Source organism: Benincasa hispida, chromosome 12 (genome assembly GCF_009727055.1).
Source record: "Benincasa hispida cultivar B227 chromosome 12, ASM972705v1, whole genome shotgun sequence".
Classification (NCBI taxonomy): Eukaryota; Viridiplantae; Streptophyta; class Magnoliopsida; order Cucurbitales; family Cucurbitaceae; genus Benincasa; species Benincasa hispida.
In genome coordinates, this window is record NC_052360.1 from 7,763,849 (window position 1) to 7,835,937 (window position 72,089).

Sequence of the window (72,089 nt, forward strand, 5' to 3'; positions counted from 1 at the left end):
ATTTTAGTTGCATTAACCACAAACTAATAAATTAAGACCCCTGGTTGTCATTATAACTTAAACATGTATGTGGAAACATAGAAGTGGATCGTGTTTTAAGTCATAACCTAAATGGTCTGTAGTATATAGATAAATGAGGGAAACCTTATCTTGGTGACGCTATGAGTGTGGCCCGCTTTGAAGATGTTACAAGTGTTGTAAAGTGCTACAAATGGGTTGATTCTGACCATTCATGTATTAGATATGCGAGCGGGGATGCTCTATACAAAGGAGTTTGTATAAGATCGGACCACAAAATGTTTAGTCTTGTTATATAACGTCGTTCATGACAGAGACTTTCATTTCACTAGGATGACCATAGGTAACATGACCTTAATTATGAGTGAGTTGGGAACTCTTGCCTATGAGGGCAGTCATTTGATTTGCATGGGTGCGAATGGCCAGATTGCCGACTCAAACCTACCATTTTGAGGATTCGTTTGGTTGGGAGTTGGGAACTCAGCTACACAAGATGGAATTCACTCCTTCCCCAAGTAGGGATAAGTAGATGAATTGCTCCCTTAAGAGTTGATTCCGGGGCTTGAACAATGTGACACCACATCTTCTCTCGGCCCGAGAAGGGTTTATTTATAGTAGGACTATGATTTATTGTTCATTAGAGGAATTAGTAGTACTTAAGAAATTAAATGTAATTATAGGGGCAAAACGGTAAATTGGCCCGACTGTACTTACGAGCAATCTGTGAAGAGTCATCGTACTGTTGATTGGTTATGTCCAATGGACACAGAAATATATTTGTAGCGCGAAGAGTGCAACTATTGATTTTTAGTAGAGTGCCCGACAGTTAACAGATGGTGGATATCGTGATTAAAGAGTTTAGTCAGTTATTCACGTATCGTTGGAGCTTCAAGTTACAGGTCCATAAGGTCCCCTTGGTAGCTCAATTGATTCATGTTGAGAATCAGTTTTTGGATTAGTTTAAAGTGTTCAAATTAACAAGAGGGAATTTGATTATATATGATATAATTAAATTAATTCAATTGTATATGATATAGTTGATTTGATGTATTAGATACATTAATTGGAGGAATTAATGTTAAATGCCATAAAGGAGAAAAAGAACTATGGTTTATATATTGCATGAGATGTGATATTAAAACTATAGGTTATGAATATATTATTTATTTATAATTAAATCAATTATGGGATAATTGATTTCAGTTTTTTCTCCTAATAACCAACTTAGTGGAAAGTTGTGATCAGTTATGGAAACTGATGGATAAAATGAAAATCGGTTTCATTTTTTCATAAACGAACAATAAGTGAACGCACATTAAACAAATAGCTATAAGATAGCTTGAGAGAGTAAACGATGTGCATTGAGCTTTTCTATACGATAGTCGCTCACTTCTGAACGATCAAGTACCTAAAACTACATGATAGTCTCCTGTCTTGTCCCACTTACTCGATCGTCTACATGATCATGTAATTCCTCCTTCCCTCTACCAAATCCATATAGAGCCCACAACTCCTGGATTCTCACACCGAGAATATCAAGGTAGCCTCGTGGTGTTGTTTGTTTGCTATTCGAGGGTCAAGTGTTGCTCGTTGCTGTTCGAGGATATTGTTGTGTTGTTGAGCATTCGTGCTATTGAACGTTCGTGTTGCTAGAACGAGGGATACAAGAAGAAAATTTCTTTGAGGGTATATTCCCTCGATCTTTAGTGTTATTTTTCATGGAGCATGTTGTAATTGAAAGTTTATACATAACTATTGTTGTTTGATTGTAAATGTGTATGTTTTGTCACAATGGGGTTTGAAACGATCTTGCTTCCGCTCACTGGTTCTCTTTAGTAAAAGTTCCTTCAACATGATCACCTTTTATGTCTCCACATAAAGTTCAAGTATTCATGCTATAACAGGGGTTCATTAGTGTATTGGATTTAGGCTATTATTGAAGGAAACAGTGAAGGTCCTGAGCGGAAGTGGAGATTAGTCCAAAATCCCATTTTTTTAATGGAAACTTATGCATTCAACTTTAAATTTAAAACATGCAATTAGAAGTTGAGAAAAGAGATAAGAAGATACTAATCATTGAAGATCAACCTTCTTCACGTGAATAATTTCTCCAAACCCTAATTGGCCACCACCAATCAAAACCTCATGTACTCTTTAGGATGAGAATCCAAGGAGTTGTATGGGCTCTTGGTATTTTGGAAGGGATGAAAATTGATAGAGAGGAAAATTGAAAGGGAAGTAGATGAGAGAATTGTTCTTGAAGAGATAAAAGAGATTCTATGTTCTTCTCTGTAAAACTCAAGAGATAAGAAGAAGGTAACCACTCCTCTGCACACTCCTCACACACGCACGTAATAGATAGAAAAAGGGGGAGAGAGTTACAACCCTCTCCCAAAATTATTTTTCAGAAAATAAATTAATTAAAGAAAAACTATGTTAATAAAACATTTAATATGTATTTATATGATAACCACTTTATCATACAATATATAAATTAAACTTTATGTTATATCAAATAGAACACATAACCTATAGTTTAATATTGTATTAAATACAATATAACCTATAGTTTTCATTCTCCCATTAATGCATGGTATTTAGTATAATTCTCATTTATACTAAATTTAATTATATGAATCCAATTCACATATTTAATATTTGAATGATATTCAAATATTTATTTCCTCTCAAGTAAATTTTATATTATAATGTATCAAATATAGTATAGTAATTATATCATATATAATTAGATTAAAATAATTATATCACATATAATTAATTTGAACAATTCAAATTAATCCAAAATTGGTTCTCATTTAATCCCTATTGAGCTATAAAATGGACCTCATTTAATATTCGAAAATAACATGTTTGTCTGGCTATGTGTTGAAAATCCTATGCAAAACTTGTCAATTAAAAAATCATTATTAAAACTTGTCAGTCACTATCTTAAATTACTCATCCAAGAGTCCGTAGGCTTCTCCTATTTGCATTTTCCTTGTAATAAGAAGAGGTCCCATGGTTAGTGTCATTAGCTCATTTTTGTGTTTAACATATAAACTTAACTTCATTGCATACGAGTAATGTCTTCGCGACATGACTAAGCTCATTGCATCGTTTATACTTAGCTAATTTACCTTCTACTTGGCTTCTGATAGGCAACCCTCGCAACCGGGTGCTCGAAAAATCACGAAGACACGCCTTTGTGCCTATGCGATGAATGTCCGCTGCTTACAATCGTATACATCTTTACTAATTGTCTATGCGATTCTTCGCATCCTTTGTCTGATCAACTGCTTGCTTGTCCTTTTCATGCAGCTGCATGCTTATTCATTCACAGCATCATTTCCAGATTTCAATCTCTAGCTTTAACAACTTTAAGTCCAACCATTATTTCACTAAAGTTCTTTCTAAGAATTTGCTCATAAACACTTTAACTTCCTAACCTTAGAATTCGAGCATCAAATTATTCTAAATAGGCTAGAAATCCTCTACTCTTATCGAGCTTGCCGAAAATTCCTTCAATACAATTGAGCTTCAAGTGGCAGCAATACTTTCTCTTAGGCATCTAAATTTTTTGGTAAAATAGCATCCTTTTTTGCAAAGCCTATTTATACTTGAGCTTGCATGTAAATCTTGTCTTAATTATATGCCACATGGTATGGTAATCCTCTATTAGCATTTCTAAGGCTGCCTTTTAGTCCACTTACTAATTGATTAAGCTGAGCTCTTCAGCTTAAGTTCATCGAATTGGGTTTGCGATCACTTAAGCCCTTTCTTAGTCATTACATACTCATATCCATTATTGCATTATCTTACCTTAAGCATTTTTTGTAAGACTTACATAATTAACCTTTCCTCATTAACTTCCTTAACTTACTTTATTGCATCATATGAGTGACACTATCATCGCATCAATCCACGATTTTTCCTCGTTTATCAATGTCCAGCCTTCTGGCCGATACTTACTTCGCAATCCTTCTAATATTCTGCCTTTGCATCCTCTTGGAGTGCTTGATTAGGCAACTTAGTCGTTCGCCCATTGCCCACATTAAACTTCACGAACCACATATGAATTTGGTCGCATACTTCTTTACCAACCTTAGCCAACTCTTACTCACACAATAGCCCGCTTAACTTCTTCTATGACCTTCACCACATTTCATGGACCATACATAGCCATAATGCCTCCTTCTTGGACTTTTGGCCGCATAGCTTGACATGACTGTTGGGGTTGATTCCTTAAATCTCGTAGGGTCCTATAGTTTGTAAACATTATTGAACAAACTCATTGTCTATTTAATAAAATATATGATATTTTATTCAAACCCATTGTCTATTTAATAAAATATGTGATATTTTAGTTGCATTAACCATAAACCAATAAACTAACATCCAAGGTTATTTTGTAAGTTAAACATGTATGTAGAGATATACGGGTGAATCATGTTTAAGTGATAACCTAAATGGTCTGTAGTAGATGGATAAGGTTGAGTACCTTATCCCGGTGACACTACGAGTATGACCCGCTTTGTAGATGTTACAATTGTTGTAAAATGCTACAAATGATTTGGTCCTGATAATTCATGTATAGACATGTGAGCAGGGATATTCTATACAAACGAGTTTGTATAAGACCAGACCATGAAATGTTTAGTCTCATTATGTAACGCCATTCATAATAGAGACTTATATTTCACCAGGATGACCATAGGTAACATGACATGAATCCTAAATGAGTTGTGAACTTCTGCCTATGAGGGCAGTTTTTTGATTTGTATAGGTGAGAGTGGTCAGATCGCCGACTCAACAAGTCTACCATTTTAGGGATTCGTCTGATTGGGGAGTTGAGAACACAGCTACACAAGAAGGAATTCACTCCTTCCCCGAGGTCGGGGTAAGTAGATAAACTGCTCCCTTAAGGGCTGATTTTAGATCTTGAACAATGTGGTGTCATACCCTCTCCTGGCCCGAGAGGGGTTTAGTCATAGTTGGACTATGATCTATAGTTCATTAGAGGGATCAGTGGTACTTAAGGAGTTAGATGTAACTACAGGGGCAAAACGGTAAATTTGACCTAGCTGTACTTACGAGCAATTTTTGAAAGGTCATCGTACTATTGATTGGTTATATCCACTGAACATAGAAATATATCTGTAGTGCGAAGAGTGCTGTCAGTCTTTAATGGAGTGCCTGAAAGTTAACGTATGGTGAATAATTTAATTAAAGAGTTTAATTAATTATTCATGTACCGTTGGAGTTTCAAGCTACAGGTCTATGAGGTCCCTTGGTAGCTCAATAGAATTAATTGAGAATCCGTTTTTGGATTAATTTGAATTGTTCAAATTAGTAGAGGGATTTAATTATATATGATATAATTAAGTTGTTTTAATTATATGCGATATAATTATTATAATGTATTTGATACATTATAGTTTAGTGAGAGGAAATAAATATTTGAATATGATTCATATATTATTTTATGAAATGAATTCATAGTTGTTAAATTTAATATAAATGTGATTTATATTAAATACCATATCAGAGAAAAAAGAAACTATATGTTATATTGTATATATGTGATATAATATTAGATCCATAGGTTATATGTTATGTGTGATATAATATATATATATAATATGATAAGTTGGTTATCATATTTATATTTATATATATTTAATATCATTTTTATTTTATTTTAAATAAAAATGTGTGAGGAGTTACAACTCCTTCCCCCTCTTTTCTTTCTACCCACGTAAATGGGTAGTTGGAGTATTTGGTTTTTTGAAAGATAGGAGAGAGTCTTCTTCTTCTGGTAATCTTATTATTGAGATTAACAGTGAGAAAAGAGACAAAAGAGTTTCGTGTTTTGGAAATGTTGCTGAACAATTTGCAAATCTTCTTTTTCCTCTCTACTAAGTTTCCTTCAATCCAAAATAGCCAGAGCCCACCATTCCTGGGTTCTCAGCCTGAGAATACCAAGGAAGTCTTTCTGGTTGTGCTCGTTCTTGTTCGAAGTGTTATTGAAGAAAGTCTTCAAGTCGTTCATGTGTTGTTTGAGGGAATCTTGAAGAAAAGTTTTCAAAGGTAAGGTTTCTAAAACCTTTTGTTAGCATGTTGTAATTTACATATAAATGCATATTTTGTTTCTTTCTTTTACTATAAAATTTATATTCGATGAAAAATGGGATTTGGGATGATCTTGCTTCCGCTTACGGTCCCTTCAGTTTGGGATCCTTTAATCACTCCGTCTCATTGAGCTCCCCAAGAACTCATCCTCCCACACTTAAAGTATATATTTATTTTTCTCTATCGTCCAAGTACCCGAGAGCCTCACATTCTAACACTTAGAATATTTTCCTCATATTAACCTTTACATACAAACACAATAAACCTTTCATATATTTAAACTATTACAAATATCACAATACATACTTACAAGAGCTTAAATACCTAATTAAGAGTACTTAAACATAATTAACTAGTAAAAGAAGGTTATGGGTTTACAACGACCATGATCATTACTAAAATTCATAACATTCACTTCAGGGAATGGTGTCGTTCTGGTTGGTCGAGATTCATGATCTTCATCAATAACTCATTATTTTGTTTGACCACGAGAGGACATGGAATTAGTTTGAAATACTGTTTAAAATCATTCTCTCGATATTTCTACTATAGGAACATATCCGAAATGTAGAAAAACGTCTTCTCTAACACATTGATTAAAATCATCCATTTATGACAAGTTTAGGAAGAAAACTGTTTTCCGATGACCCTATTTTTATGGCATCCATGTGTATTTTGGTTCCAAGCAATAGTGATAAATAATTATTATCATTAATATCAAATGCTACAAATTCTAATTTTATAATATTTGCATAGTAACATTGTTACAAAATATTATATTTATATAAGAAACTTAATATATATCAAATATGTAAAACAACATTTAATTTATTAATTATAACGAAAAGAGAAAAGAATAGCATACCTTTAAAACCTACCTTTAGTGAGGAAAACGATAAGAGCTCGTACTGATAACGTGTTGTGAACTTGAGGAGCACAATGGGAACACATATACCAATAAAATATAATATTAAAATAAATAAATATAATATAATAATAAAACAAATAAATATTAGAATAAATTAGACATAATATACAAATATATGAAATAAATAAAATAAAAAGGATGGATTTTTCCACTTTCTCCAATATTTTTGGATTTTGCCCAATGTGTGTATTTTAAAACTCATAAAATGCCACTATTTATAAGCGATTTGGCAAGTAGGGGTGGATTACATGGACATTAATAATGTGTAATGTTGAGACATATGGACAATACTTTGAGAAATGAGGGCATGACATATGGTCAATGGACATTAAGCATGAGCCTTTAATAGGCATCTATTATCATAATATTTATAATACCCCCCATAAATGCCCATTACATATATGAAACATGCCTCGTTAAAACTTTACTAGGAAAAAACTCATTGGGAAAAAAATTCTAGTGAAGGAAAAACAGTACATGTTTCATATAATCTAATACTCTTAAAAAGAATACAATATATTTACTCCTCCTCATAGAAATATCACTTGAGATCTCCAAGTCGCCGCATTCCAATGTTGTGCACAAATTTTTTAAAGGTTGTTGTAGGTAATGACTTTGTAAACAAGTCCCCCAAGTTATCCTTTAAACAAATTTGTTGTATAGTGATGTCACCATTTTCTTCAAGATCATGAGTGTAGAAAAGTTTTAGTGAAATATGTTTTGTTTTATCTCTTTTAATATATCCTTATTTGATTTGGGATATGCATGTTGTGTTGTTTTCGCATAATATTGTTGGAAGATTTTTAGTAGAAGACAATCACATGTTCCACAAATGTGCTTAGTCATTGATCTTAGCCATACACATTCTTGACTAGCCTCGTGAATTGAAATTTTTTTGGCATGATTTAAGGAAGTGGCTGTTATGGTCTGTTTCACTGATCATGAGAAGAGCCATTTTCATTTTCAAGTAGTGTTCGATCGATTATGTATTAATCAATATTCGATTGATTAGTCTGAGGTTATCGATAAAAAATATTTGTCTAAGTCACTTCGTTTCTTTTTGTCCTTTTTTTTGTCCAAGTTTCTTCTCTTTTTGTCTAACTCACTTCCTTTTTTCTTTGTGAGTTTCGGGAATATCCCCATTCATAGGTCTGAGATCCACATCTATGAATTGAAAGGTCTGAATGATCAACCCTGCAATCAGTTGTTAGAATCAGTCTGAAAATCGTTCATTTGAAAAAATGGAAACCCCCAAAAATCGAAATTCTTGATCAATGGAGGAACAATATCACCATTTTTGTTCAATTCAATAAGATACCAAAGTGGATGATTGACTCATTCCATACTAGAAATAATCGCAGGAAATCCTTTGATAACACTTCTTCCTATTTCTCAATGATATCCCATGATCAAAACAATTGGCTAAATCCCGTGAAACCATTTCATAGAAGTTCATTGATATCTTCTTTTTATAAAGCAACTCGACTTCGATTCTTGAATAATCCACATCACTTCTGCTTCTATTGTAACAAAAGATTCCCTTTTTATGTGGATTATGTGGAAAAGGCCTGTATCAATAATTATGATTTTCACGTATGGACAATTCTGTTCGTTCGCAACAAAATATTTTATTTGTGCGGCGGTAAAAAAAAACATGCTTTTTTGGAGAGAGATACTATTTCACCAATCGAGTCACAGGTATCTAACATATTCATACCTAACGATTTTCCACAAAGTGGTGACGAAACGTATAACTTGTACAAATCTTTCCATTTTCCAATTCGATCCGATCCATTCATTCGTCGAGCTATTTACTTGATCGCAGACATTTTTGGAACACCTCTAACAAAGGGACAAATAGTCAATTTTGAAAGAACTTATTGTCAACCTCTCTCAGATATGAATCTATCTGATTCAGAGGGGAAGAACTTGCATCAGTATCTCAATTTCAATTCAAACATGGGTTTGATTCACATTCCATGTTTTGAGAAATATTTACCATTCGAAAAGAGGAAAAAACGGAGTCTTTGTCTAAAGAAATGCCTTGAGAAAGGGCTGATGTATAGAACCTTTCAATGAGATAGTGCTTTTTCAACTCTCTCAAAATGGAATCTATTACAAACATATATGCCATGGTTCTTTACTTCGACCGGGTACAAATATCTCAATTTGAGATTTTGAGATACTTTTTCATACCTATTGCCGATACTAAGTAGCAGCCACAAATTTGTATCCATTTTTCATGATATTATGCATGGATCAGATATATCATGGCGAATTCTGAAGAAAAAATTGTATCTTCCATAATGGAATCTGATAAGTGAGATTTCGAGTAAGTGTTTACATAATCTTCTTCTATCCGAAGAACTGATTCATCGAAATAATGAGTCACCATCGATATCGACACATCTGAGATCGCCAAATATTCGGGAGTTCCTCTATTCAATCCTTTTCCTTCTTTTTGTTGTTGTATATCTCGTTCGTACACATCTTCTCTTTATTCCTCCCCCAGCTGGTATTTTGCCTGTATGGTGTTTACTGGGGGGGACCCTCGATTCGGAAGGTATGTCACTATCGGGCTACTATCGAGATATACATGTCTGCCTCCCTTGAAAGCTCCTGGTGTTGCGACTATCATCGGTAAGTTGCGTCGGATCAACATCGGGATTAGAATCCATTGCAAAAGCAACTAAGTCAACGTCTATTTGCTCTGGATCTACTGGCCCGGCGCTTGAATCTATTCCACCGCAAACAAAGAATATACTACTGGCTTCCGCTGCTTCTGTTGTTATTATTCTCACCTGTCACTACGTCACCTCAGCAGCTGGGACTGGAACTACTTCCTCATCTGGCATTCCCCAACCTTTTCTATCGAGATCGCCATGATATAAAAGTTGCTCCATATGTGAATAGATAACCTGTTTGAGATATAATCAGATAAATATTCAAAATATGCATAACCAACCATATCAAAATTTGATTTATTTGAATAAAACAAACCCATATCAATCGTTCCTCGGAGATAACAAAGTATATGCTTAATTTCGTTCCAATTACTTTTAGTTGCAGAATAACTATATCTTGCTAATAAATTTACTGAAAATGCAATATCTAGTATTGTATTATTAGCAAGATACATAAGTGCACCAATTGCACTAAGATATGGTACTTCAGGACCAAGAAGTTCTTCATTATCATCTCGAAGTTGAAATATATCTTTCCTCACATCTAATGAACAAGCTTCCATTGGAATGTTCAATAGATGTGCTTTGTCCATATAAAATCTTTTCAAAACTTTTCTTATATAAGTTGACTAATGAACAAATATCCTATCTGATAAATGCTCAATTTGCAAGCCTGCACAATTTTTTTTTTCCCGAGATCTTTCATCTCAAATTCTTTCTTAAGATATTCTATTGCCTTTGAAAGCTTTTCAGGTGTTCCAATTATATTTAAGTCGTCAACATATACAATTATAATAGCAAATCATTACTGTGACTTCTTTATAAAAACACAAACATTGTTGGGAATGGTGTCCTAAATCTTCTGGTAGTCTCGTAGTTTGTAAACTCTGTAAACATATTGTTATTAATAAAATAAGTGTTATCTTATAAGTATTTACTCAATCCAATAAACTAAGATCCGAGGTTATTTTATGTAAATTTAAACAAGCATGTAGAGACATATAGATGGATCTTGTTTAAATTAATAACCGAAATGGTCTGTAATATATGGATAAAGGAGGGATACCTTATCCTAGTGACATTATGGATACAACCCGCTTTGTAGATGTTACAAGTGTTGTAAAGTGCTACAAATGGTCTGATCCTAGTCATTCATGTAGAGACATGCGAGCGGGGGTATCCTATACAAAGAGTTTGTATAAGACCGGACCATAAAATGATTAGTCTCTTTATATAATTCCGTTGATAATAGAGACCTACATTTCACTAGGATGACCATAGGTGACATGACCTGAATCCTAAGTGAGTTGAAAACTCCTGCTCATGATGGCGGTCCTTTGATTTGTATGGGGGTGAGTGGCCAGATTGCCAACGCAACAAGCCTACCATTTTGGGAATTCGTCTGATTGGGGAGCTGGGAACTCAGCTATATAAAATAGAATTCACTTCTTCCCCGATGCAGGAATAAGTAGATAAATTGCTCCCTTAAGGGCTGATTCCGGGTCTTGAACATAGTGGCCACACCCTCTCTTGGGAAGAGAGGACTCAGTCATATTGGGACTATGACTTATTGTTCGTTAGAGGAATCAGTGGTACTTAAAGAATTAGATGTAACTACATGGGCAAAGCGGTAAATTGGCCCAGATGTACTTACGAGCGATTTATGAAGGGTCATCCATGGTTGATTGGTTATATCCAATGGACACAAAAATATATCTGTAGTGCGAAGAGTGCAACTGTCGGTCTTTAGTGGAATGCCCGATAGTTAACGAATGGTGAGTATCATGATTAAAGAGTTCAGGTAGTTATTCACGTACCGTTGGAGCTTCAGGCTACAGGTCCATAAGGTCCCCTTGGTAGTTCAATGGATTCAAGTTGGGAATCAGATTTTGGGTTAGTTTGAAGTGTTCAAATTAACAAGAGGGGATTTGATTATATATAATATAATTAAATTAATTAAATTATATATGATATAATTGATATGATATATTTGATACATTATTAGATTGGAGGGATTAATATAAATATGGTTTATATTAAATATTATAAAATAGGAAAAGTACTATGGCTTATATGTTGCATATGATGCAATGTTAAAAATATAGGTTATAAATATAATATGATAAGTTGGTTAGTGTATTTATTTATAATTTATTAATTATATGATAATTAATGTTTTTTTTTTTCTCAATAACCGACTTAAGTGGGTTGTTATTCACGGTTTTATGGTAACTGTGAGATAAAAAGAAAAATGGTTTTTCAAATTCATACGAATCGTCTCACAAAAGAATACTATCGAGTAAAAAGGTTTTACTACATGATAGTTTAATAGAGACTAAACGATCAAGCGTCGAGTAACTTTACGATAGACTTCTTCTTCTACACGATTGAGTATCAAGTCTATACAATAGACTTATTCTACACAATCGTTTGATTGCATACTCGATCGTCTACTTGGTCGTTTACCTCCTCCTTCCCTCTATCCAAAATCATACAGAACCCACAACTCCTAGATTCCCACACCGAGAATATCAAGGTAATATTGTGGTGGTGTCTTGTTCCGTTCGAGGATCAAGGATCGAGTTGTACTCGCTGGTGATCAAATATCTTCCAGTTGATCGTTGTGTTCGTGCTGTTTGGACGTGTTGGTGACTGATCGAGGGAAATACGTGAAGAAATAGTTCTTCAAAGGTGTTGTCACTCGATCCTTTATGTTTAAATTAAGAAGCATGTTGTAATTTATTCTTTGTGCATAATCTTTTCTGTATGACTATAAATGTTTGAATTCTTTCACAATGGAGTTTGGAATGATTCGCTTCCGCTCACTGGTTCTCTAGTATTAGAGTTCCTTCAGACATATTGGATTGTTTTGATATCTTCCTTTCAACAAATATCCACTTAGGTGATTGTACCACATTCGTCCTGATTGTTTCAATGCATATAACGATCTCTGTAACTTTATTAAATACAATTCCCAAGAATTTGATTTATGTGTTTCAGGTACCTCAAATCATTCTTGAATTCTCATATAAATATTATTATCAAAAGATCCATATAAATATTCGTGACTACATTTGTAAGATGCATGTCCAGAATTTTATACAGTCAGGTCAATTAAATATCTTAATGGAATTACATCCTCCATCAGAGAATACGTCTTCTCATAATCAATACTAGGTCTTTGTAAAAAACCTTGTGCAACTAGTCTTACTTTATATCTTCTGACTACATTATTTTCATTTATCTTTCTTACAAATATCCATTTTTATTTTATAAGTTTGACACCTTTTGTTGTTTGGACTATTGGTCCAAAAACTATACATTTTAAAAGTGAGTTTAATTCTATCTCGATTGCTTCTTTCCACTGAAGCTAATCTTTTCTATATCGACATTCTTCAACAAATTTTGGTTTAAAAACCTCATTTTCAGATATAATATCAAGAGCAATATTATACACAAATTTTTTTCAATAACTACATGAGTCCGATTCCATTTTTCCCTGTCATGATATAGTTTATTGAAATCTCATTATTATCTTTAGGTATTTCACCTTCCTCACTAGTTATGTCAAAGTTTTTTTTTGGGTATTTACATCCTCAACCAAGTCTTCTTGACTATTAATTAATTTTCTTTTTTCGAGAATTTTTATCTTTGGAACTCGTTGGTCTACCACACTTCTGACGTGTTTCAGACTCATTAGTGACAACTTGCTATGTTAGGATATCAATTTTCGATGGAACATTTGCAACTGGTATATGTGATTTAGTTACTTTCTTTGCATCTATAAATGCATATGGTAACTGATTTGCTATATTTTGTAAATGAATTATCTTCTGAACTTCAAGTTCACATTGATCTTTATGGGGATCTAAATGAGACAATAACGATGCATTTCATATAATTTCTTCTTCAAACTTCTTAATTTCACTATCTAATGTTAGAAAATTTGTCTCGTTAAAATGACAATCAACAAATCGTGCAGTAAATACATCACCCATCTGGGGTTCGAGATATTTGATAATTGTTGGGGAATCATATCCAATATATATTTCTAGCCTCCTTTGAGGACCCATCTTAGTACATTGTGGTAGAACAATTGGAACATATACTACACATAAAAAAAATCTCATATGGGAATTATTTGGCTCATGGCCATAAGATAATTGTAATGACGTGTATTTATGATAAGCTACTGGTCTAATGCGTACAAGTGACGCTGCATGCAAAATAGCATGTCCCCATACAAATGTAGAAAGTTTAGCTCTCATTATCAATGGTCTAATAAATAACTGCAAATGTTTTATGAATGATTCTGTTAAACCATTTTGTGTATGAACATGAGCTACAGGATGTTCAACACTTATTCCAATTGACATACAATAATTATCAAAAGCTTGAGATGTAAATTCACCAGCATTATCAAGACGAATGGTCTTAATTATATAATCAAGAAATTGTGCTCCTCATTTAATTATTTGAGCAAGTAATCTTGCAAATGTAAGATTTCAACTTGATAATAAGCATATATGTGACCATCTATTGGATGCGTCTATTAATGTCATAAAATATCTAAATGGTTCAATTTGTGGGTTAATAGGTTCACATAGATCACCATGAACTCGTTCTAAAAATGTAGGTGATTCAATCCCCACTTTAGCTGTCGATGGTCTAATTATCAATTTTCCTTGAAAGCAAACATCACATGATAATTCATTAGATTAAAGAATCTTATAACTCTTCAATGGAGGTCCATTTGAATTCTCAATAATTCTCCTCATCATTATAGATCCTGAATGATCTAAATGGTCATGCAAAATTGTAAATATATCTGGATTCTTGAGTTTCAGATTCATTGTTGCATATGTTTCAATTACTCATATATGAGTATAATATAATCCAGAAGATAGAGCAGACATCTCTTCTAGTATACGTTTTTCATTTGAGACAATAGATATGATATATAGATATTCCACATTATTATTACTATTAGTCTCAATATGATAACTATTGCAACGTATATCTTTAAAACTAAGTAGATTTTTTATTGACTAGAAAAAATGCATTATCAATTATAAATTTTGTTCCTCTAGGAAAAATAACTTTTCCAAAGCCTTCAATTAGGTTTGCAGAACTTGATATCATATTGACTTTTGCTTTCAGCATTGTCAGTTTGGAAAAAAAAATTCTACTTGTAAGTATTGTATGTGTAGTTGCATTGTCTACTAGACATAGATCTTCTTTACTCATTTTTGAGTCACTCAACATATGAAAATGTTATAGGTTTCTTCATTAAATGAAAATAATAAAATTAAGAAAAACAACATTTGGAATATACAAAGGTTAACATCTACTAAGAGAAGAAAAAAAAAATCAAATCTAGATATTTTCAAAGTCAAATGAAACACTTGATGTTCCATCAATTATGTCGATTTTCTCTTCAAGAGATTCAAATAAGTCTGTCACATCCAAATTTGTCACATGGGATAGGTCAAATATGTCACTATCCTGGTATGCAAAATTTGCTGGCACATTTTTCTCTCTCTCTCTCTCTTTTTCCTACAGGAAGGCTTGATAGAGATCAACTAAGTGTTTTGATGTACGATAGGTACGTAACCAATGCCCAGTCATTCCGCATCGGAAGCATTTATTTTCAACACTTTTTGAACTCTTATATTGTGGAGTTTTTCCTTTGTGATCATCATTTTGTGTGGTTATTTTTAAATTTGAATCTTTAGAACGACACCACAAAAATAATAATTATTTATTCCTCAACCACGGTCACGACCTTGACCACGATTATTACTAAAATTCACAACATTCACTTTAGGGAATTGTGTCGTTCTGGTTGATCGAGATTCATGATTTTTCATTAATAACTCGTTATTTTGTTCGGCTACGAGAAGACATGAAATTAATTTAGAATACTGTTTAAAACCATTCTCTCGCTATTGCTATTGCAGGAGCATATTCGATAAATGAAATGTAGAAAAATGTCTTCTCTAACATATCAACATTGGTAATTTTCTCTCCGCATAATAACAATTTCGAACTATTTTAAATAATGCAGAGTTGTAATCATTTACTGATTTGAAATCCTGTAACCTTGAGTGCATCCACTCATAACGAGATTTAGGAAGAATAACTGTTTTTTGATGATCATACCTATCTTTCAAATTTTTTCGCAAGATATGAGGATCTTTCATTATAAGATACTTCATTTTTAATCCCTCGTGGAGATGATGACGAAGGAAAACTATGGCTTTTGCTTTATTATGACTGAATTTTGTATTTCTTTCTTTAATAGTCTCTCCAAGATTCATAGCATCCAAATGGATTTCGGTATTAAGCATCTATGACAAATAATTATTGCCATTAATATCAAGGGCAGAGAATTCTAATTTTGTGAGATTTGTCATGACAACACTATCATAAAATATTGTATTTATGTTAGAAATTTAATAGATATTAAATATGAAAAATAACATTCAATTTATTAATTATAACGAAGAGGGAAAACCGACATACCTTTAGGACCTACCTTTAGCAGGAAAAACGATAAGAACCCATACTGATAACATTGTGAATTTGAGGAGCACAAGGGAACACAAATGTCAATAAAATATAATATTAGAATAAATTAAATATAATATATATAAATATATAAAATAAAATAAATAACAAAAGTAAATAAAATAACGAATTAAGGATTTCTCCACTTTCTTCCGACTTTGGAATTTGGTCCATATGTGTCTTTCATAACCCACAAAATGCTGCTATTTATAGGCAATTTGGCAAGTAAGAGATAGATTACATGAACACTAATAATGAGTATTTACAAGACACATAGACAATGCTTCGAAAAAATTGGAACATGACACATGGTCAATAGACAATAAGCATAAACATCTAATGAGCATCAATTTTCTATAATATTTATAATAGTTTTATGTTTTTTTTTTAAAAAATATATATCAATATCTATTATCTACATTTTATTTGATATTTTTATAAACTTAGAGGCATCTACAAATTTATTATCATCGAAATTTAATTTTAAAATTGGGTGAGACTTAAGAAATAAGAGGGGAAAAAACATAATTATTATTTATTAATAAATAAAGAGCAAGAAAAAAGGGATCATGTCGGTGGAAACAGGTAATTGGACGACCAAACACACGCACGCTGCAAGAAAAAGACAGAGAGGAATTGGGTTTCAAACTTTCAACGTTCAATGGGAATTCTTTTTTAATGAAACTTTTTACAAAAGAAATTTCATTTTTTTACAATATGTATATATTATAATAATGTTTTCCTCATCCAAATCTGAAAGCACTCGAGTCTTTCTCTGATTCAGACTCTTTCTTGTTCAACTTTCGGCTTCACCAAGTCAGTTTTTATGAATTGTACTAAAAAATGAATTCCAGAAGAGCGATAGCATTCTCTTGAAACTATTTCTTCATTCTTCAATTCTCTTTTTGGGGTTCTTCACTATTGAATCGAGAAGTAAGAACTGCTTTGTTTGCTGAATTTGCTGATTCAGGTTCTCGAAGCTTATTTATACCCCTCTTTTTAATTTTACCTCGTTTTCCTAAAAAAGCACTTTTGGGTCTTGCTTTTTGTGAGCTTTAGCATGATTATAAAAGGGATTTCATTGATTGGCTCTAGGACGCACGCACGCTTCGGTTTCTGATCTTTTTATGAAGTGGGGCTCGCTTGTTTTTGTATGAGAATCAAGGGAGTTTTCAGAATTTTGGAGAGTGGTGGCTCAATTTGAATCCTACCGAGTTGACCCAGATTGGAATTTTCAAGGTATAGGTTCCTTCGAGTGATTCTCGTCTCAATTGACTTGGATTTGACTTGGTTTTTTGGGATTGTTTTTGCATTTGTTTCTGTATTCTAATTGTTGATATCGGAATTTCCTAAGCTTAAGCGAATTCTGAACTGGATTTTTGCGTTCTTGTTTAGAGTATACTTTCTGTTCTGCGGTTAGATAGGAATTTATCCATCTGCTTTAGCTTTTCAGAGGAGAATCACTGGCTAATGTGTGTTCATATGTGAAATAAGTTGATAAATTGACTTGGGTTTCTTCCAACTTGCCTTCTTTCAGGATTAGTGGTGAAGGGATCCTATTAGATTGGATCATTGGCATGTGAATTTGGATGAACTAGTTGCTTTACAAGCAACTGAATAATCTAAAGCTCTGGAATAATTTTATCTGTAATCAAATCTGGTGATTGGGATGGGTTGCGAGTGTTCGAAGTTCTCAGATTGTTGTTTTGGTTCAGAGGAAACCAAACCAGTTGCTCGTGTTCCAGATAATGGTAATAAGTTTGTGTTTCTTAGAGCTTCTTGGGAATTCTAATGCTCATGTTTTATGTTCTTTTTTCATATTCAGAAAGTGTAGAGAAGAGCGAGTTTGATCTGCCTGCATTCCGTGAGTTCACCATAGATCAATTGAGAACGGCCACATCTGGATTTGCTGTTGAAAATATAGTATCTGAGCATGGGGAAAAGGCTCCCAATGTGGTTTACAAGGGGAAGCTTGACAGCCAGAGACGAATTGCTGTTAAAAGATTTAATAGATCAGCCTGGCCAGATGCTAGGCAATTTTTGGTAAGTACAATCTCCATTCCTCTTTGTTATGTAGGCATATCATGCATTGAAATGTATTTCACCATATTTGTGATGAGTTCTGTAGACTTGTTAAGGTATCTAGTTTGGTGGGAATGACCCTTCTTTTAGATAATAAATATTTTACTGAAGGAATGTGAGATGCACGATATCAACCCACTCTATATCAAGATAATTACAAAACTTTCCTCATGTTTCCATTAATTGAAACCATTTCAAGTTCCAATCTCAGGCTTATTATATTCTGTTATGATATCTGGTTGAAAAGGTCAAGGGACCTAATTTTAACTAATTTGTCTAATCTACCTTTTTTTTTTCTTTTTTAATCAAGAAAAACTACTAGGACTACTACTACTAATTTAACTCTCTCTTAAATGCTGACCAAAAAGATTATTTTGTTGATATATTCCATCCTGAGCGTTTTAAAATAAATCATAATGAAATTTCTCTGTCATGATCTTTTTCTGTTTCTCTTCAACATTTTCTCTTCTGATGTTCTATTTTGCCTTGGCCTAGTTCAGCTACTTCTTCGGTTGACTATAATGTACTTCTTTGGTAGTTTATATTCAATTTGATTGGCCTTTTTCATTTGTATGCACTCGGTTAATACTGTAGTATTGGGTTAGCATTATAGTTCTAAAAACGTTTTCTTCCACCTGGAGTTTTACCCAGCAAGCTGCTTTAGACTAAATGGTTCTGCTTGAATGCGGAATGGGAATGCGTTTGATTATAACATTTACATGTTTAGGATGAAGCAAGGGCTGTTGGTCAGCTTCGGAATCATAGACTGGCAAATTTACTTGGCTGCTGCTACGAGGGTGAAGAGAGGTTGCTTGTTGCTGAATTTATGCCAAATGAAACATTAGCAAAACACTTATTTCATTGTAAGTTTATTGAAATTATTATTCTTTTGTTGCACTTGAACTACATATTTATACTTCTTTTGCCTAATGGGAGAAGTAATTTAGCTTGGCATTTTTCTTGTGAGGTGGTGGGAATTCATTGTTTATTGGCTCAATCCCTATGACCTTCTTATTTGCATTCCCCTCCCCATCCCTATATTCTGAATCGTGATAGGATGTTAAATATATTTTTTTGTCCTTAATGTATACACCAATTTTTAATATGTCACAGAATGTTCTAAAATTTTCAATTTTATCCCTACTTTTTAATTAAGTATCTAGATCTACAGTTCGGCAAATTAAATTTATTAACTATATGTTGTCATAGTAGAAAATATTGTTACTTGATAGTGTAGTGACACAATAAAGAATGAAAATAGAAGGGGTAAAATTGAAAATGTTAGAAATATCAGGGACAAAGTTGAACATAAAAAAACCTAATGCTGATTAATATAGGCAATTCATTTATTTAATTGTTCTTAGATTTTAGTAATGCTTTTAAAATAGAGTACACTTAGAAACAGTCAGAAAACTTCCATACTTTTTCTAATGTGATTAATGAATTTGTCAAGTCTTACTTTGTTTTAATTCGTTTATTAAAAGGACAGTGTTATAAACAAATCATAGAATCGTCCCCTCCAATTCAGCAACCAACACACAAAATAATTAATAGTTACAGAAGTCCATTAATTTTATGCATTTTATCAGAAGGATAGACCTCCAATTCGGTTCACTTATACTAGGAGGACATTGCCTGATGTGATGCACAAGTAAGATAGAAGTCTGTAAGTGAGCATATGTGCGGGTGATATTAGAGGCATGCTTTGTTTCCTAAGTATTTATTCATTTCTTTTATATTGTCATCTGCCACACATTGTTTCCTAAACTTAATTATGTGATATTCAGGGGAAAATCAACCTATGAAGTGGTCAATGCGGTTAAGGGTGGCACTACATCTTGCGCAAGCTCTAGAATATTGCACCAGCAAAGGGCGAGCACTTTATCACGATCTAAATGCTTACAGAATTGTTTTTGATGATGTGTGCATCATTTTATTTTTTCTCCACTTCATTTACCTCTCATGTTATGATTTGAGTAATTTGTTCACGTTAAGCATATTGTCTTTCAGGAAGGAAACCCTCGACTTTCATGTTTTGGCCTGATGAAAAATAGTAGAGATGGAAGAAGTTACAGCACAAATTTGGCATTTACTCCCCCTGAATATTTAAGGACAGGTATATGCTCTCTAACTGGATGAACTTTTTATTTTATTTTATTATGCGAAATTATGGTCATATATTGGGGTCAAAGTCAAAGCTTTTGCTGTCAGCTTACGTAGGATATTAAAATTTTATAAGTTTTTGGACTACCAAATTTTATAGGGTTTAACAGATGTCTCATGAGATTAGTTGAGATTAGTGGAGGTAATCATAAGTTAGCTTAAACACCTATAGATGTAAAAAAGATTTTGCTCATATTTTATCGAGAATGCATTATTTTTAGGTCTTTCAGTTGCCCTTACCTTCAAGGAGGATGTCTTTGAACCCAATCTCTTCAATTTGTGTGGATTATAGAAGTGAAACTTTCTTTGTGTGATGCATTGTATCATTCTAGTGAAGCCTCATCAGTAAATTGAAATCTACGGGAGATATCTTCTTGCTTTAGGAACCAAGCTGGTTCCTATAAAAAGAAAAGATCCTTAATCTGTCTATTTATCCATATGGTCAATTTGTTGTCTTGCCAACAAGCAAATGTTATTTCATGAATATCACTTGACATATAAGTAGACATCTTATTTATGTAACATTTATCATCTTATGCACGAGGAAAGGGAGACACTTAATTTTCTGCTACCGTCTAGCTTGGAAGATGTGTTAGACAGCTGTCTTATTTTGTGTTTTTCTATTATCATTTATGCATTGTCGATCCATTTGCACGATGAGTTCTCATGTTTCATCAATGTTCTTTATTTTACCTGCAGACTTATTGATATACTTTTCTTTAGAATATTACCTTCATATGAGGAGAGAATTTGAACCTACAACCTTTTAAGAAAAAGAAATTAGAGTTGTGTTAACTGTTGAGCTATGCCCATGTTGGTTACACACTCCTTATTGAGTAGGCTTTTGATATACTCACAATTTTTCTCTACAGGCGGAATAACTCCAGAAAGTGTCATATACAGCTTTGGAACTCTTTTGCTTGATCTTCTAAGTGGAAAACATATTCCTCCGAGCCATGTAAGTATCTTGTTTCTGGAAAAGCTGTTTCTGAATTATTATGGAGTGAGATCCTTCAAGATCTAGCATTGTTTAGTATGGAGAGAAACAATCCCTGTATGATTTGGCAGCTCTGTTATTTTTATATTTTATATTTAATTTGCACAATTAAGTTATTAACATTCCTTTGACACAATCTCTCAGGCTCTGGACCTCATACGGGATAGAAATCTTCAGATGCTTACTGATTCTTGTTTGGAAGGGCAATTCTCAAATGATGAGGGCACTGAATTAGTGCGACTTGCTTCACGATGTTTACAGTATGAACCTCGAGAGCGTCCTAATACAAAGTCATTAGTTACAGCATTGATTCCTCTTCAGAAAGATGTCGAGGTTGCATATCCCTCCTCTTGCTTGAGTGCTTGCACATATATTGTTTCAAGTATCTCCCATATGGTCTCTTGTGGTAGCTTGTTACTTGTAAGACGCATAAGCTCATATTTATTCTTTGAGCTGCTAGATCTTGGACAAGAAGCACGGTTTAAAGATGCTAGCATGAGATCTACGATATTTCCTGGCTGTTTGGTTTCTTTGCTTAATATGGATGCAAGCCAAAACTGAAAAAATAGATAAACCAAAAAAATAGTCGGTCGGTTTGGTTTGGATAGATTAGTTGGTTTTGGTTAACTTGATGGGATCAATTTTCAAAAAACTTGGTTTTGCCGTTGGGATTTATTTATCTCAACCAATGATCACTTTAATTGGCTTCTGTTTGTACGATATAATAGTTAATAACTTTTTGACTGTTGGTTTGAATGAGCTTATTGTTAATTCTTTGACAGGTTCCTTCTCATGCATTGATGGGCATACCACATGATGCTGCAGCTATGAATCTGTCACCTCTTGGTGAAGCTAGCTTAAGAATGGATTTGACAGCCATACATGAAATCTTAGAAATGATTGGGTACAAGGATGATGAGGGTGCAGCAACTGAGGTGTGGCTCTGACAAATAACTTCTAACCAATAAATTTCCTGTTCAATAGATACCAATCGAACTATTTCCTGGTGGTTATTTAATGTGGCCAAATCTGTTAAGTAACAGTGACAAAATGAAAATTGAACACTGGTAGTTCGATGCAATTACAATTTCACCCCTTGCAAGTTTGAAAATGAGAATTTCAACCACATGATATAATTATTTGTAAAACATGCCCCACTGCTGATGTAACATCAAACTATAGTGAGCGTCTGCAATTACATTAAATTTAAGGGGTATGTTTTGCTAAAGAAGAGCAACGTGCCATACGTTTAAAATGGCTCATCATCGAAGCGTGGGGAAAAAAAGAAAAGAGGGCAGGGTAGTTTTTTTTCCTTCCTAACAAACTACACACTTGAATATATCATTTCTATTGAACTATTGGGGGTATCCAATTGCATCAGAAGCAAGTCTATGCTATGCATTGTTCCCAAACTCTGGCTTCCATCCCTTAAATCGTGAAGCGCTAGTGTCCGAGTTCACTTTCATCACCTTTTGGCCTCATTAAGCTGCTGGTTACAATTCACTTGGGTCACTTTCTTATATATATGCATTTTCAACATTGTTTTTTCTGTTCATTGTGAGTTTTATCTGTCCACTAATTCCTTCACGATAATGATTTGGGATGTTTGGAGACACGTCTTGGGTCCAAGCCCCATATAGAAAATGTAATTATTTAGAATTGCAATTATCTCCTAAAGCAAAGTTTCAGGTAAGAAAAGCCGCACCAAGTATAAGCAAGGTGGGCCATGAGCATATCATACAAAGAGTGGGCCTTTGGTAGTCCAGTTATAAGAAAATATACAAAATATGATCTTATCTGTTCATTGATTTTCTGAGTGATCCAATCTGAAATTTGCTTAGCATTCAGTATATTGTCTGTTAATTGCTGTTGATTTTGTGTGGTATGCAGCTTTCATTCCAGATGTGGACCAACCAGATGCAGGACACGTTGACTTCAAAGAAAAAGGGTGACGTTGCTTTCCGGCAGAAGGAGTTCAGAGCTGCAATTGAATGCTATACCCAGGTCCAAATCTTCATGATTGCTCATGTTATATTTAGTTGTTTAAAATGGTCATTCCGTTGGTAAAAATTACACTACTTCACAAGGTTAGATCGTGATAGGACTTGCTATTCTTACCCTTAATATGAAGCTGGTGGCATATTGTTTGCACAAAGATCATGGTGAAAGGGAAGTTCTCTTTACAAAATCTGTAGGGATGACCTTTTATAACTGCATGCCACATTTTCTTAAGAAATTATTTTGTTAGTGTTGGAATGTCTTGAATCTATTATTGGTGCTTTTTATTCATTTATGCATTAATTTACGTTTTTGGGTATAAGGTTTAGAGAGGTACCATATGTAAACCCACTAATCCTATCAACGTCTCTATAATATGTATTATATGATATTTTTATCTGATAAAATCGATTTCTTCCTTTAGTCGTAGAGTTAGCTAATACACCGTTAGTGAACCACGTAAATCTCTGTGTCGATTTCTTTACTATTGCTTTCTTACTTTCTTTGATTGTCAATTTCATAACAATTTGTCTCAATAACAAAGGGCAGATTCACTCCCTCTCTTAGCTGATCATCTAATCTTTGAACTCTCTGTTTAGTTGACAACAAAGGGCTTCTATTTCTTTTTGAGGGCTCTTATTGGTTGTATCTGGTTGTAATGGTTGTAATTGCTACATTTTGTTTATTTTGTTCCATTGAAATTTGCGCTAGTCTCTTTTCATTTTATCAATGAAAAGCTTTGTTTCCTTAAAAGAAAAAAGTGTCTCAAAAAGTTTTTTGATTATATTACTGCAAATCTTGAAGCACTTGCTATTGTGTTGACCATTCCACCCTTCATTACAGTTCATAGAGGTTGGGACCATGGTTTCTCCAACGGTATTTGCACGTCGGAGTTTGTCCTATCTGATCAGCAACATGCCAGAAGAAGCCCTTAATGATGCAGTGCAAGCCCAAGTAATATCTCCTCTTTGGCACATTGCATCCTATCTACAGGCTTCTGCACTTTTTGCTCTTGGAAAGGAAAATGAGGCACATATTGCGCTTCGGGAGGGTTCCGTCCTTGAAAGTAAAAAGAGTGCAACAACCTGACAATTGGCAAAATGAAAGACAAAATTCTCTTCATTGAAATTGCTGTTCTTCTGAAGACGAGAACAGATCACTGTTTCGTACATACCGCAAAACGTGGCCTAAAGATTGACAACATCTAGAGTATGAATGGAAAGAAATGGAGGTACTTTTACCGCACCATGATTCATTCATATTGTCAAGTTGAAGGTTTTTAACATCGCTTCTGAATGGGTTGGTTTGCTGAGTTTTCTGAGGGTGTTGGTAACTTCCTTTCTTCAAAATACAGTAGTCTGCCTGCATTTGTTCCTTTGTTTTTCTTTTATTTAATACTAGCATATTGAGATATGGTTGATTTATGTTGCTTTCAGAACATGATTTATCTGTAAAGAATTCACTATTTAAATTGCATTCAAGGTTGAAATGGTGAATGCTTTTGTTAACTTTCAATGCTTTTAATTTATGTAGAAAAACCGTTGTTGAGTGGATTGAGGGTGACACCAGTTACATTACATGATATTACTTATTCTTTCCTAATAAAATTGAATACTTCAAGTTTCCTGCCTGTTTTTATGATTTTCACCTTTTAACAGTGAAGGTAAATTTAATACCATATCATCTAACACTTCTCACTTGTGGGCTTGAAATATGAAGAAGACCCAACTAGTGGAAATCAATATTAGTTGGGGAGAAAACAACATTGCAGGGGTTTGAACATAAGACCTTTCTAGATCACCTGTTTAGATACCATCTTACATCACCAATATACCTAATAGCTTAATCTGATAGGTGAATGCAAATTTAATATCATATTATCTAACCTTTCTCTTTTTTAACCTTTTTTTATAAGAAAGGAAATATATTGCTCAACAAAAAGGAAGAACAACCTAGAGCCAGGGGAAGAAGGCTCCCCCTCCCAAAGAGGTCTACTCCACACAATGAGAAAATGATCAGAAATTATCATTAAATTGTTCTGGCAAATATATGTTAACAGAAACTCTTTTACTGCAAGGAATCTCAAACATTTCATTCAACCTTTCATCATACTTACATAACTCATTCCATATATCAATAATTTAATGCAACAACAAATTTAGAATATCAATACACCCAAACCCATCTCATCAAACAAGAACTTATTCACTCCAAAGCCCATATACTTGGCAACTCAAACAGAGACTCAGCAGGACTCATCTTCCAGTTTTCCTTGTCTCCTATTAGCGCTCCAACATGTCCTCTTCCTCCTCCTCATCCTCTGCCACAGCATCTTGATACTGCTGGTACTCTGATACCAAATCATTCATATTACTCTCAGCCTCTGTGAACTCCATCTCATCCATTCCCTCCCCTGTGTACCAATGCAAAAATGCCTTCCTCCTGAACATGACTGTGAATTGTTCAGAAACTCGGCGAAACATCTCTTGTATTGAGGTCGAGTTTCCCATGAATGTCGAAGACATTGACAACCCAGTTGGAGGGATGTCACAAACACTTGATTTAACATTGTTTGGAATCCACTCAACAAAATAGGATGAGTTCTTGTTCTGTACATTTATCATTTGTTCGTCGACTTCCTTGGTGCTCATCTTGCCACGGAACAAAGCTGAGGCAGTTAGGTATCGACCATGGCGAGGATCAGCAGCACACATCATGTTTTTGGCATCCCACATTTGCTGGGTGAGCTCGGGGATGGTGAGTGCACGGTACTGCTGTGAGCCACGAGCAGTCAAGGGTGCAAAACCAACCATGAAGAAGTGGAGGCGCGGGAAAGGGATGAGGTTCACAGCTAGCTTTCGGAGGTCGGAGTTGAGCTGGCCCGGGAAGCGAAGGCAGCATGTTACTCCACTCATGGTTGTTGAAATCAAGTGGTTGAGATCACCAACTGAAACACACAAAAGTCCAAATAAACAACCATTACATCTCAATTAGAACGCCACACAACATGTTCTGCCAGAATTCCCACAGCTCGAAACCAACTTGCTGATTTAAGAGTTGGTTCTCTTGGTGTGTAACCACACTAGATACAAAAGAGTTGAACGATCCATTTTAAGTATTAAGTTAACCATAAATCCAAAGACTTGATCTAACTAGTGAAGATATACTTTATCTTTTAAGTTTTACATATATTCTTAATATACTCTTACTTGTCGGTCCGAAAATTACCTTGAGATCCTACTAGTTATTATGGAGAAAATGACATTGGAGCCAATTAAACACAAAATTTTAGGTCAACACTATCATCTTTAGACTCTAAAGCTTAAGTTTGATAAACTAGTATATTTAATCTCTTATACACATTCTTAACGCTAAAAACTCACACCGTGGTGAGAGGATGAAATTTCTAGCAGTATAACTTAGACAAGAATGTGATATTGAGAGAGACTTACAACTTGGATTGGTGAGCTTGAGGGTCCTAAAGCAGATATCATAGAGTGCTTCATTATCCAAGACCATGCATTCATCAGCATTTTCAACCAGCTGGTGCACAGAGAGAGTGGCATTGTAGGGCTCAACCACTGTATCTGAGACCTTAGGTGAGGGGAAGACAGAGAAAGTTAACATCATCCTGTCAGGATACTCTTCCCTGATCTTCGATATCAATAGGGTTCCCATTCCAGATCCAGTCCCTCCTCCAAGTGAATGGCAAACTTGAAAACCTGTTTCACACAACCATCCATTCAAACCAAGATTAGAGTTAAACCTTTGTGTTAAACACTTCTATTCACAAATATACGGGTTTGTTTGGAATAACTTTCTAAGTACTTAAAAATACTTATTTTGCATGAAAAATCATTTCAGAAAAGTCTCTCTTAATTGACCATCATTATAAATATTGTTAAGTTAATGTTCTATAATAGAACACCACCCACTTTTCAGCTTTAGATTATAGAATCAATCCACATTCACAATATCTCAACAAATCAGACAAAGTTCTTTCGTTCTCTAAGGAGCATTTGTTAACTTCTTCCTATTCAAATGGCCACAGAAATGAAGCACAAGAAGGAAAAATGTCAGTCATACCTTGTAAACAGTCACAATTCTCAGCTTCTTTGCGAACCACATCAAGAACAGAATCAACCAGTTCAGCTCCTTCAGTGTAATGGCCCTTAGCCCAGTTGTTTCCAGCTCCATTTTGCCCAAAAACAAAGTTATCAGGCCTAAATATATTTCCATAAGGACCTGTCCTGAGGCTATCCATGGTTCCTGGTTCAAGGTCAACCAAAACAGCCCTTGGAACGTATCGGCCACCGCTCGCTTCGTTGTAGTAAACATTAACTCTCTCGAGTTGGAGGTTACTACTTCCGGTGTAATTTCCGGTGGGATCGATCCCATGTTCATCACAAACAACTTCCCAAAATTTAGCCCCAATTTGGTTTCCACATTGTCCTGCTTGAATATGGAGGATTTCTCTCATTTTTCAGAGTGAAAGTCCAACAAAATCTGTAAGAAATATGATCTTTGAAAGGAAATGGCCAATTGGTATTCTGATCAAGCTTCAGAAGATGGAAAAAGACAGAAAAACAAGAAGAAACTGGCAGATGCTTTGTGAGTTTGCACTGGTGAATGGGAAGAGAGGGATATATAAGGAGTTTCTTTTTGAGATGAAATGAACGAGTTTACTACTCTTTATCTTGAAGAAATAATTGTGGAAAAGGATAGTGAAACTGAAGATCAAAGACATGGAAGAAGATTCAATTAATAATTTCATGTGGGAATGTATGAGTGAAGAGAGACCTGTCAAATTCCAAATTGGAGTTGTATGAGCTGGATGACAAGGAAGGTGACAAGAAGAGGAGAGTGCTAGTTCTTGTGTCTTTATTCATAACTTAAATGACCAATTAATCCAATCCTCTTATCTTCATGCCTCCCTGTCTAAATCATTGGGTTTACGTAAGATATTTTCAAGTTTGTTTGCTAGACCATCTAGATTATATTTTATGTTTTTTTCAATTTACTGATTTCAACGAAGATGCATTTGGTAGATGTGTTTTTAAAAATTGTTTTTAGATTTTGTGATCCAAATTGTACAAATTTTGAAAGAAAAACATTTTTATTTTTTATATTTTAACATTGAATTTGAAAAGTTAATGTAAAATTGTATTAGAAAAGATAGAAACTTTCATAAAAATAATACATTATGTCATGAACTCAATTCATTAATTTACAACTGCATATTCATCCTCATATGTAATGGATAGTTACAATTAGTTTTATAATTTATAAATATATTATAAAATACATTTTGAACAATTGTTTAAACTAAGACTAAATTTCTCATTATATATGAAGACGTGAAAAATATAACTCTATTTTCATTGAACTTATTATTTTTTTTTTATATTTATGTTTTCAAATTGACTATCAAACAGATTCCATATTTTGCTTGGTGTCTAGTGTTCTCTAAGCTCTAAGTAGGTTTATTGTTTTTTTAATAATTAAAAAAAATTATATAATATATCTATATATTAAATTGCTAAGTTAAATGTGTGTTTAGAACAACAATTTTATTGTCTTTGCATGGTCTGTTCTATACATTTAAGTTTTGAGTTGACATAGTTATTAATATTATCTAGCTTGGTAAGAACTTGAGATGTTTAAATATACAAGTTTTGGGAGCTTTAGTAAAAATTACAGCAATTTATTATAGTCTTTACATCCTGATTATAAATGCTATATATTTTCAATTTTGATCCATTGTGGTACTTATGACCTTTGTTCTTTAATGATTATTAACTAAAAAGAAGAAGAATGTGCAAAACCTTGTTGATTATTATTAGACATTAGATTAGTGGAGTAAAAATGGGTCTTGAGATTGTTGGTTTGGTGGGATGCTTGACATTTTAGCCATTAGAAATGGATTTGCACCTTAAAATTGATGTTTTTTTTGTTCCTAATTTGGTGTAATTTGGTGGAGATTTGGACTTAATCCATCACCCACACTTGTAATCATTAATAATTTTCTCCCAAAAACTGAAGAACAATAATGAACTGATTCTTTGAAACTAAAATGGCTAATAAAAGAAGGTTAAGAAAACAATTGAAATACAAATGAATTTGGAAGTTTTCATGACTTGCGTCAACCTTTTATGATCAACTTTATTCGGCTACTATTGCAACCCCTAAACAACTTATATCATTCAATAGGTTCGTGGCCAGGAGAAAGCCTTAGACCAAAAAAAAAAATTTTTTTTTTTTAATCCCGGAAGAAAAGTTTGAATTTAGTCTTTACGGTTTGATAAAACCTCGCAAATAGTCCTTTTAGTTGGATAGAATCTCATAATCCTTAATTCTAATTGTAAATCATAAAAACTAAATTTTAACTTTCTTCATACCACCATCGGGATCAGATCAGTAATTTATTTATTTTTTTATTTATTTTAATGGAACAAAGGTTAGAGGTTGCCTCCTAGGATCAAACTTAATGGTCATAATTGTGTGGAAAAACCATATATCATTGGTTAAATGACAAGTGAGATTTAGAGAAACACTCTTTTTTTTTTTTTAAGAAAAAAATTATCCCTGATGGTACTTTGAAACTACAATTTTGTTTGATAACTTTAACTATAAATTGGAAAAAGTCTATGTGTGGAGCCCCACAATTAGTTTCTCTATACTTATTGGAAAATGCATCTTAACCTCACCATTGTCTTTCTCTATCTTCAACTATTCAATTATAATGTCCAAATTGTAATCTTCTCTTAATTATATATTATATATTATTAAAAATTAAACAAAAGAAATATCATTTTACCATCTAAACTTTGACCTCTAAGTTTTTAAACCATAAACTACTGATGGTGTCATTTTAAAATTTAACTTTCATGAATGTCAGTGATAAATTGACTTATTTCACACAATTCTTCTAATAATCCTATATTACATTATATTTAGATAAATATAATATGAGATTTATAATTTTATCAATTAAATTCTAAATTTTCATAAGCTAATCAATTTAGGCTTTGAATTAAAATTTTCTATGAAAATTGTCCATGCATCCATCTAAATGTCCATTTTATTAATTCAGCATTTGAAGAAGTATATACACATGTACAAATTGAGTACTTTGACGATTTTTAAATGTAATCTTAATAAAGATTCTAAATTGATTAACTCAAAATAATTTATAAGTTTAACTAAAATAATATGTTTCAAATGGTATTTTTAAGCTATTTTGAAAGTAGGTATCAGAGTTAAATTGATACAATTATTAATCAGATACGATTTCAGTAAAAGATATTAATTATTCTTATAATGCAAAAAAAAAAAAGTCCTAACCATAGAAAATGGAGCACGTATTTAATTTCTCCCTAAAATTAGCTTAAAGAGAAGACATCCTTAATTTTGTCTTACTCTACTATTATATCAAACAATCACTTGAAAATTAATTTATTAGTTTATTCAATCAATTGACATAAACAAGTTGGTGCATTAATTATGAAGGGAGATGATATGGAGGTTGGGAATGGAAAATAATGAGATTTAGTCTTCTAAAATTGAAGGGTTATTTTCTTGCAAATGGCTTATGAGAATAGAAGTGATTGAGTAATTCAATTATTGAAACAATGGATGGAAGTGCTCTGTCATCATGTGTGCAGCTTTGTAAATAAGGATTTTGTGGGATTTTTGTGTAATGATGTCCCACAAGAAATGGAAGGTAGCTATTTGCTATGAATTGGAATCCAATGTTAGAAGACATTATATTATAGTGTAGTGATATTTTGGACTTTTCTTTCTTAGTTTTATTTTTTTTTTAAAAGAAAAAGCAAATTACCATTATGCAAGCAACAAGTGATGGAAGAGCATGGGTGGAAAAAAAAAATCTATACCCTTTGTTTGGCTAATAAAATCCAAATGATAACTATTTCAAATTTGATTTTATTTGAAGCAAAATTTATTTCTGGATGTGTATTAGATTTTTTATTTTCTATTCTTAAAACGAAAAAAGAAATACTTCTTTGGCCAAAGATTTTGGGTTCAATTTCCAATTGGTCCTTAGGTTTCAAAATATTATACAATTTAGTTCTTAAAGTTATGAGTTTGGTTTCATTTTAGTCATAAGCTCCAACATATTACAATTTTACTCATGAGATTTGAATTTTGTTTCAGTTTGATCCCTAAATTTCAAGGTTTACACTTTAAAATTCAATTTTTCATCAAATACTTACTTTAAGTCATTCACGCTAATTTCTACTAATTAATTTTTTTTTTTTTTTTTTTTTTGAAATCTAATACCAATGGAAAATAGTAAAACCTAGTCAATTATAGCTTCTTTAAATTATTTAATAAATATTAATAAAAAGCAAGTATTTAGTAAAAAATTGAAGTTAAAAGTGTATATCTTAAAGCTTAGGGATGAAATTAAAATATAACTCAAATCTCAATAGTAAAGTTGTAATATTTAAAAGTCTAGCGACTAAAGGATGAGTGTAATATTTTAAAATCCAAACCAAAAAGTAGATTCCCCTTTCAAAAATTAAATTTATTTCTTTATTTTGTTATCTATTTTTTAGTAGCATTTTCAAAATTTGAAATTAAAAAAAAATTAAAATCCAACTTCAAATTTGGTCATTTAAAGATTTTTTTTTCTCTCATAAATCTCTATTAAAAATGACCCCTAAACTTTGATATTTCACATTTTCTTAAAATTGATAAAGCTAATATACATGAATTTGAATTGTGTTTGATCATTGAATTTTCATTTTCTTGTCCAATGAATCAATGAATGTTAAGAAACACCAAAACCGATTGGATATAAAATTAAAATTAAAAGTTCAAAAACTTTTTGGATACAAAATAACCATTTTGAAAGTTTAAAAATTTATTAGACACAAAATCTAAAGTTTATAGACCTACTCGAACATTTTAAAATTCAAAAACTCATTATTTGTACTTTAAAATTTTGCAGTCCGAAAAATAAAGAGCAGGGAAATGGTAGGAATAAATCCAATCTCTGAAGTTTTGGTGAAGAGATCATTGTCAAACCATGCCTTGTTTCCTTACGTTTTAAAATCTCAGCCTAAGTTACCAAATTTTTATTTCCCATCTGGAAAATGACTAACTTTCAAAAGATCCAACTATAATATTACTTGATATATTTACTATTAATACTTGCATTCTGATTTTTTAATTCACTCGTGTTTAGTACATACCCNCCAAAAAAAAAAAAAAAAACTTAACTATCACCTATATATGTTTGAACCAAAATATTTACAAATATAACAAAATTTTACTATCATATCTACGATAAATCACGATAGACTAATATTTGTGTCTAATCATGATAGAAACAAATAATAATCAATCACGATCTATCATAAATACACTCATATTTTTGTAAATATTTTCAACAATTTTATTCATAAAAGACCAACTGAACCTTTAAGTTATCTAACTAAATTATAATAGGAGACAACAACTCCAAGGTAAAAGATCTAATCTCCAATCTCTATGGAAGAAAGTCAAGATAGATAATTATTATTGAGTTAAACTTTGACAAAAAAAAAAAAATAATAATAATAATAATAAGACCAAATTCAAAATTACAGCTAGCATGGAAATAAATTTATACGTGATAAATGGTACATAATACAAAAACTGAAATGAGATGAGATAATGAAAATACAATGACGAAGACATTTAAAAAGTACCAATGTAGATTGAAATTTAACCTAAATAATAAAATATTGAACAAATAAATTACTAATAGCAATACCGAAAACTAAAATAACTCAAGGTCAGCGCCAGCTAATTAGAAGATCCAACTATAAAATGTCCAGATCTACCAAAAACATGAAGGAATCCAGACAAATCCACACCTATATTTGTCCATTTGTTTTAATTTTCACCTAAAACAGAGTATCCATCAACTAAAACTCAGTGAATTGACTTTATAATGGTTGAAACACTTTTTTTTTCATTTACAAAAGTCAATTCAAAACAACACTAAGTTGGGAATGTTTTTTCTTCTTACAAGGCCAATGGATGAACACAAGGTTTATTGCTTACTGTCAATGACATGACAGAAAAATGGCTCAATAAGCTCTGATGCTTCTCTACAATGAACATCCTCTAGTTTTCTCTTTTTTTTTTCTTTTTTTTTTTTGGTATGTGGGTTACAATGTACCACATTCAGAAGGACATCATAGAATTACAACAGCTTTATGAATACCACCAAAGCTAGGGAGAACTTTCGGTTTCCCAAAAGGACACGACGTTATTGTTCGTGTATCAATTTCAATAATTCAAAGAGGAATGAGAATTATTAAAACTGAGATGCGCAAGAAAACTAGGGGAGCCTTATACATTAACAGGACAGCCTAAAGTGGTCCATTACAATGTTATAGTACAAGAGACGCAGCTCAATATAAAAGCTCCTCGAAAACTGGATCGACATTTTGTCTCCATTTCCCATTATACAATTCCAACAGCTTTTCAGCTGGTGTCACACCTGTAATACAGATTAAATCCATAGAGGGGGCAATTTTAGGGCTCTAAATATGTAAGCAAAACAAGGAATTTGATAAATTATAATAATAGTCATATAGGGGACAATTGGCTTGGACTGGACTTATTTGACCAAGCATCACGTTCAAAATGAGTAATTTGGTTGTTTTTTTAACTAATTGGGACCACTCCTTAAATAGCTTAGGCCGACCTCCACTAATCCTCAAAGGGGTTCAACCTTGCCAAGACACACAGACATCGATACGACACAATACGAACACGACACCATGTCATTTTTTAAAAATCTAAGACACAGATACAGCAAGAACACGGTTATTAAAATATACATTTTAAAAGATATATATCATTTTTATACTTGAAGAAAATTTGAAGTAAATGGATCGATGCATTTATATGCTTAAAAAATTAGTTTGATGTATTTCACACTTAAAATTTATTATAATTGTCATCATATGTGTCTTTTTAGTCTATTTAACAAATGTTCTATGCATATCTAACATATTTGTTGCATTAACAAGTGTCTGACACAGACACACAGGACAAACTAAAGTGTTTGTGCTTCTTAGGCCAAGAGTACGCTTTAGAAGACAACAATGGTTTTAAGTGCATGTTTGGCAGTTTGGGATTGATTTTGAAATTATTAAAATCACTTTTGCCACATTCAAAATTACTCTGAAACTCGTCTTTAATCATACAAAATCAATTTAGTGTTTTATTTTTCACATTTAAATGCAATTTTCGTATCATCAAAACTGATTTTGAATGATTATGCATGTCTCTGAGCGTTTTTTAAAAATAAAAAATTGATTTCAACTATTTCAAAATCACTCAATTTTGGGGATTGACTCTAGGATCTCGGAGGACATTGCCAAACATTTCAAATGCTTACCATCAAGACAACTAGCATTGTAGTTTAAGTAAGGATATTAAAGAAAGAACTCTGGTTTCTTAAAGCATTGAATATATACTAATAAAAATTAACATCTCACCTGTTCTAGCTACTTCAGTCACCTCGTTCAAGAAGCCAGACTCCTTGAAACCTCTTCTCTCTAAGCCATCCTAAAGTGTGGAAATTTTGTTTCAGGCTTAACATTAGTAGTACCAATAATAATTATAAGACCAGCATTCACAGTAGAAGAAAATAATTTTTGCCAGATATACCTTTGCTAACTTAACAATATCTTGAGCAACGTGCTTCAGCAACCCATCACGAAATGGCGTATTTAGACCAGTTATTGGAACCTAATATAAAAAGACAGCATAATTTTGGCATGTACCATTTATTGCAACACGTCTCAATTTCATAACCTAGTTCAAATCGTAGGTAACTAAGTATACTCCTTGCCTAGAGATTAATCCAGATTGCTAACATGGTCTACAAAATACAGGAAAAACATTCATGGACTTCAGATATCATCAGCTCGGCTGTGGGTGTCATGGAAAGGGCAAAGAATAACCTCTTACAAGCTTGCATCAGTTAGACAGGAACCATAAGTCCACAATAGGTGGCCCTATATAAGGACGCCCCATAATACGTTTGGTCCTGTCCTGTTGTTGAACACACTAGGTTCGCAACTCGAAACACACACACAAAGACACACTGAAGACTATATAAAAGCATAAACAAACACAAATACACACATGCAATTTTGTAACAATTTTTAAGAGGGAAAGAGAGAATTTGCCAATGTTTGACAAACTACTCTATGGGAAACCATCCATTTCCTTGATAGACATCCAATGGGCTCAACCATTTTCCAAAAATCAGAATAAAAGAGCCAGAGGCTGCCCTGCTTCTCACAAGTTGCAATCAGATATCAAATAGAAAGTTATTCGCCCTAAGGTCCTATTACCTTATTCCTCAACATCTGTCTTTCTTCCTGTGTCCAGTCAGCTGTTATGTCTAAAATATTTTGCAGGGAAACTTCGTCATATAACAAACCAACCTGACGTTTGAAGAGAATAGAGATAACATTAGCAGTACTCTAAACATTTGGTTTTATACATAGAATAGTTACAAATCATGTAATAAACGTTAATGGAAAGAGGATAAGTTCAAGAAGAACATTAAAAGAAGTTGAAATAAGGAACTACCCCCAGACAAAAGAACAACCCCAAATTTAAAAGCATCTATTAAAGGATACACATCATATCCATGTCTAATAAGAAGTCTACACAGCCTGATTATATCGTGAAAATTACCCAAAATGCTGGCAGAGCACATAATCTCCTCCAAGGTCCTCCATCACTACCCCTCATCTCCAAATATCTCTTCAGTCTGACCTGAGCAATGAGGGGAAAATAGATCATAGAATCAGGTCATAACAAGCATACTGTTGGAGTAAATTGATCACATGATACCTCCGGAAATATTGTAGTCAAATGATTTTCCCAATCAGTAAGGGTAGGAAGTTCTCCAGGAACTGGAGGGAGCTTTCCTGCCATAAAATCCTGCAGAAAGACATTCCAACAATGCCTTGATAAGTAATACCAAAAAAATACAGATTAAGATGAATAGAAAGGAAGAGACAGACAGAAAGCTCTGCTTAAACGACTATGAAGGGTATGCATACCCTGAAGGACATTCCAGAACAGTCAATATACTTCTTTTTCCGATATATGAAATACATTGGAACGTCAAGAGCGTAATCAACATACTTCTCAAATCTGCATTTTGACAATATCAAGTTTGAATAACCACAACCCCAAAAAAGAAAACTGAAAATGAAAGATTAGAAGAAGTTGTTACGAGTAGAGCACCAAGGGGCTGCAAAGTAACGGACAAAAAATAAAAAAATAGAAACACAATCCATAAAAAGTATCATTGAAACCATAGTAAAAAGCTGAAGTTATTTTCTACAGACGAGCAAGTGGAAGCTCAAAGTGGGGGAGCAGAGTTTTTCCTATCTGTCGTTTTTCTTTTTCAAGGAAAAGAAGCATTAAACTTTCCTTAAGTAGCAAAAAACACATGAGAGGAGAGAAGATTATACCCTATCACTCGAGGCCAATGAAGATTACAGGTTTAATTTCTATTGAGCCCTCAGTTTGAGAATGTTTATTTCTAGTCTTGAGGCTTGAGTTTTGAGTTAAGTTATCATTTGGTCCTTAGGTTTCAATATTTTACACTTTTACTCTAAAGTTTTAACTGCTACTAACTTTGGTATTTTACGGTAACTTTTAGTACACTAATTTTAAATAATTATGATGATATTTTTTTAAAATTAATTTCAATAGTGATGGAAAATTTATGGAAACTAATTTAATCACAACTAAATCAATTCTTCTAAATTACTTAATAGACATTAACATCATGGACCGAACTTTAGAGTAAAAGTGTAAAATATTGAAATCAAATTGAAACAAATTGAAACATTTTGAAACCTAATTTAGTGGAAAATCGAGGTTAAGAGTGTAAATCTTGAAGCTCTAAGAATCAAATTGAAACAAAACCTAAAATGCAACAGTAAAAATGTAATATTAAACCTAACGTCTAGATAGAAATTAAACTCAAAATTTAGGAATAAAAGTGTGACATTTTGAAACCAAATATCAAGCAAATGGAAACTAGATGCAAAACTTAGGGACCAAAAAAGTAATTTTCCCTTTTTAATTATCCTTTTTTTTTTTTTTGAGATAGGAAGAATAAGCTTCATCGAACAATCATGACACATGCTACAAACTGCCGATTGGTTTTTCCAAATATACGAGTCTCCACTTTCCACCTCAAAAATAATCATACTATCTCTTTTAATATATGTGAGTGTCTAGGATAACTTCCGCATCTCAGCATATAGTTGACAAGAATAACTCGCCTAAGTCATGGAAGTTTAAAAAAGAAAACACTGAATAATCATCAACATATAGTTGGAAGTTTAAAAAAGAAAACACTGAATAATCATCAACATATAGTAAGGAAAACGAAAGCCGAGGAAAGATTTTAAAAGAGAGCACTTGTGTGAAAACACTCAGTTCTAAAAGTGGCAGATTACCCAAATGAGTCATCAAAAACAAATGGAAGCATCCCAGTGCGGTCATTATCAGTATCAGTCCAGATCTGGCTGTTCAAATGCAGAAAACCAAATCATTACAAAAGGGAGAAAAAGGGAGAAAAAGGGAGAGGGTCTGTGAAAGAAACAAGACCATGGGTAATGGGAGAACCTTCTCATGCTCAAATAACCATTTGGCTTTCCTTCAGTAAATGGTGAATTGGCAAACAGAGCAGTTGCTATCTGATCACTTATCCACGTAGTTAGACACAGTGGACACAACTTTTAGAGGAAAAAAATGCAAAAACAAAATTTCTCACAGGTTGTAAAGCAAGACCCGCTCGGAACTTTTTGATCATGTCAGCTTCTGAATCAAAATCTAGATTAACCTAAAAAAATCATCATAGAAAGATGCTTGAATAATTTATCTAATTTAGAAATTGTAGCCTTGTTGACCTAATTTAGAGGAGATATATTTGAATGAAACCAAATTCCTAAAGCATTTATCTTTATCTCTCACCTGCACAGTGCATGTCCTAAACATCATATCCAGTCCAAGCGAACCAACTTTGGGCATGTAATTCCTCATAATCTCATATCGTCCCTAAGACCAAATAACTATTAATGTAAAATATGTGAGGAAAGCAAAACATAGAGAGAAAGTTAGTGAAATAGGCATGTAAGGAACCAAGTCAAATGCCAAATATAATAATCCAATGGCAATGACATATTGTTACTCTATTTATTCTCTCTTCTTCTCTCTCTCTCTCTCTCTCTCTCTCTCTCTCTCTCTCTCTCTCTCTCTCTCTTTCCCCCATCCCTCCCCCTGCCACCAAAAGATTGAACAGGATATTTTTTCATTTAGAAACTATATTTAGTTTGTAGTTATACCTTGGGCATTATAGGTATGTCTTCCCGTCTCCATTTAGGCTGGAATCCAATTCCTAAAAATCCAATGTCCATTTCTTCAGCAACAGCTTTGACCTAAAGAAAACAACTATAGTAAGAAAATCGACAATTAAAATGCTAATACACACCTCATATAGATATTCGAATCAGTATCAACTCTCTATAGTCCTTTGGCATCAAGTAAATAATTAATAGATGAATGCTTGGAACTTCTGAAAAAATAAAACGTTGAGAGGCATCAAGAATAAACAAAAAATGCCTGCACCTCAGGCAGGACCAACATACAGAAAGGACAAACCTGGTAAAGGTGTGAATTAACTTCAGCACAGGTTTGATGCAAAGTTTCAAGAGGGGCACCACTAAGTTCAAATTGACCACCAGGCTCCAGGGAAATACTTTGCTTTCCCTAGTCCATAGTAATCTCAGGTTATTCAAATGAATTCAAAGGAACAAAATGAGAATATTCTTCTATTATGACATCAATAGAGCATTTACGAAGGAAAAAAATTCTTGATGTATTAAACAAGTTCATGAGTTGCATATAAACTAAGTTTCTATTTCCCCCTTGTTTACAGGCAGGGGTCGTGGTTTACCTGCTGGAGCCCGATAATGTTGTCACCCTCCATTATTTTTTCCCAGTCAAACCTCTCTGCAATCCCATTTAGCAATCCAGCTATTTGGTCATACTTCATGGGACGTAAAGTTCCAATCTCAAAACCAAACTTCTCATGCTCTGTACCAATTCTGCAGGATACTCAGGATTAAATAATCAAAAAGTGTATGCCAACATGATAAGGTTTCCAAATAGCAGAACAGGTAAAGAAACAGCCCAAAAAAACCCATGCATCCCGAATACAGTGACTGGCATTAAGAAGTTATATGCAGGAACCTGATAGAGGCCGAGGGATAATAATATCTCACTAATGGGCTTAAAAGTACATTTAAATGGACTAAGGATTAGGGAACATGCCATTCATCGAAAGACAGTAACAATATATGAATCGGATTATGTATCTAACTATAACTCAAACCTTCGGAAAATTAGACCTGAAAAGTTTATAGTCAAATAAACATATGATTCATAAAACAAGCAAACAACGGTGAGGAAAACAATGTTACACGAAATCGAATCTATTCAGTTAGGCTAGCCACTCAAAAGATGGCTTTCTGATTTAAGTACAGGAAGGCATATGAAATATTAACCTCCACTTTTCCTTAGGCTTGCATCCAGAAGCTAAATAAGCCACGAGATCCTCCTTTGTCAACGGTTCAGTAGCTACTGTAGCGTCCTCGGTTGGAGGACTGGCAGCAACAATCACCCTGCCTCCTCGCTTCGACGCCATCCTCACGCTGTCTATATGCAAACCATGCGTGATATTAGCAGAGCTACACGATAGAGAAGATGAACCAATAGGATTCTCCTTCATCTTCAACGACTCCATATGAGTCGGGAAATTGAAAGCCATACTTCCTCCTCTGCATCGTACTGTCTCAGCACCAATCCGGTGAGCCGAACCAGTGTGTGACGCGAGAGCCATAGCGCGATTCTAAACAATGTGCAACCGCTCAGTTACTATCTATCCAAAGGAAAAACCATAACAAAACAACAAAATACAGTACAAACAAATTCATACTACAAAAACCAGCTTCACAGAGACGATAACAAAAATAAAAAACCAAAAGGAAATTCAACTGAAAAACACAACAAAAATGGATCAAACAAGGAGATTGTTACCTGAAAGAGTAGAATTCTTCGGCGTTGATTTGGAAATCCGCTTTTTCTTAAGAAATTGGAGAGCGAAAGATGCCGAAAGAAACTTTTGTTTTTGCTTTCTCGCTTTTCCTATATTTCGTGTAATGAAATGGAGATAGAGAGAGATTAAAAAGGGTCTGACGTCTGAGAAATAGAAGGAGGTGGCCGGATACGGTGCGATGCGGTGTACGCTTTTACTCTGAACCACTTACTTACCTTTTGCCACGTGGCTTCCTTTTTTTTTTTAAATACTTAGATTCTCCAAAAATTCGGACCCTGGGTATTTTTTTTATTTAATTTTTGTCGATGAACGTGCCAAGAAATATATAAGATTATAATAATTATCTCATCTCTGGCTACAATAAATATTATTTTAAATTTCTCATTTGTTATCGTTTTTTCTATTTTACATTCATCATTATTTTTATTATTTGCTACAGTTTTCATTTTCAAACTAAAATAGTTTATACCTCAAACACATACTGTTTTAACCCAAACTAAAATAATCTACACCACAAACACAAATTGTTATAAACCTAGCATAATGACTAACTCTTTGTCCCAAACGTCGTCTAAGTTTTTATTCTATGGTTTTAAAAGTACAAATGGTCTCTAACTTATAGATTTAAAATTAAGACCTTAATCATTTGGTTTTTTATTTTTCGTTTTTTAAAATCAAGTTTATAGACATTATTTTCACTTCCAAATTTATTCATTTGTTATTTACTTTTACCAATAATTTAACAAACAAAGCCAATTTTTGAAAAAAAAAAAAAATTAAAAACTTGTTTTTGGAATTTGGAATTTGGTTAAAAAGTCAAACATATTACTTAAGAAAGATGCAAATGAGGAAATCAATTTAGTTTTTAAAAATCAAGAATAATAAATGAAATGGTTACCAAATGATGGCCTAGATTTTATATTTGATAAAACTATACAATTTTAATTTTATCTTGAATAGATACGTGAATTTAAAAATATATATTTACATTGAAAAGTCATTGAATTATTAAACACTAAATTCAAGATTTTAGAAATCTATTAAACATGAAGATGAAAATTTAAGAATCTATTAGATACTTTTTAAAGTTTGAAAATTTATTAGACATAAAATTGAAAGTTTTAAATCTATTTAACACTTTTTAAAGTTCAATGTCTCATAGAGACCCACTTCGAACGAAGTGAAAAAAATCAACTTATTTATATAAAATTGAAAGTTTTAAAAATATATTAAACATTTTTTAAAGTTTAGAGTCCCATAGAGACCCACTTGAAATGAAGTGAATTTTTTTAAAAAAACTCAAGGAATGAGGGAGGGAGTAAGAAAGATTTGTTCTCCATTGGAAGAATGTGGATGAGACTATATTCCTTGTCCTCTCCCTTATTCTCTCCATTCCACTTGTGCATGTGTGTTGTTGGATGAGACAGTTGTAAATATAATAATCAAATCCAAAGTATTAATAGATATAACAAAATTTGCGAATATAGCAAAATTTTGATCAACTCTCAAAGTTTATCAATGATAGATTATATCGCTTATAAAAATCTATCGGTGATATAGTTTATTGCTAGTAACAACTCTATGGTTCTATGTTGGTAGACTCCTAACAATGTAGTCTATTGTTAGTAGAGTTTATCGGCGATATAGTCTATCATTAATAAATTTTATTATATTTACAATTCTTTTAAAATACTGCTATACACTTAATTATTATCCTTAAAAGTGTTATCACTACCATTGACTTTTTTTTCTAAACATTAAAAAAAAAAAAAAAAAAGTAAAGTTATATTCTTTAGCCCATTTTTTCCTCCGTAAAGGTTTGTTTTTAAGTTCTTTAAAAGTTATTTTTCACTTTTTAAAATCTTTTTATTTGATCGAGTGGATTTTAAATTTTGATAGTTGTTTCGATTTTTACGTTAAACTTTAGTATGTTATTGCAATTCTTACTTTTTAATAAACTTTCACTACGATAGCCATTAAAGAATACAAGTTTTGTTCCCCATTTTTATTAGGAACATGTTGTTAGTTTGTTAAACACTTTTTTTATACGGAAACCAAAACATCCTTTAACAGGTTATAACATTGAGCATCATAATTGATGTCCGACCAAAGCCATGAAGACAAACATTGAGCATCATAATTTATTGTAAATTTTATTATTGCACACACTAACATAAGCCTCATATATGGGATTTATATAATAGGACTATAATCAAGGACGAAGTAGTGTTGACCTTCGAAGAGCTTATGTTTCTGTGCAGGCACATGAAAAGTCCTCACTCAGGTTGGTCATTGAGTCATGTACTACCTTTTGATCAATTTGAGAGCATTTTTCATAGGATCTTAGAGCTGACCTCACTTTGCTTGAAGCCATTATATTGATTTTTATTGCGTTATTACTTTACTTTACCCATTGTCATAAGCTTCCTACCTAAGCTTTACCCAATAGGTTTGGAATTGAGGATGGAGTAGTGTCGACCTTCGAGAAGCTTATGCTTCCATCAGGCACACAAACAAGTTCTCAATCAACTTAATTTTTTTATCTATGACTTTTTGACCAATTTGGGGATCATTATCATTTAAGGCCTTAGAATTAGCTTTACTTTATTTGAAAGATTTCTGTGATGTTTTATATTAATTTTCATCATCATATCCTTTTATTTACACTGAGAGTCATTTCATCATCATGCATATAATCCTAGGTTTATAAACCATATTTGATTGTTGTATCATTTTTTAACTAGCATTTTATTTTCTTTAAAACCTCATTAGCTATTCCATTTAGCTATTTCTTCTTAAAATATTAACGAATATTGTTCACATTAGGCTTTTATAAATGCTTACATTATCAATGAAATCATACATACAATTCATACTAATAATTAATGAACTTTGACTAATTAAACCATTCTCTTTCTTTAAATGGATTAAAAGAGTCAAAGTTTTTACAAAGTAGCTCAAAAGATCTCCACCCCACTATTATTATTGGACTGGAAGGAAAGTTGGGATAATGGAGGACCTCACTAGCCAAGTACAAGCAATCAGAAAGGAAGTCGAAGAGTTAAAAGGATAAATGATAAAGGTTTTAGAATTGCTCACTTCAAGGGATGAGAAGGTAGTAGTAAGAGCATCCAAACAAGCAGAGGTGGAACATAACCACGCTTCAAATAAAATCTCTCCTTATCTACGTGGTTTACTCCAGAGAAGCTACCAGATCCATCATTGGTAGGATTGAAGACCTACATTACATAAGATCCTAGTCAATCTCTACAATAAATGAACCATTTGAGCAACTTAGAATCCACCATAAATGTAAATGGCTACAACAAGAAGATTTATGCAGATGTAGATAATAAGGGGAGGATTGGACTTTCTAGAAGAAAGATCATGTAACACCAATATTTATGAAGGTATTGAGGCGACATAACTATGTCTAATCATAGACATCATTAATGCGGAAGGCTCATCGTGAGACCTTGTTTGTAGGTATGCTTACCAGAGGACTGGCAAGAAAGTCTCAGGTTCACCTTCTAACTTCTAACTCATCTTTGACTCTCGAGTCAATAACGAATCGATTCCACCCAAGTTCAAAATCCTAGAATTTGAAAAGTAGAATGGGACAACTTGCCCAAAAACCCATCTCGTCATGTATTGCCGAAAAATGTTGGCCCACGCCTACGACGACAAACTATTGATTCACTGCTTTCAAGATAGCTTGATTGGCTCAGCTACTTCTTGGTATTTGCAGTTGAGTAGCTTTCATATTCATAAGTGGGAGGACTTGTCAAATATGTTTTTGAAATATTATAAGCACAATATTGATTCAGCTCTAGATCGTTTAGATCTCTAACGTACGGAAAAGGAAACAGTAGAGAATTTCAAAGAATATGCTCAAAGATGGAGAAAAATGACCGCTTAGGTGCAACCTCCATTGACTGATAAAGAAATTTCAACAATGTTTATAAGCACTCCATACTACGACAAATTGATCGAAAGTGCCTCAATAAACTTCTTTTACATTAAAACAATTGGAGAAAGAATAGAGAATGGGGTTAAAAATGAAAGGAATACAGATGATGCAAATGTAGAAGCTAGCACCATCAAAAGTATAGTTCTACAAGAAGAGGAAGATGATGAAACGCATGAGATTAGCTTGGAGTAAAGCATTGATTAGCCATGCGCCACTACCATCATTTAAACAAGTGAATTGCATTCAAAATCCTTAACGAAGAGAAAAAGGTCAACTAGATCCACTAGTTTAACGATCGACAAAGAAAGGGCAACAGAACACCTTGGTCACTATCATCTAGAGAAGTGCAACTCCATCTGATGAATTGGATTACCCATGCTCGCGAATATCTGAGCTTCATAAGTGGGAGGTTAAAGAGTTTTCAAAGATCGCTTGAGAAATACAAGAGTAATTGTCGTGGCAAAGTCTTTGTAACAAGGACACTTCTTTTGTTGAATTGGATGATATCTTGATAGTTGTACATGTCATATTTTTCACAATTAAATGGATTGTTGGCTTTCATTTTTCAAGTATATTTTTTGTTATATTTATCCTCCCTATTGGTCTGTCATGAAAAAACATATGTGATTAATCAAGAAATTATAAGCGAAATCAACATCAAGGTTGGATATAAAATTCCATATCTTAATCTTGATCAAGGAATGTAATTAAAATATTTTGTGCCCAAACAACCTCAAAACCACAATAAGATGATTGGAAAATTATCAGGCCAGAGCCATTGAAAGTAGTATGAGCATGCATTTGATAAAAAAAAAAGTATGTTTATTCAGCCATCATACCTCCACTTTGTGAGTATAAAGATACATTAGGTTATACATGGATTGGGTACAAAATTTGTAGCATTAGCTACTCCCTATTGAAATTTGAGTTGATGAAGTGGAAGCATCCCACAAAATATCAGGGTTATTAAGAAAATTGATGGTCTTGATATGCTATCATTTGTTTACACATTAATCGAGACAATCTCCCTTCATTTATTATGTGTAGGGTGAAGCTAGTTTTTCCCATTGAAGATTCAGTATCATCCGTCTAAGCATAACTATATTTGAAGACACGAATTACAATGCAGGATATCTGATATTCGTCATCTTTACTCGCAAAAAAGAATAACTTTTAAAAGAGTCATCCCATTTTATTAAAGACATCTAGGGTAGTCTCTCCTTATTTAATATATAGGATGAAACCAACTTTCTGTATCGAAGTTATATGTCATCTGCTTGAGTAGGATTACATTGCAAGCCATGGAATGTTCGCAAAAAAGAACCAGGTTCGAAGAGGATCCTCCCATTTTATTAAAGACTATCAAGGACGATTATGTAGGAGATTATAAATAAATAAATAATAAATATATAATATATATATAATATATATATATATATTATATATATATTATATATATATATATATATATAATATATATATAATATATTATATATATATATATAGTGTGTGTGTGTGTGTGTGTGTGTGTATGTATGTATGTATGTATAAGTCTTTGAAGATTTAAGGACTTTAGCCTTTTAAGTTGATAAGGGTCTAAGTCACAAGATCACTTTGTCTTTTACAAATCCACGTTTTTACTATCCGTCTAAAGATTAAATATGGTGTTTTATTTGGTAAATAATCATTCTAAAGAGATTTTCAAGGCAAGATAGAAGTCAGATTACAGCTCAAATTTGTGGTACCTAATTGTCAGATTTTATGGAAAAATAAATAAGCTATTTTATATGATTTAACTTGTTTTCTTCTTTTGAAAAGAATCTAGAGATGTGTTAAAAGAAAAACCTCATTAAAATAAGCATATTTTAGCAAGCATATACATGTATACATATATTCATGAATGACATTTATCATTATATTTTTAGTTGTGGTAGTGCTTGTTTATTCCTGGCCTCCAGCTCATTTTATTATGTCATGTGGTGCTTGTTTACCCTTGGCCTTGGCACTTTTTGCTGTAATGACACTTGTTTATCCCTAGCCTTCAACTTTTGTTTACTTTATCATGAGGTAATTGTTTATCCCTAACCCTCGACACTTTTTGTTGCTATGACGCTTGTTTATCTCTGGCCTCCAACTCTTGTTTACTTTATCAGAAGTGCTTGTTTATCCTTGGTCCTAGATATTTTATGTTACGATGACACTTGTTTATCCCTGACCCCTAGCTCATTTTTATTTTGTTATATGGGCTTGTTTATCTTTGACCCTTTACACCTTTTTGTTGCAGCGACACTTGTTTATCTCTAGCCTCAAACTCTTTTATTTTGTCATGTGGCGCTTATTTATCTTTGGCCCTTGACACCTTTTCGTTGTAATAGCACTTGTTTATCCTTGACCTCTAGCTCATTTATTTCATTTTTTTATCCCTGACCCTTGACATCTTTTTGCTGTGATGGCACTTGTTTATCCCTAGCCTCAAACTCTTGTTTATTTTGTCATGTGACACTTGTTTATCCCTAACCCTTGACACCCTTTTCCTGTAAAGGTACTTGTTTATCCCTAACCTCCAACATTTTATTTTTGCTTCGATGGTGCTTGTTTATCCTTGGTCTCCAGTACATTTTATTTTGTCATGTGGCGCGTGTTTATCCCTGGCCCTTGAAACTTTTTGTTGTGATGGTGCTTGTTTATCCCTAACCTCCAACTCTTATTTACTTTGTCATGAAACACTTGTTTATCCCTGGCCTTTGACACTTTTTGCTGCAATGACGCTTATTTATCCCTAGCCTCCAACTCTTGTTTACTTTGTCATGAGGGGTGCTTGTTTTCCCTGACCCCTAACACTTTTTGCTGCGATGACGTTTGTTTATCCCTGGCCTGCAACTCTCTTTTTATTTTGTTATGAGACGCTTGTTTATCATTAGCCATTGACACTTTTTTTCTGTGGAGGTGCTTGTTTATTGCTCGCCCCCAACGTTTTATTTTTGCTGCAATGGTGCTTGTGTCCTTGGCCTTCGACGTTTTTATTTTTTCATGAGACACTTGTTTATCCTTAGCCTTTGACACTTTTTGTCGTGGAAGTGCTTGTTTATTCCTGGTTCCCAATGTTTTATTTTTGCTGTGATGACGCTTGTTTATCCCTGGCCCTTGACACCTCTTTGCTACGTTGACACTTATTTATCCCTGGCTTCCAGCTCTTTTTTATTTTATCATGTGACACTTGTTTATCCCATGCCCTTACTACCATTAATATTGTTAGCTTTTTGGCCCTTAATCTCAAATTAATTAATTTCAATCAATTAATTAATCAATGTTTTGATGATAACAAACTCAATTTTTAATTATTGAAAATCTTAGTGTTTTAATATGTCCATAGCGTAGAGCTCAGAACAACGATTCCAACACCTCTTGAATCACTAAAATCGGAGCTCAAATGAAGACGAACAAGTCTATAGAGAAAATACCGTGGTGGATGACGTGGCATAACCAAACCATTTGCATGTAGACATGTGGTAGCATATTGGTTGAATGATGGATCATTAAGAGATTAACATATGATGGACTTTTGATTTTTGGATTGATTTAAAATAAAAAAAATTTGAAATTAAAAAGAAATTTAAAAGGAAAATAAATTTAATATTATTTTATTTGTTTTGTGTCTAACGGCTAGTTTTTTCACATGGTATGTTTTTTTTATTTTTTGGATTAATTTTAAAAAAGAAAAGGAATTTAATATTATATTTTGTTTGTATCTAACGACTAATTTAGTTTAAAATCTCCACCATTGATTTTTCTTTTCCAAAATCCAAGGTCCAAATTAATCGTGGTTTCTAAAAAATTTCCATCTCTATATAAACCACTCTCTCCTCTCCAAATTTTAAACCAACAAATTTTACATATTAATCTTCCAAAACTCAAAAGTTCCGTTGTTGCTCTCTCTAAGTTCCCAATTTTTTTTTTCATCTTATTCTTGAAAGAGTGGTATTGTATTGTGAGGATAAATTTGTTGAGTGCTTAAACTTGTAAATCCACTATAGTGAGAGTTGTATATATGTTCTTTCAAAAATTCCAAACCTTTGTAACGGTTTGATCCTAAACCGTGGAAAGGATCGAGTTTGCCTTTGAACCCGTAAAAGGAGCGGTGGTGTAACGGTTGGGCTGTAATCCATGAAAGAGTCGGAAAGATTTTATTCAAATTCCAAGAGGCACTTGGGGAGTGGAGTAGGTCGAGTTTGATCGAACCACTATAAAAATTACGGTGTCTTTTTCTCTAACTCTTTCCTTTTTATTTTTGGCAATTAATTTAAGCAATTTATTGTATGTTTTAGTTTGTTCTTATTTATTTGCTAAAATTTGATAGAATTAAATTATCACATTTTTGTCATCTTATTTATTGCATAATTGAATTTTTCTTATTATTTATAAAAAGTGTATTATTAGTTTAATTGGGTTAGTTTAGAAAAAAAGTTTAATTAAACTCTATTCACTCCCATCTAGGGTTGCCATATCGATCCAACAATTAGTATCAGAGCGAGTTGCTCTTTATGAAATATTTATTTCTTGATAAACTTAATTGTTTTTTTAGCTATGACAACTTTAGGTTTTATCCCTTTTACCGATAGTCAATCTATTACAAAGTCTCGTTTCTTTAATGATACTAATTATAGTTATTGGAAAAATAGAATGAGATTTTTCTTGCTTTCTATTGATTATGATTTATGGGATATTGTTAAGGAATGTTTTAAAATTCCAACAAAAGATGTTGATGGTGTTAGCACTATAAACCTAAGGAAGAATGGTCAATAAATGAAAAGAAAACATGCTCTTTAAATGCCAAAGTTATTAATTGTTTATCTTGTGCTTTGAATAAAGTTGAGTATAATAGAGTATCTATTGCAAAACCGCTAAATAGATATGGGATAAATTAGAAATTACTCATGAAGGAACTAGTCAAGTAAAAAAACAAAGATTGACATGTTAGTTCATCAATATGAAATGTTTAAAATTGATGAAAATAAAGTTATTTCCGATATGTTTATTAGATTTACTAACATTATCAATGCTTTAGAAGGACTTGGGAAAAAGTACTCAAATCTTGAGAAGATAAAGAAGCTATTGTGGTCTTTACCTAAACAATGGGACTAAAGTCACCGCCATTCAAGAGGCAAAGGATCTCAAATCTCTCTCCATTGATGAACTCATTGGCTCGTTGTTGACGTATGAGATAAAGATCAAGAAAAACATGGAGGATGAGAAGAAAAAGAAAGAAAAGAGTATAGCTTTAAAGACCATCTCTTTAGAAGTTGACTCCCAAGATGAAGATGACCTTGATGAAGATGATGTTGCCTATCTTTCATGTAAGTATAAGAACTTTATCAAGAGAAAGAAGCAATTCAAGAAGCACCTCTCCAACCAAAAAGAGTCAAAAGGTGAAAAGAGCAAAAAGGATGAAGGTAATATGCTATGAATGCAAGAAGTTGGGTTATATTAGAACCGATTGTCCTTTTCTCAAATCATCCAAGAAATCCAAGAAGAAAGCAATGAAAGCTAGTTGGGATGATAGCGATGAAAGCGAAAGTGGGAGTGATAATGAAGAAGTGGCCATTTTTTACTTCATGGCTCATAATGACAAAGAGGATGAACAAAATGATGAAGGTAACTCTAAAACCTCTTTCTTATAATGAATTGTTCAAAGCTTTTGAAAATATTGCAAAATGATTTAGAAAAACTTAGTTCAAGTATGTTGTGCTTAAAAATAAATACAATATTTTATCTAGTAAAAATAATTTTTTACTTGAAAAATTGCTTGCTTAAAAGAGAATGAGCATGATGCTATGCATATTGATGAAATGAAAATATCTCTTGTGACAAGCATGCTTTTGATTGTGATGAGAAAAATGCCTTGCTTGACAAAGTTAAATTTCTTGAGCATGATAGTTGTTGAAAAAGATAATTTGATTAAATTACTCAAAGAAAAAGGAATTTAGTACTTTGCAATAACTGATAAGGCTAAAGAATCTATTAAAAAGTTGACAATAGTGCTCAAAGATTAGACAAGATAATTGAAGTAGGGCAAGCCTTTTGGTGATAAAAGAGGTTTAGGCTATATTGATGAATGTTCTTACTCCTTCAAGTTCTAAAACTATCTTTGTTAAAGCATCTCATATATGCCTAAGCTTGTGTCTAAGCATGTTAAATCTAACTTTGTGCCTATATGTCTTATTGTGGTGTTGAAGGCCATAATTAGACCTAAGTGCTTTAAATTGAAATATACTCATACTACTTCTCCAAGAAGAAATTTTTCAAAAGCGCAAAGTTTCACAATGCTCCAAAGAATAATTTCTCAAGAAAAGTAGAGTGCATAAATTTGTTGTAAGAGATAAATCTTTGCATAATGTTGTTTGTTTCTCATGTGGCAAGTTTGGACATACAACTTATTTTTTTACTTGTCTAAATCCCAATGCCTTAAATGACTATGCAAAAATGAAAATGGATTTCCCAAGTTTGTCAATGCTAACCATCTAGGACCAAACAAGTGCAGGTATCAAAGAATCAAACTTGAACATTTGTGTTTGTAGGTTTGTTTGAAAGCCTCTAAGAAAAACAAGTGGTACTTGGATAGTGGTTGTTTGAGGTACATGACGGGAGACCCATCCAAGTTTTTCTCTCTCTCCAAAAAGGATGGAGGTCTTGTAACCTTTGGTGACAACAAGAAAGGTAAAATAATTGGTAAAGGTAGTATAGGTAATGAATCTTTCTATTTTAATTGAAAATGTACTTTTGGTTGATGGTTTGAAGCATGATTTACTTAGTATTAGTCAATTGTGTGATAAAGCTTTAGAGTTGTATTCGAAAAAAAGAATTGCATCATTGAAAATGCTAGTGATAGAAAAGTTATATATTGTTGGAAATATAGATGAAAATGTTTATACTATTGATTTGAATGATTGTCCTATTAATGATAAATGTTTATCGACTTTGCATGATGATTCTTGGTTATGGCATAGAAGACTAGGACAATGCTAGCATGCACTTAATTTCAAATATTTCCAAGAATTCTTTGTTAAAGGTCTTCCCAGATTTAAATTTGAAAAAGGCAAAGTTTTGATGCTTGTCAAATGGGTAAGCAAACTAAGTCCTCTTTCAAATCTAAAAATGTAATCTCTACAACTGTTACCCCTTCAACTATTACACAAGGACTTTATTGGCCCTTCTAGAATTGCCTAGTTTTTGAAGGAACTATTTTGCCTTTGTGGATAGTTGAATGATTTTTCCAAGACTTTACTTGGGTTTTATGCTAAAACACATAAGATGACTGCTTTGAAGTTTTTCTAATCTTGGCAAAAAGAGTTCAAAATGAAAAGGTTTGTTTTTTTTTTTTTTTTTAATTTCTAAAATTAGGAATGATCCATGTGAGGAGAATTTGATAGCAATCGCTTTTGAAACTTTTTTGTAAGGGAAAATGGTTTTTCTCATTAATTTTTTCGTCCAGAACATCCTCAACAAAACGGTGTAGTTGGAAAGACAAAAAATCGTACGTTTGCAAGAATCTGCTAGATCAATGTTGATGAGTTATGGTTTACCTTTTGGGCGAAGCCTATCAACACGGCTTTAGTTTATGGTTTTAAGTAGAGTTTTAATAGGACCTTTCTTTGGATATAAACTCCTTATCGAACTATTGGCATACAACAAAATTCCAAATATTAGGTATTGTCAAGTTTTGGTTGCAAATGTTTTATTTTGAAACAAAGGAAAACTTGAAAATTGATTCTAAGATGGATGTTGCTTATTTTCCTTGGCTATTCCTCTACTTAGTAAAGCATATTAGAGTTTTCAATAAAAGAAACTTTAGTAATTGAGGAATCTTTGCATGTAGTATCTTGATCAAATTTGCAATGTATTTCTAATGAGGTCTATTTATATGATGTTTTAGAAGGAAATTTTTGGAGATTACTTGTTAGTGACAATGAAGGAATTGTTTCAAATAAGCAAGAGGTGAGCTTTAATCGATAAAAGAACGACAGTTAGTTCTTCATCATGCCTAAGCAGCGTGAGGTATGCATTCCTTCCCATCCCAAAGAATATCAATTTCTTGTTCAATCCCGAACAAGGTGTGAAAACTCGTTCACTCTCTTTAAGATTTTAATAATCTTTGCTTTTATTTACTCAAAATTGAACCAAAAAGTTTTAAAGATGTCGAAAAATCGATGAATTTTGATCTTAGCTATGCAAGTAAGAATTAAATCAATTGAAAGGATTAAAATTTGGGAGTTAGTCCCCGCGCCTCTACATGCTTCTATAATTGAACTAAATGGTCGTTTAGAAATTAGAATGGATTGAATAATGAAAGTATCATTTGAAATAAAAGCTAAGCATACTGTGTCTCAAGGTAATTGTCAAGAGGACAGAGATATATGATTTATGGAAAAAATTTATGACCCGTTGCGAGATTAGAAGCTTTAGAATGTTGCTTGCTTTTGTCTTATCATAAGAAGTTTATTTTGTATCAAATAATGGAACAAGTGCATTTTTAAATCAGTTATATCATGGAGGAAGTTTTGTAGAACAACACTTCCTGGGTTTGAAAGTTTTTGATTTTCCCTAATCACGTGTATAAGTTGAAAAATGCTCTTTATGGCTTAAAGAAAGCTCCAAGAGCTGGTATGATAGACTTAGTAAGTTTCTTACTCGAAATGTATTTAAAGGATGAGATAAAATTAATACTACTCTTATTATTAAGACTAAGAAAAATGATCGCCTTTAGTACAATTACCATGTTGGGGTGCATATTATTTTTCGGTTCTACTAATCCATCTTTGTGTGAGAATTTTCTAAGTGGTCATAGTGAATTGGACGATGAGTATATGCGGAGAAACTTAGCTTCTTCCTTTGGACTCTAACATCCAAAACTCCAAGATGGTAATTTCATAAGGTCAAGAAAAATAACACAAGGATTCTGCTCAAAAGTTCAAATTCAATAAGGCGTAAAAATTGCCAACAACACTACCTCCCATGAGCACATCCACCTAAGGCTTGACGAAGGATGAAAAAGGTAAGTGTGTTGGATATATAAAAACTTATAAAGGTATGATTGGATTCTTATTTAATATACACCGCTAGATAGACCAGTCATTATGCTGATAGTTGATGTCTTTGGCTAGATTTCAATCTTGTACCAAGGAATCACATTTACAGGCTGCCGTTAAAAAGAATTTTTTAGAATATTTGCTGTACTCATTGATCTTACGCATGGTATCCATAAAAATGTTAATTTAATTGTGGTAAGGACTATTCCGATGGCGATTTTGCGGGTAGTTTACGTTGACCGTAAGTAGTGACTGTGAGACTGTCAATCTGGTCAGATTCCTTAGTTTCTTTGGTTTAGTAACAAGCAACAATTTGGTTGCTCTACTCCACTACACGATAGCGGAACATAATTGCGTGCATGTGTTTGCTCAAATCTCTTTGATGAAACAACTACTTTGTAATTTGGATTAAAAGTATTGATACATGTGCATATTTTTGTGATAACACCTAGTGTTATTAATTTGTACTAAAAAGTCCATACTCATTCCTAGGACTAGGACCTAAGCACATGCATGATTAGGCATGACTTTATCTAAAGAGCAAACTGTGCAAAATGATAATATTCTCTTAATTATAGCTCTAATCAATCCAATTACGGATATTTTTACAGCCTGTTGGAGAAGAACAACTTTTGCAAAAATAGGCTGAGCTGGTATTATCATTTGGATGCTCTCCGCTTGGATTTGGGTATAATGCTTTACGTTTAAACTCTTTAGAAGGCATTCTTTGTCAGGGGAGATTCATGGCAAAAGCATGTGTTAAATAGTTCTGTTAGGGGGAGTTGTGCTAATTTATGTTCATGTTTTAAGGGAAACATTTATGTAAGTTCTAATTTCTTAAACTTTTTTTATTTTTATGATTCCAAGAGGGGAGAAGTTTAAGAAAATATGCTCTATAAATGTGATTATGATTTTATTGTATAATTAGGGCGAGAATTATTTTTTGAATGAATTCAAGATATGATCTTCATATAGGTGAATATGTTTAAATTTTATTATGTTGCTAATCCATGGTTGACATTGTACCTTCAAAGCTACTTACTTTCTGTGCAATCGGGTTTGTCATCATACAAAAATGGGGAGGGTTGTTACTTTTTTGCCTTAATCTCAAAAATTAATTTAATCAATTAATTAATCAATGTTTTTGATGATAACAAACTCAATTTTTAATTATAAAATCTTAGTGTTTTATATATGTCCATAGCGTAAGCTCGGAACAACGACTTCCAACACCTCTTGAATACTAAATCGGAGCTAAAGAAAGACGAACAAGTCTATAGAGAAAATACGTGTGGATGACGTGGCATAACAACCATTTGCATGTAGACATGTGGAGCATATTGTTGAATGATGGATCATTAAGAGATTAACATATGATGGACTTTTGATTTTTGATTTATTTAAAATAAAAAAATTGAAATTAAAAGAAATTTAAAAGAAAATAAATTATATTATTTATGTTGTGTCTAACGGCTAGTTTTTTACACATGGTAGTTGTTTATTTTTATGATTTAAAGATAAGAATTAACAAAGAAAATTGAAAAAAGAAAATGATTTAATATTATTTTATGTTTTTGTCTAAGTGGCTTAGTTTTTGCACATATGTATTTTATTTTATTTTGGATTAATTTTTTAAAAAATGAATTTCAAAAGAAAAGGAATTTAATATTATATTTTGTTGTATCTAACGATATAGATTTAGTTTAAAATCTCACCATTGATTTTCTTTTTCCAAATCCAATGGTCCAAATTAATTGTGGTCTAAAAGAAATTTTCGCATTCCTAATAAAACATCTTTCTCCTTGCCAAATTTCTAAACGGACCAAATTTTACATCTTCCCATAATCCTCCCCAAAACTCAAAAATTCCATTGCTTGCTTCTCTAAGTTCCCAATTTTTTTTTATTTTGTATTCCTTGATTAGAGTGTGGTATTGTTTTGTGAGGATAAAATTTATTGAGGCTGTAAACTTGTAAATCCATCTAGGAGAGTTGTATTGGTGTCTTCTAAAAATTCCAATCCTTTTAACGGATTTATCCTAAACCGTTGGAAAGATAGGTTTCTCTTTGAACTTGTGTAAAGGAGCGATGTTGTAACAGTTGGCTCTGAATCCGTTGGACAAGATCCGGAAAGATTTTATTCAATCCCGAATGAAGGCCTTAGAGAGTGGCAGCGTAAGTCGAGCGTTGATCCGACCACTTATAAAAATTACGCTGGTGTGTTCTTCTCTTGTCTTCTTCTCTAACTCTTGTCGCCTTTTCTATTTTGAAATTAATTTAAGCTAATTTATTTATTTTTAGTGTTCTATATTTATTTGCTAAAATTTGAAGACATTTAAATTATTACATTTGTGTCATCTTATTTGTTGCATAGCAAAAGCTTGAATTTGTCTTACTATTATAGAGAATGTGTATTACATTAGTAATGTGGTAATTTAGAAAAAAAAAAATTTTAATTAGACCCTATATCACCCCCGTCTAGTTTCCATATATCACAACCAAAATGTTTGAAGATTTATTTCAGACCAAATAGTCGGTACACCTTCGTCCACCATCTAATTCTACTAGGAGTCTACCGGGGGGGGGGGGGGGGGGTTTTTCTTGATTTTGTGTTTTACTATTTTCTAGGTTTTGTGTGAGCAAATAATTTAGTTAGTTGAGTAACTAGTTTGGTTGAAAAAAATGCAGAAAAAGGTAAGTTTTTTTTTAATTGGATTTAATTTTCGAAGTCTACATTCCTTAAGCCAAGTTTTACATTGTTTTCAGATTTCAAAATCTAGCAAGTAAAATTTAGGCTTTTTGGATCTTCTTCAACCATGGGGGAGGTTGTTTTTTTTTTTTTTTTTTTTTTTTTTTTTTTACAAAGAAAGATGTAGAAAAAGAGAGGGGGAGACAATATAAAGACAGAGACAGAAAAACCATAAAAAATTTAAGTCACAAGAGAAAGCTATAACACAGAAACCCTAAACACAGAGAAAGGGGAGTATAAAGAAACCCTAGGAGGCACAATTATTAGTAATAATAATAATAATAAAAACACTAGATCTCCCCCCTCTCTCAAACTTTTTCTCCCAAACTTTTTTTTTTCCATTTTATTTTCCACACTCTCTCGATCTCCCCCTTACGATTCTTTTTCTCTGACAAATTTCTCCTTTATCTAACTTCTATTCACTTTTTTTTATTATTATTCTTTTTATATATAAAAAAAAATCTTTATTCTCTAGGCTTTACCACTTTTCTTTCTTTTCTTTTGGCTTTTTTTGTTTCGTTCTTTCTAAATTCACAATATATTTTTGTCTCGTGAAATTAAAGCTTCATAGTTATTTTGATTTTTTTTAGCTTGCATTGTTCGTGCATAAGAGGAAAAATCATATCATCGTCTCTTATATGGTAAGTATCCTTTTATTTTCGTTAGAAATGTTTTTAAATGTATGTTTATGCATCTCATTTACATTCACTCATGATGTCATCCAAATTTTTATTTCGTAAAGCATGTTTAATTTATGAAAATTTTGGATTCATAGTCATTTACATATATATTGGAAATATTTGTGGCATGAAACTCATTATATAATGATCTTAAATGTCATTTTTGTCAAGTGCTTATCCATGCATTTTTCGTTTTTAATTCATCAAATGAGTCACAAGCGCGGGAAACACTTGAGCAAAAATATCATCTCATTTGAGAGATTATGCATCGAAGGACGTGATCGTCACACAAATAGCTTCAGAGCACAATGTTGTTGATCTATTTACAAAGACCCTCATGGCCAAGGTGTTTGAGGGTCACCTGCAGATTATGAGTCTATGGGACAAACCACGTTTAAACTAGGACAAATGGGAGATTTGTACTGGGTGCATGTTATGCCCTAGTTTATTGATTTGTGTACTTCGTATTTTAGTATGACGTTTACGTTGTACGCCCCACTAGCTTTAGGTCAAGTGGGAGAATGTTGGGGTTGATTCCATAAATCTCGTAGGGTCCTATAGTTTGTAATTGTAATGTATAAACATTTTATTTATATAATAAATATGTGATTTTTTATTTAAAAAATTAGTTGCACTAACCATAACCAATAAACTAACATCTAAGGTTATATTGTAACTTAAACATGTATGTAGAAATATACAGGTGGATCATGTTTAAGTGATAAACTAAATGGTTTGTAGTAGATGGATAAGGTTGGATACCTTATCCTGGTAACACTTCGAGTATGATCTGCTTTATAGATGTTACAATGATTGTAAAGTGCTACAAATGATCTGATCCTGATCATTCATGTGAAGACGTATGAGCGGGGATATTCTATACAAAGGAGTTTGTATAAGACCGGACCACAAAATGTTTAGACTTATTATATAACGTCGTTCATAATAGAGATTTATATTTCACCAAGATGACCATAGGTAACATGACCCGAATCCTGAGTGAGTTGTGAACTCCTACCCATAAGGGCGGTCATTTGATTTATATAGGTGAGAGTGGTCAGATCCGCGACTCAATAAGCCTACCATTTTGGGGATTCGTCTGATTGGGGAGCTGGGAATATAGCTACACAAGAAGGAATTCACTTATTCCCCAATGTTGGGACAAGTAGACAAATTGCTCATTTAACAATGTGGCGGCACATCATCTTCTGGCCCGAGAGGGGTTTGGTCATAGTTGGACTATGATTTATTGTTTATTAGAGGGATCGGTGCTACTTAAGGAGTTAGAAGTAACTATAGGAACAAAACGGTAATTTTGGCCCAACTATACTTACGAGCAGTTTGTGAAGGGTCATTGTATTGTTGATTGGTTATATCTTATGGACATAGAAATATATCTATAGTGCGAAGAATGCAGTTATCGATTTTTAGTGTAGTGTCCATCAGTTAACAGATGGTGAATAATTTAATTAAAAAGTTTAATTAATTATTCACATATCGTTGGGGCTTCAAATACAAGTTCATGAGGTCCCCTCAGTAGCTCAAGGGATTTAATAAGAATCAATTTTTGGATTAATTTGAATTGTTCAAATTAATTGAGAGAATTAATTATATATGATATAATTAATTCAATTTTAATTATATTTGATATCATTTCTATAACGTATTTGATACATTATAATATTAAGTATTTATGAGAAGAAATAAATATTTGAATATGATTCAAACATTAATTATATGTATTGGATTCATATAGTTCAATTTAATGTAAATGTGATTTATATTAAAAGCCATTTGTGAGAGAAAATTGAAACTATAAGTTATATTTTTTGATGCAATATAAAAACTATAGGTTATATGTTATATATGATATAACATATAGTTAGTACATATATAAACATATGTAAATAATATTTTAATTTATTAAAATTTAATTATTTTTAATTTAATTATTTTAATTCTCTTCACCTCACGTTAGTGGGTGGTTGCCAAAGACAGGGGATTCATCTTATACCTCTTATGGATTATTCACAGTAGATCTCTCTGAACAAAAAAAGTTATATGTTTTTAGAAATTTCCCTACTCCTCCACCTCCCCTCTTTCTACTTTTCCTCTCAATCCAAAATCACCAGAGCATCACACCTCCTGGATTCCCTCCTAGCGAATACCGAGGTCACCAATTGGTAGTGCCTTTTTTGTACTGCTCGTGATTTTCACAGAAAAGAGGAATCATGAAGATTTGGTCTTCAAAGGTAAAGGGTTTCTAAAACCCTAATTTATTCTTTTGTATTTTTTTAAGCATGCTATAAACTTATAACTAAATGCATGATATGTATTTTGTTGTAAAATCCTTTGTTCTGTAAAATTATGGGAGATTGGGACGATCCCGCTTCCGCTTAAGGATCCCCTCATCGAGATTCCTTTAGCCTTGTCCTCCAAAAAGTTCTACGAAGGTTTGACCTCTGGAACTAAGTATGTGCCTTCCTCTTTCGGCTCCAAAAAGTGGAAGAAGAAAAAAGGTGGAAAGGGGAATGCTAACCCAACAGTTATTGCCTAAAAGAGCAAGAAAGCCAAGGTTGCAAAGGAAATATGTTTCCATTGCAACCAGAAGGGACATTGAAGAAGGAATGTTCACTGGTATTTGGCGGAAAAGAAGAAAGCCAAACAAGGTAAATAGGATTTACTTGTATTGGAGACTTGTTTAGTGGATAATGATGATTTGGCCTGGATAATAGATTCAAGCGCGACTAACCATGTTTGTCTTCATTTCAGGGAATTGATTCCTGGCGACAACTAACGCCTAGTGAAATGACGATGCATGTAGGAACTAGGCACGTTGTCTCTTTGAGGGTAGTGGAAGGACTCCGGCTTACTCTATAGAAAAATTATATTTTGTTAGAAAATGTATACGTAGTTCCTGACTTAAAGAGGAACTTAATTTCTGTAAAGTGTTTATTTACAAAAATAGTATTCATATTTGTTCTGCTAAACTGGAGGATAATCTATAAGTGCTAAGACCATTAGCAACTAAAGCTCTCCTAAATACTGAACTGTTTAAAACTACAGTGACTCAAAATAAAAGATAAAAAATTTCTCTTAAAGAAAATGCCTATCTTTGGCACCTAAGATTATGACACATAAATCTCAATGGGATTGAATGACTGGTTAAGAATGGACTTCTAAGTGAGTTATAAGAGAATTCTTTACCTGTATTTGAGTCATACCTTGAAGGCAAAATGACTAAAAGATCTTTTACTAGAAAAGGTCACAGAGCCAAAGAACCCCTAGAACTTGTACATTCAGATCTCTGTGGTCTGATGAATGTTAAGGCAAGAAGAGGGTTTGAATATTTCATCACTTTTATTGATGATTATTCCAGATATGAGTATGTTTATTTGATGCAACATAAATTTAAAGCCATTCAAGGAGTACAAGACTGAAGTTGAAAATGCCTTAAATAAATCAATTAAAATATTTCAATCTGATCAAGGTAGAGAATATATGGATATGAAATTCCAAGACTATTTGATATAACATGGAATTGTATCCCACCTCTCAGCACCTAGTACACCTCAGCAGAATGGTGTATCAGAAAGGAGAAATCGAATCCTATTGGATGTGGTTCGGTCTATGATAAGTTATGCTTCCTTACCTAACTCGTTTTGGGGATATGTAGTACAGACTGTAGAACTCTAAGAGAGGTTTCTTCCCTTTCAGACATGGAGTTATTTCATCTAAGGAACAGTGTCTTAAGACACCTTAAGGGGTTGAGGAAATGAGACAGATCCTTTATGCATTGGTTGTTGGTAGCTTGATGTATGCGATGTTATGTACTATACCGGACATCTGCTATGCAGTGGGGATAATCAATAGATATCAGTCTAATCCAAGATTTGATCACTGGACCGTCGTTAAGAACATCTTTAAGTATCTTCGAAAAACGATGGACTATATGCTTGTGCATGGTTCTAAGGATTTGATCCTTATAAGATACACAAACTCTAATTTCCAGACTGATAAGGATTTTAGAAAATTAATTTTAAGATCAATGTTCACTCTTAACGGAGGAAATGTAGTCTAGAGAAGCACCAAGCAAGGGTATGTTGCTGACTCCACTATGGAGGTTGAGTATGTAACAGCTTGTGAAGCTACCAAGGAAGCTGTGTGGCTCAAGAAATTTTTGACTGATCTAAAAGTGGTTCCAGATATGTCAAAGCCCATCATCCTTTATTGTGATAATAGTGGTGCTATGGCTAATTCCTGTGAGCCTAGGAGTCACAAATTTGGGAAGCACATAGAGCAGAAGCATCATTTCATTCTAGAGATTGTGCATTGAGGGAACGTGATCGTCACGCAAATAGCTTCGACGTGCAACGTTGTTGATCCATTTATGAAGGCCCTCATGACTAAAGTGTTTGAGGGTCACCTGCAGAGTATGGACCTACGGGACATGTCAATCTAGTCGAGGGTAAGTGTGAGATTTTGTACTGGGTGCGTATTATGCCCTAGTTTCTTGTTTTTTGTATACTTTTGTATTAGTATAACTTTTATGACGTACACCCATTAGCTAAGGACAAATAGGAGATTGTTGGGGTTGATGCCTTAAATCCCATGGGTCTTGTAGTTTGTAATTGTATTGTACAAATAATTTATTTATTTAATAAAATCTAAGCTATTTTATTCAACATTTAGTAGCACTAACCAATAAAACCAATTAACAAACATCCAAGGTTATCTTTTGTAGCTTAAACATGTAGAGACATACAGTTGGATTGTGTTTAAATGATAACTTAAATGGTCTATAGTAGATGGATAAGGTTGTGTACCTTATCCTGGTGACATTACGAATATGGCCTACTTTGTAAATGTTACAATTGTTGTAAAATTCTACAAATGTTCTATACAAAAGGGTTTGTATAAGATTGGACCACGAAATGAATAGTCTCACATATAGCACCGTTAATAGTAGAGTCTTACATCTCACCAGAATGACCGTAGGTAACATGACTTGAATCTTGAGTGAGTTGTGAACTCCTGCCTATGAAGTCGGTTCTTTGATTTGCATGGGTGAGAGTGGCCAGTTCGCCGACTCAATATGCATACAATTTTGGGGATTTTTCTATTGAGGAGCTGGGAACACAGTTACATAAGACAAAATTTACTCATTCCCTAATGTCGGGGTAAGTAGATAAATTACTCCCATAATGGCTGATTCTAGGGCTTGAACAATGTGGCGCCACACCCTCTCTTGACCCCAGAGGGGTTTGGTCATAGTTGGACTATGACTTTTTATTCTTTAGAGGGATCAGTGGTATTTGAGAAGTTAGATGTAATTACAGGGGTAAAATGGTAATTTTGCCATTTTACCCACCTGTACTTACGAGCAATTTGTGAAGATTCATTGCACTGTTGATTGGTTATATTCAATGAACACATAAATATATCTGCAGTGCGAAGAGCGTAGCTGTCGGTCTTTAGTGGAGTGACTGACAGTTAATGGAAGTTGGGTAGTTTAATTAATTATCCAAGAACCATTGGAGCTTTAAACTACAGGTCCATAAGATTGAGCTCAACTAGGATTATTGAGAATTAATTTTGGATAGTTTGAATTGTTCAAATTAATTGAGGGATTAATTATATATGATATAATTAATTTAAATTAATTATATGTGATATAATTAATATAATGTATTTGATACATTATGATATAAAGTTTATTGGAGAGAATATAAATATTTGAATATGATTCAAATATTAATTATATGAATTGGATTCATATATTTAATATAAATTTTATTTATATTAAATTTCATATATTATTGAGAGAATTCTAACTATAGGTTATATTGTATTTGATACAACATAAAAACTATAAGTTATGTATTATATTCGACATAACATATAGTTTAATGTACAATAATGATAAGTTGGTTATCATATATGTAAATTAAATTTTATTTTATTTTATTTTGTCATTGAATTAAATTAAATGAGGGAGTTATTCTATTTTCTCTCTATATCCATCATGGGAAAGATGGAGGTTACAAATTTTTTCATCTTCTTTCCAAAAGGTTCACAGAGGGCCTATGATTCTAGTGTATGTCTTTCCAGGGAAAATTTCTCTCTTCTAAATTATCTCCCTCTTCCAAAATTAACAGAGCCCACACACTCCTATAATTCTCAATCTCTAAAGGAGAATACAGAGGATTATCTATTGGTGGTGTCTATTTTGGGTTTTTGTCGAAAGATTTCAATTGAATAATTCGTGACCAGTTGGGGAAGAATTTCATGAAGATTAAATGACTTCAAGGTTAGTATCTTTGAACCCTAATTTCATCTTCTCTATATTTTGTCTAAGCATGCTGTAATTTTGTTAAAATGCACAATTATATCTTCTATAAATTTAATTCACTCTGAAATTTGAAAATTGGGTCACGATTCTGATGGAACGAATGCATGCGCAGTAGAAGAAAAACGAATCTAAAGTGCTCTAATTAGGTTAATTACAAAGATAAGCATGCAATTGAAATAAATAAAAGGGGGAAAAGAATACAACCTTTGTAGACTTTGAATCTTCTCCAAATTAGCTCCAATCTCCTTACAACGGTTCGTAGACCACCACGAGAGTCTTTCTGACTACTCTCCGACCTTAGAGCGGGATGATGGTTTCCGGTGAGTGACTAATTGAAGGAACTCGATTTACAAGATCCATGAGCGGAAGCGGATCGTCCAAATTCCATTTCGATTGAAAACAAACTTTTAGAGTATAACATACAGACTATGCATCTTAATAAAAATTACAACATGCTTTTGAACAACTAAAGGGTTCAAGTAATTATACATTTAAAGAACAATTCTTCTTGTACAACCCTCGAACTGTCACGAACTACTCAAACAATCACGAACTCCTCGAACAACAACCAAACTCAAACCAAAGGTGAAGACACTACCACTTGGTATCCTTAGTATTCTCAGGGTGAGAACCCAAGAGTGGTGGGTTCTGACTATTTTGGTTAGGAGGGAGTTTATGAGACTGGAGGAAGAAGACGATTGAAGAAGAAGGAATACTGTATAGCTTTTGCTTCAATCGTGTAGTTCTAAAGCTCTATTGCATAGGCTCTCAATCTAATATATATTCAATCACTAATCATGTAACTTGTTTTTGGGAAAAAAAATCATATTTTTATTTATTCCATTTTGCTAAAAGAAAACCAATTAACCTCTCACTAAGGTGGTCAGAGAGAAAAAAGGAATAATTATCCAAATAATTAATAATATAAATAAATATGATGACTAACTTATCATATTATATTTATAACCTATAGTTTTAATATTGCATCATAAACAATATAAATGATAGTTCTTTTTCTCTATTTTATGGCATTTAATATAAATCATATTTATATTGAATTTAACAACTATGAATCTCCATTCATAGAAAATATATTGGAATCACATGCAAATATTTATTCCTCCAATTAAACTATAATGTATCAGATACATTATGTCAAATCATATATAATCGAATCAATTTAATTATATCATATATAATTAAATTCCCTCTTATTAATTTGAACAATTCAAATTAACCCAAAAACTGATTCTCAACTAAATCCTTTGAGCTACCAAGGGGACCTTATGGACTTGTAGCTTGAAGTTCTAACGTTACGTGAATAATTAATTAAACTCTTTAATTACATTATCCACCATCCGTTAACTGTCAGACATTCTACTAAAGACTGACAGCTGCACTATTCGCACTACAAATATATTTTCGTGTCTATTGGATATAACCAATCAACAATACAATGACCCTTCACAAATTGCTCGTAAGTATAGCTGGGTCAAATTATCGTTTTGCCCCTGTAGTTACCTCTAACTCCTTAAGTACTACTGATCCTTCTAATGAACAATAGATCATAGTCCTACTATGACTAAACCTCTCTCAAGCCAAAAGAGGGTGTGGCGCCACATTGTTCAAGACCCGCAATCAGCCCTTAAGGGAGCAATTTATCTACTTACTTTTGTTTCGGGGAATGAGTGAATTCCATCTTATGTAGCTGATTTTCCAACTCCCCAATCAGACGAAACCCTAAAATGGTAGGCTTGTTGAGTTGGCGATGTAACCACTCTCACCTATACAAATCAAAGGACCGTTCTCATAAGCGGGAGTTCACAACTCACTCAGGATTAAAGTCATGTTACTTATGGTCATTCTAGTGAAATGAGAGTCTCTATTCTAAATGGCGTTATATAATGAGACTAAACATTTCGTGGTCCGGTCTTATACAAACTCCTTTGTATAGAATATCCTCGCTCGCATGTCTAATACATGAATGATCAGAATCAGATCATTTATAGCACTTTATAACATTTGTACCATCTACAAAGCAGGCCATATTCGTAGTGTCACTAGGATAAGGTACCCAGCCTTATCCATATACCATAGACCACTTAGGTTATCACTTAAACATGATCCACCTGTATGTCTTCACATACATGTTTAAGTTACAACAATAACCTTGGATATTAGTTTATGGTTTGTGGTTAATGCAACTAAAATATCACATATTTCATAGAAAAAGTGAATAAAAATATCAAATATTATTAATCACATACAAATTTGTTCATACAAGGTTTACAAACTATAAGACCATATGAAATTTAGGGCATCAATCCCAACACTAATTTGGATAGGAAAAATCTAAGTCTTTGAGAGAAAATTACAATGAGATTATCACATAACCTCAACAAAATCCAATATGACCAAGAGTTTTTAAAATTCATTAAACACTCCCTTTTAAAAACCATTACATGCAAAACATGTAACTTTGAGTTTGATGAGAATTTGACACTAAAAATTCCACTAACTCAAAGTGGGATTTAGTGGGATAAGTGTCTTCAAATGATGACAACACTTATATCACACCCCCTTCCAAGCTTTGTCTCGCAGACCCGAAAAAAGATGTGAAGACAGCTGATACCACCCTTGTGATACCAACTACCCAACTTCATACCAATTCACCAATAGCTAATATGCAAGAAACTTAATTAATTTTTACGAACAGTTACAAAGGTTCATACTATTATACAATATTAGCTTTAACAATCCCAATGACTTTCAAAGATAACCCAAACCGAGTCTTGTACTGTGAGAGAGTAGTAGTTCCAAACCTTGGGTGGCATTTTTCAGAACGTTCCATTTTCCGCTACTTGGGGGGGGGGGGATAGAAGATTGAAAACGTGAGCTAGAAAGCCCAGTGAGTGACACCCTTCAAATAAAACCAAATTTTGTTTTAGGAAAACATTTTTGGGAAATCAATTTTCACTCTCAATCAATCATCACACATTAGAATGCAATCCTTCCAGCCTGGTAACTAGATATCCCTGACATGATGTGGAAACAATCCTATTACCTTTATAGCTCGTCGAATGTGCACATGTCAACCATATCCCATTAGACGTGCTATAGAAACACTAACAATTTCCCAGGGTACAACCCCAGTTTCTAATGCAAATCATAACAAGCAAAATAACACGAATTACATCAACCAATAAAATCCAAAAAACACATTTTTCGATCATGCCAATTTCCAAACTTTACATATATATAATAACACACACACACACACATATATATATATATAATTCAAACAAACAAAAATAATAAAACCACTCATAGTCATCCTGTTATTCCTTAGGAATTCTCCTAGAACAACTCCTGATTCGGATTTCCTTGAATTCTACTTCTTTTCAAAGAAATCCCAAATTAGTCCAAAATTTTCATTTTAGTAAAAAAAAAAGACTTAAAGTAAAATAACCAGCTTACCCCCTTTAGAATATGCAAAATAAGCCTAACTTCCCAAAATATAGCATTTGAAGGTTATTATGCAGGTTGATGAGTGTTGTGGCTACAAGGTGGGCATTGTCGTTCGTAGTTGGGCGTTAGGCTTCGTACAGGGTGGGCAGGATGCAGCGCTGGGCGTCACATGGGATTGGGCGTGTGTTTGGCGATTGCACACGCAAGGTTAGGCGATTGGATGCACACAAGTGTGCACTGGGGCGCTCATTCGTGCGATCGTATGTGCTAACGAGAGTCAGCGCACTTGGCATTGGGTGTCTGTGCACTAGCGAGGATGCACGATAGGGCTGGGCGACAGATGATGGGCGTTTGCGCAGTGCTATACGTCTGTCTAGGCCCTCCACTTTCCAATGCCGATTCCTCTCTCTTCACAGCTTCAACTCAAATGGCAGCTTAAAGTCTCTTACTCCACTCCTCTTTAAACACTCTCACACCAAATTTTCTCAAATTGCTCAAGTGATTTGTGAAAACTAAGCCCCCCAAGCTGCCCTATTTATAGGCTCCCAAACTTGCCCTCAGCTTGACACCTCCATCATCCTTGCATGTCCAGTTGCCCCTCCCTTGTGCTGCCAATGCCTCTCCTTGACACCTTTGCCTTGAAGTGTTTTCTTCTCCTCTGGCCAACATAAAACCTCTACTTTGCATGTCTTCTCATGCTTCCACCTTGCCTTTTCTGAAGGATCTCTTACCGAAAAGTTCCATGAACACGTTCGGATCGCTTTAATTTCACAGTGACCGAAATACAACATTATACATTCAAAACATATAGTTATGCAAACAAAACTTAATTAACGACATGCTAAAAAACAAGATATAACAAGGGAATCAGTTGCCATACCAGTTGAAGACAGTCTTCAAACTTTGGAACTCAATGCAGCGGAACCCTCCACGCGATCTACCAACGCCCAATAACAGCGTCAACAACAGTAGCACGAACACGAACGCCCCAGGGACGACACCACCAGAAAAGAGCCCCGAGTATTCTCAGAGTGAGAACCCAAAGCATGGCCTTTGGTGAATTTGGTAGAGAAAGGTGGAAACACGGATCGTGTAGGCGATAAGCAAGTGGGAGGGAAAAAGACGCTATCGCATAGCAAAATGCTTATTGTTTAGGAGAAGCTACACGATCGTGTAGGTTTTGGACGATCGTTTAGGAAAAGGTATACGGTCGTTTAGCAAAATCGGCACACTATACGATTATTTAGAGAAGCTATGTGATCGTGTAGGAAATAGTGTACGATCGATAGGCACGAGGTGGACGGTCATTTAGACGCGAGGCAACTATCGTATAGGCTCTCGATTCTATAAGTGATCGTTTACTTTTCTACCAACGCGTGCTCGCAATTTCTTTTGGACGATTACGATGGACGATTCAAAAACGAAACAATTTCATTTTTATTTCATCGGTTACAATAACCGACTCAATCCCACTAACGCACGTCCAAACACGATTTTTGGGTTAATTATCATATAATTAACCAACTAAAATATTAATAAATATAATCATATTATATTTTTATCCTATAGTTTGATATCACATATTTACTATAGTATTTTCTCCTCTACTTGATATAAATCATATTTATATCTAATTTCCTCCAAAATAATGTATCTCATACATTTAGCCAATTATATCATATATAATTAACTAATCCAATTATATCATATATAATCGAACTTCCTCTTGTCAATTTGAACATTTCAAATTAACCCAAATACTGGTTTTCGACTTTATCCAAGCTACCCATGGGATCTAATGGACCTGTGGCTCGAAGCTCTAACGGTCCATGAATAGCTGACTAAACTCTTTAGCCACGAGATCCATCATCCGTTAACTGTCAGGCATTCCACTAAAGACCAAAAGCTGAACTCTTCTTATATTTCGGTGTCCATCGGATATAACCAATCATGAGTACGATGACCCTTCACAGATGCTCGTAAGTACAACTGGGCTAAATTATCGTTTTGCCCCTGTAATTACATCGCACTTCTTAAGTATCATTGATTCCTCTAATGAACAATACAACATAGTCCAACTATGTGTGAACACCTCTCGGGCCAAGAAAAGGTGTGTGACGCCACATCATTCAAGCCCCGAAATTAGCTCTTAAGGGAGCTATCTATCTACTCACCCCTACATTGGGAAAGGAGTGAATTCCATCTTGTGTAGCTGAGTTTCCAGCTCCCAAATCAGACGAATCCCCAAAATTGTAGGTCTGAATCACGACGCCCTAATTTGGTTCTGAATCCTTAGCCCTACCTATACTATCCTTGAACACTGTTTTCAAGTACAGTATTTCAGACTTATGTTGGTGCATTTAGGTAAATATGCCCTATTACCTTAAATAATCATCTCATAAACTGGATGGAACATATTCAAAGTTTCCTTTTGCCTCTAAACTTTAGATTGCCCACAAAGGGTTTTAATGAATCTCAACTCTAGGGTGTCCCTTGGCTCTAAGACACTTTTCCATAGAAAAGATCCTTTATGTCATTTTACCCTCAGAATAAGACTCACGAACATGGTGTAAATTGACACTATCTTCCAACCTATTTAGAATGGTCGTTCTTATACCAATCTCTCAATCCTGTTGGAGATTTTTATGTGGAATTCCAGTCTTAGTGCCAAATAGCAGTTTGGCAGAAATCTTTCCTCTTCTTAATGAGTCAACAGTTTTAAAACATCTCTATGTTCAAAACCAGCTTGACCTTTGTTGTTTAAACATGTATAAGTTATTTTCTAATTTTCGCAAGAGCAAATCTGTTTAATTTCTCAATTTTGATGAAAAACTTCACCATTTTCGAAATAAATTTTGTTCTAGCGCAAACAGGAGACCAAAATTAGATTCCTTTTCATAGAATGGAATATAATATAACATTTTTCAAATAAACTGTACTTATCTCCTATAAATAACCTTCATATCTTCCACTCTTTGGCTGAACAAAGATCTCCCTAGTCCCATACCTTAAAGATGTTCACCTTCTGTCCAACTATCTCCAGGAACTTCTTTTCCTGTGAGATAGTAATTTACCATGAATTAGCGACACCTGAATCAATTCAGAATTTTATCGTTTTCCACTAAACATGCTTGCGATAACAAGTAAATCATATTTATTTTGTTGTTCGGTAAATTTAGCATTCTCATTACATAATTCATAATTTCAGATGAGTTGGGAGATAGATGGACAATCCTGTTAAAACTCTTTTGGTATAATCAACCCTCGATAATATTGTCTTGTTGATTTTGATTTTACTGTTATGTACATCGGAAGCGAGTATTCTATAATTCGACATATGCTGATAAAATTCAAAACAATTCTAATTAGCAAATTAACTAAATCCAGAAGTCAATTTTTAACAAAAAAGTAATAATGTACACCATAACCATATTTATTTGCAACGATATTTTATTGATTCAGAAATGTGCTCACCGTGGGGCAGTCAGATACTCCTTCACTAAAAACAAACAATTTTGATCGAAACGCTATCCACAGAATGAACTTTTATTCCTATTGTAATCCGGAATAAAACTCTTATATTCCTATAGTCGCTTTAGTTATCGTTTTCGGTCAAGATCTTACTAACAACTTAGTAAGTCTTGTAAGCTGTGACCGCCATTTTCAGATCCTATAGGACGCGTTTGAATTGCCTCCGAAATAGAAGACAAACATCCAAACGAAATATAGACTCTATTCATTTTACTGAAGCTGGTTGTTTGAATACCCTATGTTATAACCCTCTTGTGGGGAGAGCCATCGCTAAACGACTAGCAAAGGGCGCGCTTAAAAGCTAACCAACACGCGACATAGGAATCTCACGTTCAGAACTAATGGAGGATGACCGCACGGATATATTGACATATATCCTTTACCAACTACTATACAACTACTTCCTCCGTTTACCTTGAGTATTGACTCATATACAAAACACTTTCCGTAGAGGGTCAACTCCCAGGGTGACACGAAGTGTCATATGATATCTCATGATGTAAACTATATGGAGAACGTGTCAGTTGAAATCTATTTATCGTATAATAGACTTATATTTTGAACAACTTCCTCTTATTCACCGAGAAATCTAAATTTAAGCTAAAAATACTCTCCATAGGGAGGTCACTCTCAGGGTGACACGAAGTACCGCTTAAATCTGGATTGTGAACTCTTAGAGATGTGAGAGCTAAAAATAACGTATCGTATATTGTTATTAATCTCCCACTGAAGTTTTTTAATAACTATAATTCATATAGAAGTTATTAAACTTCCACTGAAGTGTTCTATTTGGGTATATTTATGACTTAGGTTCTTTTCGGCTAATAAAACAACCCTAAGTCTATGTGGTTTATCCAAGTCTAACTCTTATAATTGGATTTTAGCCTATGATGTCTAGGTGATAAACCATTTTATTACTTCACATCACTCACGTATGCTCATAAAACCAGTTACCAACGTTCAATAATTCGGCCATAATCCCCAGGTAGGAGGTGTTCCATAAATTGTCAACTTAAAGTACCCAGCCTTAAGACAGGATTATATACCGATTGGGTTTGTAACCTAGATTTTATAAGTTTTTAACAATTAAAACAGGTGGTCAACCTACGTGAGCATGCAGCTGTTGTTTATGGATTTTAAATGTCTATCCAATTTTATAACAACTTATAAAACTTTAGACATGTTTAAACATCCACAACATACACGAGACATTCAAATTTATATAACATTTATATTAAATACAAGAAACCCTAACATGCATATTATATATTTAAAATTCATAACATACTTTCAATGCATGTTACATGCTTCCTATGGTGGATTTTAAATCTAAATGGCATACTAAATGCACATACAAGATTTATTTAATTATAACATACATCAAATGTATAAAATAATTAAACACAAACTGATATGGTTTTAGTTGGCAAAAACAAGAAACAAAACCTAATTATTACAAAACAGCTTCCAGACCGCTCGAACCGCTCCAAACGAACTCAAGTAGCTT

At 33.2% G+C, this 72,089-nt stretch overlaps 3 protein-coding genes across 5 annotated transcripts; 1 reads left to right on the plus strand and 2 right to left on the minus strand.

The window, feature by feature from the left end:
* The first annotated feature begins 17,039 nt into the window (after positions 1 to 17,039).
* On the plus strand, positions 17,040 to 25,132 carry LOC120067927 (serine/threonine-protein kinase BSK7). Of its 3 annotated transcripts, none has more exons than XM_039019572.1 (12): positions 17,040 to 17,299; positions 17,425 to 17,568; positions 17,867 to 18,080; positions 18,155 to 18,372; positions 19,139 to 19,274; positions 20,199 to 20,332; positions 20,422 to 20,527; positions 21,447 to 21,532; positions 21,716 to 21,904; positions 22,354 to 22,506; positions 23,462 to 23,575; positions 23,664 to 24,406. In XM_039019572.1, the coding sequence occupies exons 3-12, from the start codon at positions 17,999 to 18,001 to the stop codon at positions 23,817 to 23,819; spliced, it is 1,374 nt and encodes a 457-aa protein (XP_038875500.1). In that variant the 5' UTR covers positions 17,040 to 17,299; positions 17,425 to 17,568; positions 17,867 to 17,998; the 3' UTR covers positions 23,820 to 24,406. The 3 variants fall into 3 exon arrangements, with proteins under 3 accessions (XP_038875500.1, XP_038875497.1, XP_038875499.1); XM_039019569.1 differs by lacking the exon at positions 23,664 to 24,406 and adding an exon at positions 24,413 to 25,132 and having other exon boundaries at positions 17,045 to 17,299; XM_039019571.1 differs by lacking the exon at positions 23,664 to 24,406 and adding an exon at positions 24,413 to 25,132 and having other exon boundaries at positions 17,045 to 17,262.
* A 485-nt stretch (positions 25,133 to 25,617) lies between these two features.
* On the minus strand, positions 25,618 to 28,397 carry LOC120067928 (tubulin beta chain-like). Its single transcript, XM_039019573.1, has 3 exons — positions 27,656 to 28,397; positions 27,022 to 27,291; positions 25,618 to 26,516 (listed from the first exon to the last, which is right to left on the minus strand). The coding sequence occupies exons 1-3, from the start codon at positions 28,047 to 28,049 to the stop codon at positions 25,852 to 25,854; spliced, it is 1,329 nt and encodes a 442-aa protein (XP_038875501.1). The 5' UTR covers positions 28,050 to 28,397; the 3' UTR covers positions 25,618 to 25,851.
* A 5,122-nt stretch (positions 28,398 to 33,519) lies between these two features.
* Positions 33,520 to 40,877, minus strand: LOC120067689 (glutamate--cysteine ligase, chloroplastic). The gene is made up of 16 exons (XM_039019224.1): positions 40,733 to 40,877; positions 40,201 to 40,544; positions 39,591 to 39,741; positions 39,296 to 39,403; positions 38,980 to 39,072; positions 38,609 to 38,692; positions 38,409 to 38,477; positions 38,261 to 38,331; positions 38,092 to 38,160; positions 36,676 to 36,769; positions 36,464 to 36,553; positions 36,305 to 36,385; positions 35,956 to 36,048; positions 35,264 to 35,344; positions 35,092 to 35,161; positions 33,520 to 34,085 (listed from the first exon to the last, which is right to left on the minus strand). The coding sequence occupies exons 2-16, from the start codon at positions 40,533 to 40,535 to the stop codon at positions 33,997 to 33,999; spliced, it is 1,578 nt and encodes a 525-aa protein (XP_038875152.1). The 5' UTR covers positions 40,536 to 40,544; positions 40,733 to 40,877; the 3' UTR covers positions 33,520 to 33,996.
* Positions 40,878 to 72,089: the final 31,212 nt, after the last annotated feature.

Bases quoted from the DNA above. Each gene is read 5' to 3' on its own strand.
- LOC120067927 (XM_039019569.1), top strand. From the start codon at position 17,999: ATGGGTTGCGAGTGTTCGAAGTTCTCAGATTGTTGTTTTGGTTCAGAG. The intron at 19,275-20,198 runs GTAAGTTTATTG...TGTGATATTCAG, and splicing joins AGCAAAACACTTATTTCATT to GGGAAAATCAACCTATGAAG. The intron at 23,576-24,412 runs GTCCAAATCTTC...CCTTCATTACAG, and splicing joins CAATTGAATGCTATACCCAG to TTCATAGAGGTTGGGACCAT.
- LOC120067928 (XM_039019573.1), bottom strand. From the start codon at position 28,049: ATGAGAGAAATCCTCCATATTCAAGCAGGACAATGTGGAAACCAAATT. The intron at 27,292-27,655 runs GTATGACTGACA...TGTGTGAAACAG, and splicing joins GAATTGTGACTGTTTACAAG to GTTTTCAAGTTTGCCATTCA. The intron at 26,517-27,021 runs GTAAGTCTCTCT...TGTGTGTTTCAG, and splicing joins CAAGCTCACCAATCCAAGTT to TTGGTGATCTCAACCACTTG.
- LOC120067689 (XM_039019224.1), bottom strand. From the start codon at position 40,535: ATGGCTCTCGCGTCACACACTGGTTCGGCTCACCGGATTGGTGCTGAG. The intron at 36,770-38,091 runs GTAATCTGCCAC...GTCAAAATGCAG, and splicing joins GTTTTTGATGACTCATTTGG to ATTTGAGAAGTATGTTGATT. The intron at 36,554-36,675 runs GTATGCATACCC...GTCTTTCTGCAG, and splicing joins GTTCTGGAATGTCCTTCAGG to GATTTTATGGCAGGAAAGCT.